The sequence below is a fragment of the Zingiber officinale genome, chromosome 7B (assembly GCF_018446385.1).
Source record: "Zingiber officinale cultivar Zhangliang chromosome 7B, Zo_v1.1, whole genome shotgun sequence".
Classification (NCBI taxonomy): Eukaryota; Viridiplantae; Streptophyta; class Magnoliopsida; order Zingiberales; family Zingiberaceae; genus Zingiber; species Zingiber officinale.
The window spans coordinates 59247319-59319407 of NC_055999.1; the positions used below are offsets into that span (position 1 = coordinate 59247319).

Genomic DNA, 72089 nt, shown 5'->3' on the forward strand with positions numbered 1-72089 from the left:
CTTTATTTATATAAGAATATGATACAACAAGTCCATAATACAATCATCAAATGATTGGCTCTAGGGCTTTAACTAACAATCTCCCACTAGCACTGGTGCCAATCAGTGTAGGCTCTAAGCCCCAATGACCTAGTGTGACCATCATGCTTTCTCTGTGCCAAAGCCTTAGTCAAGGGATCTGCGATGTTAGCCTCTGTAAGTACTCTGCAAATCTTCACATCTCCTCTCTCGATAATCTCTCGAATGAGATGGAAGCGCCGTAGTATGTGTTTGGTCCGCTGGTGTGAGTGAGGTTCCTTCGCCTGTGCTATTGCTCCATTGTTGTCACAATAGAGCTCAATAGGGTCAGTGATACTGGGAACCACCCCAAGTTCAGTGATGAACTTGTGGATCCAAACTACCTCCTTTGCTGCCTCTGATGCAACAATGTACTCGGCCTCTGTCGTAGAATCAGCTACTGTGTCCTGCTTCGAACTTTTCCATCTCACAACACCACCATTAATGCAAAACACGAACCCTGACTGCGATCAATAATCATCCTGATCGGTCTGTAAGCTAGCATCACTGTAACCCTTTACAGCTAGCTCATCATTGCCTCCATATATCAAGAAATATTCTTTAGTCCTTTTTAAGTACTTAAGAATATTCTTGACCACTATCCAGTGACTTTCACCTAGATCTGACTGGTATCTGCTCGTCATGCTCAAAGCATACGAGACATCAGGTCGAGTACATAGCATGGCGTACATGATAGATCCTATGGCTGAGGCATAAGGGATCTGATCCATGCGGTCTCTCTCCTCTCTAGAAGAGGGACCTTGAGTCTTCGAAAGACTCACGCCATGTGACATTGGCAGAAATCCCTTCTTGGAGTTCTGCATGGCAAACCGAAGGAGTACCTTGTCAATATATGTACTCTGACTCAGGCCAAGCAATCTCTTAGATCTATCTCTATAGATCTGTATCCCTAGAATGCGGGATGCCTGACCTAAGTCCTTCATTGAGAAGTAACTCCCTAGCCAGGTCTTGACAGACTGAAGCAAAGGGATGTCTTTCCTAATGAGTAGTATGTCATCCACATACAATATGAGGAAGATAACTATGTCCCCTACAACCTTCTTGTAAACACAAGGCTCATCTTCGTTCTTGATGAAACCAAACTGTTTGATTGCATCATTGAATCGAAGATTCCAGCTTCGAGAAGCTTGCTTTAGTCCATAAATGGACCTATGCAGCTTGCATACTCTGCTAGTATGCTGTGGATCTACAAAAACCTCAAGTTGTGTCATGTACACATCCTCGAGCAGGTTTCCATTCAGAAACGTGGTTTTGACATCCATCTTCCATATCTCATAGTCATGGTATACTGCAATAGCAAGCATGATCCGAATGGACTTAAATATCGCTACTGGAGAAAAGGTTTCATCATAGTCAATACCATGAATCTGCTTGAAACCTTTAGCTACCAAATGACCCTTATAGATGAGTCCATCCATGTCAGTCTTTCTCTTAAAGACCCACTTACACCCTATGGGTTTTACCCCTTCAGGTGGATCAACCAAAGTCCATACTTGGTTGGTGTACATGGATTCCATTTCGGATCTCATGGCCTCTAGCCATTTCTCGGAATCTGGTCTCATCACAGCTTCCTGATAGGTGGTAGGCTCATCCTCTATGAGCACAACGTCATCATGGTCAGACAAGAGAAATGAGTATCTCTCAGGCTGACAACGTACCCTATCAGACCTGCGAAGAGGTATGTCTACTTGAACTGGTTGTTATTCCTCAACTCCTTGTGGAACAACATCATCCACAACACTTTGTGGTTCCAGTTCAACTTCCATCGAGGCTTCAGTGCTATGGTCTGCATCTTGAACTTCTTTAAGATCGAACGTACTCCCACTAGTGTTTCTAGAAACAAAGTCCCTTTCTAGGAAGACTCTAGTCTTTGCCACAACTATCTTGTGCTGACTGGGAATGTAGAAGTAATATCCCTTAGTTTCCTTGGGATATCCAATGAAATAGCACTTGTCGGATTTGGGTCCTAATTTGTCTGAGACTTGACGTCTAACGTAAGTCTCACAACCCCAAATCCTCATGAAAGACACCTGGACATCTCTCCCAGTCCATATCCTATATGGTGTCTTTATCACGGCCTTAGATGGAACTCAGTTGAGTATAAAATCTGCCGTGTCTATAGCATAGCCCCAAAGGAATGTCGGAAGATCTGTGTGACTCATCATAGATCGCACCATATCTAATAGGGTACGATTCCTCCTTTCGGATACACCATTCCACTGTGGTGTTCCAGGAGGAGTGAGTTGGGATAGAATCCCACACTCAGCTAGATAGTCACGAAACTCATGGCTAAGGTATTCTCCACCTCGATCTGATCGAAATATCTTAATACTCTTGCCAAGCTAGTTCTGTACTTTATTCTTGAATTCTTTGAACTTTTCAAAGGATTCTGACTTATGTGTCATCAAGTACACATAACCATATCTACTGAAGTCATCAGTAAATGTGATCAAGTACCTATAACCGCCTCTAGCAGCGACATTGAAAGGGCCACATACATCACTATGTATAAGACCTAACAAGTCAGTCGCTCTCTCACTGTGCCCACTAAAGGGAGTCTTGGTCATCTTGCCTAGTAGGCATGACTCGCACGTCTCATAAGATTCAAAATCAAATGAGTCCAGCAAACCATCCTTATGGAGCTGGGATAAGCGCTTGTCATTTATATGACCTAAGCGACAGTGCCAGAGATATGTTTGGTTCATGTCATTTGACTTGAACCTCTTGGTATTTATGTTATAGATAGGGCTTTCAAGGTCTAGAATGTAGAGTCCGTTCATCAGAGGTGCACTACAATAGAACATATCTTTTAAATAAACATAACAACATTTGTCCTTTATAATAAAAGAGAAACCTTTCTTGTCCAAACAAGAAACTGAAATTATGTTCTTAGTTAATGCAGGCACATAGCAACAATCATCCAACTCTAATACAAGCCTAGAGGGCAGAGATAGAAAATAAGTCCCTACAGCAACAGCAGCAACCCGTGCTCCATTGCCTACGCGTAGGTCCACCTCGCCCTTCGCCAATGCCCTGCTATTTCTCAGCGCCTGCATATTAGTACAAATGTGAGATGCACATCCGGTATCTAATACCCATGATGAAGAAATAGATAGATTGACTTCTATAACATATATACCTGAAGTGGAAGTCTCACTTCGTTTCTTCTTAAGATCTTCCAGGTACACCTTGCAGTTCCTCTTCCAGTGCCCGGTCACGTCTGACCACAGTGGAAGCAGGTAGCATCCTTGGTGACCCCTCTTTTAGGCTTCAATGTCTTTCCTTTGCCCTTGGCTTGGGACTTTCCTTTGCCTTTGGGCTTGCCCTTGCCCTTATGTTTCTGAACCATCAGAACAGAGTGGGGCTTTGCCTTCTTAAGGTTCAGCTCAGCAGTTCTTAACATGCTAAGCAGCTCGGGTAGTGGCTTGTCAATTTCGTTCATATTATAGTTCAGAACGAATTGACTATAGCTATCCGGCAAGGATTGCAAGATCATGTCAGTGGCCAGCTCTTGGCCAAGCGGGAATCCCAATCTCTATAGGTTTTCTATGTACCCAATCATTTTGAGTACATATGGGCCTACGGGAGCCCCATCTGACATCTTGCACTGAAACAATGCCCTTGAGATCTCAAATCTCTCATGCCTCGCTTGTCCTTGATACAGTTGACGAAGATGTTCAACCATATCGTAAGCGCCCATTAACTCGTGTTGCTTCTGAAGCTCAGAGTTCATGGTCGCGAGCATTAGACAGGATACATCTAATGCGTCATCTTGATGCTTCTTGTAAGCATCTTTGTCTGCTCGCGTGGCATTGGCAGGAGGAGCCTCCAGAATGGGCAGCTCCAGAACGTACAGTTTACGTTCCTGTACCAGTCCAGGAAATTTGCTCCGTTGAGCTTGTCCTTCTCAAGGACTGAACGCAGGGAGAAGGAGTTCGTATTCGACGTCATGATTATCTACAACAGAAAAATGCAGAAAATAAATATCATATTCTTTTAAATCATTTAATTAGGCCTTTAACTAAATGATGCTCCCACATAATTCTATAATTCATGTGGGACAAGATCCACATCATACTAACCCTTGAGTTAGCTTTGGCTAATACGCCCAAGATTTAGTATGATTGGTAGGTAACGATTTACCAATTACATCTCTATGCAACTCTTGTTTATAGGATCATTATCCGCAGTTATATTAAAACTTGAGTTAGCTTTGGCTAATACGCCGAAGAATTAATATAAATGTGATTTATGTCCTATCTTTCCAACCATTGGAAGAATGCCTATAGTTGTACTCGATCCAACCAAGTTAACTAGGAATACTCAATCTAATTGAGTTTATATTCGCCCATGCGTTGATAAGCGGGACCAAGATTATCCCTCCGTGCCCTACCAAGATAATATGTGTTGCTTTGCTTTGGCAGATTCAACAACACATGTGATCGAGGTAGTGATAGGTATCACGGCACGGTAGGCATTAGAGTTGACGTGATTTAGATCTAATCTAAACGATGATGTGTATCATATACTCGATAGATCTAATCTAATCGAAAGGGTGCATCATGTGCACGACTTAGATCTAATCTAATCGTTAGGCACTAATTAATTACTTAATCATGCATCACATATACACAAGCAATTAATTAAATTAATTTGTGATTTTTCATGGCCCTACTACGATCTTCTCAAGCCAATGAGAAGATCGGATGGTCAACCTAGGGTCAACAGCTTCTTAAGCTCCTCCCTTTGACCACCTTGTGTTGCTCGCGCCCTCCTCGTAACTCCGTCTCGAGTGGACCTTCCACGGCTCCAATTTTATACATTATAATTTTGAAACTCGAGTTACATTCGAGTCTAAACTAATTTACAACAAGAATATAAAATAGAGAAAGGCACGACGCGCAGGTCGTGAATAAAATACAACACGCACATCACATGACGGCACGCAAGCCGTATTATGAATTACAACACATTTATACCAATCCAATTGGGTCTTTTGGGCCATGACCATCACAAATTATACATAATTCTAAATTATGTAATTTCCATAACTTTTTGTAATTTTAATACCAATTTTTACGAGTAAAAATTCCCGGCGGTCCCGTTTAGCGATTTTCGGGCGCAATCGCGGAACGAATCCCCTTGCGGGGCTAGGGGCAGCGCCCCTACCCACGATCTAACCATCGCGAGGGTTCCTTAGCGATCCTACAGCGCCTTAGCCCGCTGTCCCAAAAAGTTTTGGGGCGAAACCTTGCCGTTTCGGAAAATACTTCTCGGTAGTCGAAGCCTACAAGTGTCGAAACACTTGTGCTTCGCTTCTACGAGAAAAATACCCATAAAAACTCTAAAAATCATAATATTACAGAATATCATAGAACCTATATTTTTCATAAAAATGCAAACTAAACTCATATAAGACTTCGCACGTGGCTCTGATACCACTATTGGATTTTTCGGGCCGCGAAAATCATTTTTCGCATCGCGGAAACCCCGAAACCCCCAGCCACGGATCCGTGCGAAGTAAAAACTTTCGAAAGCATATGAGTACGAGTTTACAAAAACCTAGATCTACAAAGAAGAAGAGCTTATACCTTCGATGCGTGCCCTTTTCGTATCCCACTCGTCCAAGGAGATGTCGGATCTCAAGTTGTCAAGGTAGACAACTCTCTATGCATATCCACACGAACAACTCGATGGAGGGAGAACCTTTGAGTGTGCTAGCACTCCAAGAAGGTCTCGGCAATAGAGAGGAGAGGGAGAGAAGAATTGGAGCAAGGAAGAAGATGGAAGTTACTCACCAAAATGAAAACTCCTTAGAACCATAAGTGGCCGGCCAAAAATAAAGCATTTAAACCTCCATGGGATACCAAGAGTCACAACTCTTGGTCTCCCTCATGAGGTGGCATACACATATGCTAGTCTTGATGATGTGGAGCATCATCATTGGCCCACTTAATGTCAACTCACCAATGAGGTGGCATAAAGTCAAGTCAAACTTGACTCTTCATCTTCCTCTCAAGTCAAGTCAAACTTGACTTAATCTCTCTCATGGTTGATCTAATCCAACCATTTAATTCAAGCCAATTTAATATAATAAATCTAATTCATTTAATTAAATTGATTCAATGAGTCATAATCTAAATTAGACTCATTGAACACATGAATCAACTTGAGTCCAGCTCAATTAGCCCAATTAGGATTACTCTTAATCCAATTTGATTCATCAAATGAATCTAATCCTCTTGGTTCATCATATGAACCTAATCTCCATCTAATTGTCCTTAGTGTGTGACCCTATAGGTTCTTGTAACGTTGGCAATGCCCCTAAACCCATTTAGGAGCATAAGTAATGAGCGGTATCTAGCAACACATCATTACTACCCAAGTTACAAGAATGTTGAGATCTAACATTACCTTGTGACTACTAATTGTGACACCTCACAATATATGACAAGTGTCCTTCTATCCTAGACATCTAGATTGATCAATGTGAGGCATAGACCGTGTCATCCTCTAATCAATCTAAATCTTGAACTCCAAGTAGACTCACTAAATCAAATGAGCTCAATATCTCATATTGACTCGTTTGGGCATGGTCATGCACTTCGTGGTCTCACTCTATCAAGAATATCGATGTCGCTCCCGTCATATAGGAGGGATAGATCCCATCTACATCACTCACATCCCTCTGCATAATTCGTTACATACCCAGTAATCGCCTTTATAGTCCACCCAGTTACGGGTGACATTTGACGAAAACATAGTACATAACTCCTTATGTAGGGATCCATGGTGACTTCAGGTCTAAGGACTAGTAGTCATACTAATAGCCACATGAGAAAGTATATGACACTCATATAACGATCCATGATACTTTTTCATGGCGGGTCATTCAGTATACATTCTCCAATGCATACCCATGTGTCAACTTGATATCTCTATATCCATGACTTGTGAGATCAAGTCATCGAGTTGACCTACATGCTAGTCTTATTGCATTAACATTGTCCCTGAATGTTAATACTCGACTAGGAATGATTAAGAGTAGTGTTCCCTATATCATCTCACTATCGGTTCAACTAACCGATTGATATAGGTGAGAACCTTCTACTCAAGGACGCTATTATACTTAGTTTATTTGGCACCAATACAAGTAAGTATAATAGCAAAAAACAAATGCCTTTATTTATATAAGAATATGATACAACAAGTCCATAATACAATCATCAAATGATTGGCTCTAGGGCTCTAACTAACAAAATTAACAACCACCTAGGTTGTAACCAAGTAAAAATCATAGTCTCTTACTTATTTTCCTTTTAAGTTGTTATTTCCTCTATTGTTGTTGCTTAATTAGAATTGTGCTACTAATACAAGTCAAAAGAATGGGAAGGAGTTTTGTTTTCTTCTTACAGGCAATTCACCCCCTCTTGCTGGCCCCTGCTACGCCAACAAATGGTATCAGAGCCAGAATGCCTTAGAAGGACTAACCGCTGACTGAAGCACCGAGATGATGGCTAGACCCAGCATCTTCCCACCTAACTTCGAGGGGAAGTTCACGATATAGAAAATAAAAATGGAGGTATTTTTTAAAATTGATTTTGATTTATTTTTAATATTAAAATATGGATTTGTAGCACCGAAAGATAAAGAGGAGTATCAAAGGATCAAAAAGGAGCAAGCAGACTTTGTGGCAAATGGACGAGCAGAATTTCATCTATTGAGTGTGCTACCTCCACAAGAAGTCAACAAAATCGACCCTTATGAATTAGCAAAGGAACTTTGGGAGAAGTTCCTGGAACTACATGAAGGTACGTCCGAAGCCAAACTCACGAGACGAGATCTGCTCCATAACCAAATCAGCAACCTCCAGATGAAAGAAGGTGAATCGGTTGCTCATCAACATGGAAGAGTCAAAGAGTTAATCACCGGATTAATAAACCTAGGAGAAACAGTAACTAATCGAGATGCGTAAAGGTATTCTTTAAATGCGTTCCCAAGAACACCGGAATGGACATCTATAGTAGACTCCTACTATATTTCTGAAGATCTCGAGGTAAGTACATTTGAAAGCCTCTTTTTTTACTTTCGAATTATACGAGTCTTGATGTGAAAGATAAAGAAAGGGACAAAGTCAGAACCTAGCACTACAAGCCCAGAAAAAGCGGACCAAACTTAGACTCCGAAGCATCCATCTAGTAGATGAAGCAACAATATTGGTAAGAAAATTTAATAGATTTATTAGATCTAACAAATTCAAGTCACAAACGGAAAAAGACTTAAGAAGAAAAAGGAAGATTAGATGCTACAATTGCCAAGAAGAAGGGCACATCAAGGACGACTGCCCTAAATTGAAGAAAGACAAGGGCAAAAGACCAATAAGAGTGAAACTCAAGAATTTAAAGATAACATGGAATGAATCTTCATCATCCGAATCTGAGATCGAGGCCTATGCTGAACTAGCCCTACTGGCTGACCATCAAAGAGAAGATGAAAGCAGCTCAGAGATGAGCATCGATGAAGGGGGAGGATCATCAGAAGAAAGCTGCAATGAAAAGGAAATATCAGAACACGAGGTAAGTAAGGTACGTGCCTTAACTCCTAAAAAGTTATTTCAATTTATTAAAATACTTTCCAAGGATTTAGTAAAACTAGAAATAGAAAATGATGAATTAATAACAATCTTAGCAAAAACCTGTCCTTTAGAAATGCATGATAAGTTAAGGGAAGAAAATAGAAAATTGAAGGACCAAATTGAAAAATCTAAAAATTTTGTATATTTTAATCAAAATGTCTAAAAAAATTATAGAAGTCTAAATTGATATTTTAGATACCATAAGGGTTAAATTAGAAAGTTATCACCAAAATATATTTTTAAAATATACTTAATTAATCTAGTAGGAAGAAACCTATTGGGTTCCCAAATCCTGCTTAGAATAAATTATTTTTTTTTAAGTTATAATTTGAAGAAATAAAATTAAATGTTTAATTTTTTTAAAAGGTTTTGTCTAGAAGTGGTCGTTGTTCCAATATCTAAGAAGACCTAGTATCTCATCACAGCTTGGAAGCTAATTATTAAAATGAATGTTTAATAGACTAATTGTTAAATAGTTAATTGTTATAAATTTTTCCAATAAAAAAAATTATTTTTTAAAAAGGTAGTTTTTAAATTAAAGTTTTTAAAATTTATTTTCTACTTAAGTTAACTTCTTTGTGTAAAATTTTATATATGCCTTATATATATTCAACTCCTATTAAAATTTTCTGACTTTTTCAATACTCAAAAATATATTTTTATTAATTTTTGATAAATGATAAATTTTCTATAGATTATTTATCGAAAACTTCATTTTTAAAATTTTCTGACTTTTTCAATACTCAAAAATATATTTTTATTAATTTTTGATAAATAATAAATTTCCTATAGATTATTTATCGAAAACTTCATTTTTAAATCTGAAAAATCTTGAACTTTATTTTTGAAAAATTTAAATTCTGTTGAACCTTAAGAAAAATTTTCCTTAACCCTTAGAAAAGTTTTAAATTCTTTATCTAACTTTGCCTTTCTCACTTTATTTTTGATGTGATCAAATGGGGAGAAATTAGTACAAATTTAGGGGGAGTTTGGATATTTGCATAAATAATTCTTTTTTTAACTAAATTCTTTAATTCATTGTATTGCATTCCAATATCCAAGAAGACCTAGTGCCTCAACACGGCCTAGAAGCTAATTATTGAAATGAATGTTTAATAGACTAACTGTTAAATAGTTAATTGTTATAAATATTTCCAAATAAAAAAAAAATTATTTGTTAAAAAGGTAGTTTTTAAATTAAAGTTTTTTTAATTTATTTTCTACTTAAGATAACTCCTTTATGTAAAATTTTATATCTGCCTTATATATATTCAACCCCTATTAATTTTTTTTGATTTTTTCAATACTCGAAAATATAGTTTTGTAAATTTTTGATAAATAATAAATTTTCTATGGATTATTTGCCAAAAACTTCATTTCTAAATCTGAAAAATCTTGAACTTTATTTTTGAAAAATTTAATTCTGTCGAACCTTAAGAAATATTTTCCTTAACCCTTAGAAAAGTTTTAAATTCTTTATCTAACTTTGTCTTTCTCACTTTATTTCTGATGTGATCAAAGGGGGAGAAATTAGTATAAGTTCAAGGGGAGTTTGGATATTTGCATAAATAAGTTTTTTTTACTAAATTCTTTAATTCATTGTATTGCAATTGTTATTTGCAATTTACTTATGTTATTGCATTTTTTTAACTTTAACTTGAACTTGGGTTGATGCACATTAAAAAGGGGAAGATTGTTAGAACTCCAAGGTAGTTTTGATATGGTCAACCAAGTTCAATTAAGTCCTATTATATTTGATCCTTGTGTTTAAGTGTACAGGAGCTTAGAAATACAAGAAGATGAGCGGAAGACGCAGTTAGCGAGAAGGATGACATGTGAGAGAGTTGACGGGCTCGGTGCATTCGAGGGATGAGGTGCTGCGGAAGAGTACACAGGTGGACAAGAAAGACATGCATGACGTTTGAGGGAAGAGAAGCCAGGGAGAAAGCCTGCTCGAGGAGAAGATCGGAAGATGGGTCCGAGTGAGCCCAATTCTAGATAGATTAAATCACCTAGATGATCGGAGCAGCGGAAGATCAAAGGGAGTGTTGTAAGAGCTATTGGATGCGCCTTCAACAGAGTTGAAGGTGCCCCATGCTTCTCTATGTAGGATCAAAAAATCCTAGAGGGGGTGAATAGCGCTCGTGGCTAATTCGTTCGTTTTAAAAGAATCGATCAAAGATACACAACGGAATAGTAAACATCAAACACAAACACCAAGATTTTATTTAGTTCGGAGTCTGTGGCGACTCCTACTCCAAGACCCACATGTAAGAGTGCTTTCGATGGGCAATTACTATAGCTTTGAAAATTTACAAATCAAAGTACACTTTAAATGCAATAAATAAAAGTATACCGACAAATAAGAAAAGAGAATTTAAGGCTTTCGGTTGTCGGAGTCGAGTTACGGCTTTGTCAGATCGTCCTTTGAGCAGTGCGTAGTAGAAAGATTGCTAAAATCAAGTTTGTACCAGCCTCTTCTCGAGACTGCCTTAAGTATCCCATTGAGGGCACCTTTAGCAGGGATACTTATCCTGAAATCGCAGCATTGATAACCTCTGCAACGTCCGCTACTTATCCACCCGAAGGCGCCTCCAAGCTCCATGGAGGTTGCCCTCTATCCAGCATTCAAGGTGCCTTCAGCATCCTTGGAAGGCGCCTTCTGCCCTGCTTCCTGTGCATTTGCAGCCAAGGCGCCTCCAACAACCCCGGAGGCGCCTCGGACACTCTTCATCTGAGCAATTTTATTGTGATTCACCTTTCCTGGAAGGTATGTTAGTCCAAACACAACATATACCCTACAAAATAAAGTTAGCACAATAAAATACAAATATAAGCATTTGACAGTCATCAGACTGTCTGGTTCTGACTTCGAGTTTCTCCTCCGAAAATCCTAGGTCACACCAACACCTACTGTTCCCTCGCAGGGGAATGCATCCTCACTTACTCTTCTCAGGAGAGTTTACCTGTTGTCAGATCGGTCCTCCAGACTGACTGGACTTTTTGCTTAGGGTTACCACCCCCTAGGACCTAGGGTTACCGCCCCCTAGGACCTAGGGTTACCGCCCCCTAGGACCTAGGGTTACCTCCCCCTAGGGTTTTCCACCTACCTAACCGCAGCTAGGACTTTTCATTACCTAGGATTACCACTCCTTAGGGTTTTCCACCTGCCTAGAATCCACTAGGACTTTTGCCTAAGACAACTTAGGAATTTCCTGCAAGCTCAATCAACCTTATTAGACAACAAGACATCTTAACTTTTGAATCCTTTGTCATTATCAAAGCACAGGTTTGATCGTCTGGTGCTTTTTTCACCAACAATCTCTCCCTTTTTTAGTATGGCAACTAGGTTCAAAAGTTAAGTAAATATATAACAGTTTAATGAGAAACATTTAAAGAAAAATATAACATTTTCTCACTAAGCATCAGTTCCCCCTTAATTTATCACTCCCCTTAATTTTTAACTATTCTCTCCCTCTTTGCCATATATCAAAAACAATTTAGGGAGGAAAAGGTTGTTTGATAAAAAGGTTTTTACTCTGTTTAACTTAAGCTTCCCTTGAAGGGTAGCACTTAAAAAAAAAACTTAGCTAATTTTTAAACGTTTGAAAGTGAGTCAGCTTTTAAAAAAAAACATAGCTAAACTTAGCTTTTGAAAATAATTACTTTGAAACACACCTAGCTAATTTAGAAATGTTTTGAAAATGCTTAGCTTTTTCAATAAAAACTTAGCTGAACTTAAGCTTTGAAAATAATTGCTTTTGAAAAAGAGTTAGACAAAAACTTAGCTTTAACATGATTTTGATAAACACTTAGGTTTGAAAAAGATTTTAATAAAACATTTAACTTTAAAAAGAATTCCTTGTAAAAAATACCTAGCTATGAAGATGAATTCTTTTAAAAAGAAACTTTATCAAAACTTAGTTAAGTACTTAGCTTTTTTTTAAAAAAAAAAATTGATAAAAAGCTTAGTTAACTACTTAAAATTTTTTTTGATAAAAGCTTAGTTTCAAAAACTTTGATCAAAACTTAGTTAAGTACTTAGCTTTAAAAAGATGTTGATAAAAGCTTAGTTAAGTACTTAGATTAAAAAAGATTTTCATAAAAAGCTTAGTTAAGTACTTAATTAAAAAAAATTGATAAAAAACTTAGTTAAGTACTTAGCTTAAAAATGATTTTGGTAAGAAGCTTAGTTAAGTACCCCCATTTTAAAAAAAACTTGTTTTTGTAGATAAAAAATATTTAAACTTAATTTTTTAAATAAAATATTTAAGGATTATTTAAAAAAATAGTTAAACAAGAAAACTAAATTTTCTTTTTTAAAAAAAACTTTAACTTTACAAAGAGCAAAAGGAAAAGTTTAACTTTAAAATTTTGAAAAAGAATAATTTAACTTTTCAAAATGAAAAAATTAATTTAATTTGACTCCCTTCACACCCCCTTATTAATGCCTTAAAAATATTTTGAGGATCCTAGAGTCCAAGCATGTATAAGATAAAAGAAATTATCTATTTTTCTAATTTTCTATGGTAGTTTTCTATTTTCCGGATTTTTTCATCTCGCCCTTTCTAAGTTATCAAATATGTAAAACTTATGAGTTTGTGTGAGATAGAGTTAAGTTTATTTTAATTTTATCATTATTTAAAAATATTGAAATTGAGATTTTAAAATATAAGTTTGAATTTTCAATGAGTTTGAATTTCAAATTTTAAAATATGAGATTAATTAGATTTAAACATTTGACAATAATTAAAGTTTTGAAGATTTTAAAATTATATTGAAAATTAATTAAGTTTGAAATTATAAACTTACATATTAATTATGATTTAAAAATTAATTATCATTTAAAAATAATTAAGATTTTGAAAATCTAAGAATTAATAATTTGAAATTTAATTATGATTTGAAAATTAATAATCAAATAATTAATATTTTTGAAATTCATTATGATTTAAAATTAATTTTGAGATTAATTACGATTTTGAAATTAATTATCAAATTAAGTAATATTTTAAAATTAATTATGATATTATAAATAATTATGATTTTGAAATTAATTATGATTTTGTAAATAATTATGATTTTGAAAATAATTATGATTTTGTAAATAATTAGAATTTGAAATTAAGATTTTGAAATTAATTAAGTTAACTTAATTGAATTAATTTTAATTAATTTGGGTTTGGTTAACTACTTTAAACCTAGGTCCATCTTACTCTTTTCTAGATTTTCAATCAGGGAATCTTAATAGTTTTGTGAGATGGTTAATTTAATCTTTGGATTAACATCTAAGGAATTGATTCACATTTGAGTTAGATTAAGATTTTACAGTTAGTCAATTAAATATTTATTTCAATGATTGGCTTCCAGGTTGTGGCGAGGCAATAGACCTTCTTGGGTATGAGATCATCCACCACTTCTAGACAAAGCCTTTCAAAGAAATTGGATATTTAATTTCCTTTCTGAAACTCCTCGGTCTAACTAGTCAAGTGTGAATCAAGTCTAGGTCCTTATCTACCCTAGTTTAAGCATGTATAGTGAAAGTAGTAAAGCAAGCATCAAACAAATTTATCTATCGATAAAAATAATCTTTCTATCAGCTCCCCCTGGATCATAGCCTCGATAAGGTCTATCAAGGTAGTGGATTTGATCCTTGGGGAACCAATATTGACCAAATCTAACTTGATTAATTAAATTTGACTTGGGGATCCATGCTTGGACTAATTTTCTATTTATTCTATTTACAAGTGATAAGTAAGATTTGTATTTTTGTTTCGCCTTAAATCCAAGTCCGGATCGGTTGTAAACAACTCTTCGTTTTCTAAGAATCAGATCAAGATTCTTGGAACCCAAGGTGAACCGTTCCAACATGTCCTTAAGTTTTTTTAACTTGAGTTTTCGAATTGGCATTTTCTTCCTCGAGTTGTTGAACTTGAGTTGAACTTCCATTTTGAACTGGCTCAGTTAAAGGACTTAGTTTAGTCCCCTCCTTAAGGATTGTTATATCCTTTTGGAGTGACTTGACTCAGAGGTTGGATTTGGTTAACTTACGCATGAGATAATTAACTAAATTATGCAATTTATCTATCTGAGAAGTTCTTACAGTGGGGTTAGGCTATTCGAAAATGGATACGGATCCATAGCTTCTCTCAGATTTTGTTTTTGAGTCGCTCTCGGATTCAGATTCGTCGACTTGTTCTCGGGTCATAAGCGCGAGGAAGCTTGTCTGTTCGAGCTATTCGTCATAATCTTCTTAAGAAGACTCATCCCATGTCGCTTATAATGCTTTCTTCTTCCTTTGCTTCTTTGTTTCCTTTTGGTTCGGACAGTTGACTTTGATGTTGTTGGGGTTGCAAGGTTACAAACATAGTCCCATATTGGAAATACATGAGAAAGATCATGGGTTTATAAGAGAAAAGATATCTCCATTGGCATGAGGCCTTTTGGGGAGAGCCCAAGAACAAAGTCATGAGGGCTTAGGCCCAAAGTGGACAATATCATGTCATTGTGGAGATATCTAAATTCTTTTCGATCCTATAATTGGTATCAGAGCCCTGACTGCCAGAAGGTTTAACCGTCGACTGTGCACAAGAGCTATGGTCTGATTGAGCCATGTCGGTACAATATTGACTTCGAACAAAGAAAGTGGGGGCTCCTATATTCGGATCAAGAGGACCAGACACCAGGCATGAAGTCCTAGTATGTCAGGTGGACCGAGGGGCAGGAAGACCTAGTGGGTCGAGGATCGGACGTGGGAAGCCTATGGTCCTTTGTTTGAGGGGGGGATTGTCGGGGTTGCAAGGTTGTAAACATAGTCCCATATTGGAAATACATGGGAAAGATCATGGGTTTATAAGAGAAAAGATATCTCCATTGGCATGAAGCCTTTTGGGGAGAGCCCAAGAGCAAAGCCATGAGGGCTTAGGCCCAAAGTGGACAATATCATGTCATTGTGGAGATATCTAAATTCTTTTCGATCCTACAGATGTGTCCCTTTTTGTTGCAGCCGCAGTAGGTTACTTCGGACTTCACTTTAGGACTTGATTACACCGTCTTGGACTGAATCACTTTCTTGATGTCTTTCTTAGTGAATCCTTTCTTATTTTTGTAGAGTTTTCATACAAGGTTGACGAGTTCGTCTGCTATCTCATCGTCATCATCTTCTAAGTCGGTTCATCTTCGGACTCGGATTTAGTTCTACGCTATGATTTGGATTCAAATCTTGGATACTTTGTAAGCATCTACCATGGATGCTCACAAGGTGTTCCATGGAAATGCATTTAATGTATACTTTATGATATCACGGTTCTCCACTTTCTGTCCAATTGCATGAAGGTCGTTCAGAAGGTCCTGAATCTACGCGTGAAGTTGGCTTGCCGATTCACCTTCCTGCATTTTTATATTATACATTTTATTTAATATTAAGTCACGTTTGCTTACCTTCGTGTCGGAAGTTCCTTCATGCAGCTCGATTACCTTTTCCTACAGATCTTTAGCGCTTGAGAACGGGCCGGCTCGGTTTAATTATTCTTTGGTTAAGCCGCATTGAAGAGTGCATGTTGCTTTGGCATCAGCCTCAATTTTCTTCATCAAGGTTGTGTCCCAGTTCTAGCATGATACTAGCTTTCCAGTACCGTCGAGTGGGAGTTCGAGACCAGTTTGGATGATTATCCACATATCGACTTACGTCTTGAGGTGATACTCCATTTGGCTCTTCTAATAACCGAAGTCTTTGCCGGAGAAGAGGGGAGGGTGTGCAGTGCTATACCCTTCTTGGCGGGCCATTAAAAAGGAATCTCCATACAAAAAAAAGTAATAATAAATGTTCCAAGACTTGGTCTTGAATTAGTAGTGCGGGAGAAAAATAAAAATAGCAGTTTACTAAATTTAAAAAAAAAAATAAAAAAATAATAATAAAAAATATTATTTCAAATTTTGTTAAATGCGATATTTTGTCAATATTAATAAATGGTGAAGAGATGAAAATGAATTTTTTAAAAATAGTTTTGGAGGAAAAAAATGAAAGGCGTAAGAATCTTTTTTAAGCAAAAACGATATCTAATCTTGTTTTTGAAAAAAGAATCCCCCTGCTCGATTAGTGGTTTCACCAAATCAGAGCGGTCTCGCTCTGAGACCAATTGTAGGATCGAAAAGCGTTAGAAGGGGGAGGGGGTGAATAGCGCTTGTGGCTAATTCGTTCGTTTTAAAAGAATTGACCAAAGATATGCAGCGGAATAGTAAACATCAAACACAAACACCAAGATTTTACTTGATTCGAAGCCTGTGACGACTCTTACTCCAAGACCCACATGTAAAAGTGCTTTCGATGGGCAATCACTATAGCTTCAAAAATTTACAAATCAAAGTACACTTTAAATGCAATAAATAAAAGTATACCGACAAATAAGAAAAGAGAATTTAAGGCTTCCAGTTGTTGGAGTCGAGTTACGGCTTTATCGGATCGTCCTTTGAGCTGTGCGCGGTAGAAAGATTACTAAAATCAAGTCTGTACCAGCCTCTTCTCGAGACTGCCTTAAGTATCCCATTGAGGGCACCTCTAGCATCCATAGGAGGCGCCTTCAGCAGGGATACTTATCCTAAAATCGCAGCATCGATAACCTCCACAGCGTCCACTGCTTATCCACCCAAAGACGCCTCCAAGCTCCATGGAGGGCGCCCTCCATCCAGCGTTTAAGGCGCCTTCAGTATCCTTGGAAGGCTCCTTCTGCCCTGCTTCCTGCTCAGTTGCAACCAAGGCGCTCGAGGTGCCTCCAATAGCCCCGAAGGTGCCTCAAACACTGTTCATCCGAGCAATTTTATTATGATTCACCTTTCCTGCACGGTATGTTAGTCTAAACACAACATATACCCTACAAAATAAAGTTAGCACAATAAAATATAAATATAAGTATTTGACAATCATTGGACTATCCGATTCTGACTTCGAGTTTCTCCTCTGGAAACCCTAGGTCAAATCGATACCTACTGTTCCCTCACCGGAGAACGCGTCCTCACCTACTCCTCTCAGGAGAGTTTACCTGTTGCCAGATCGGTCCTCCAGACCGACTGGACTTTCTTCCTAGTGTTACCACTCCCTATGACCTAGGGTTACCACCCCCTAGGGTTTTTCCACCTGCCTAATCACAGCTAGGACTTTTCATCACCTAGAATTACCACCCCCTAGGATCTAAGGTTACCATCTCCTAGGATTTTTCACCTGCCTAGAATCTACTAGGACTTTTGCCTAAGACAACTTAGGACTTTCCTGCAAGCTCAATCAACCTTATTAGATAACAAGACATATTCACTTTTGAATCCTTTGCCATTATCAAAACACAGGTTTGATCGTCTAGTGCTTCCTGCACCAACACTCTATGGAAGGCACCTTCAATGGCTGGAATGCGCCTTCGATGAACAGTATGAAGGCGCCTTCTAGCCCATGAAGGCGCCTTCAGATAGCTGTTAGCCACGGGGTAGAGTTTTATCCTGAGCGGATAAAACTTATCCGATGGAAGGTGCCTTGGACCTCTTTGGAGACGCTTTCAAGCTACGGATAGAATTTTTTAGGAGCTATAAAAAGACCCCTGGAGCCAGGAAATACACAATAACTTCTGTATTAACTTCCTAGCAACTTTTTGAGTTTTTGCAAAGAGTGTAAGAGGTTTCTCTGGCTTCATAAAAGGAGACTTTTTTAGTATAACTTTACAACCACCTTGGATTAACAATAACCTAGGTTGTATGTAAAATACTGAAAATAGGAAATATTAATAAGGGAATTTTTCGGAATTTTTAGAAATTTTTCAGGAATTTTTCGGAGCTCGTACGGACGAGTTAACGGGGATAAAAACGGGGTCCGGGAAAAGCCTGTTTAGGCTACCCATTTAAGCGAGGAAATGTTTATATTTATAATTCCTTTTTCCCTTTCTTTTTCTTTTTATTTGTTCTTCGTTTTTCCCTTTCCCCTACCGAAACTCTCACTCGACGGCACTTCTCGCGCGCTCGCGCCCGCGCCCCGCTTCCTCGCTCGATCCCTCTCGTCCCTAACCGCTTGGCGGTTCCCCTCCTCTTCATTTCTTCTTCCCCAGCCGATTCCCTCTTCCTTTTCGGATCTATGCATTTCTTTGCTCCCGATCCTTTCTGTTCTTTCTTCCTTCCGATCTCCATTGCCGACGCCGAGCCTATCTCCTCTTCCTCGCCTCTATCCGATCGTTAGATCCAGTGCTGCCGGCGACCTTCGAGCCACCGTCGGTCAAGTTTCTCTCTCGACCGATCCACCTTTGCCGGCCACCAGGCCCAACCAGTGCTGCCATCCTTCTGCCCTAGCGTCGGCGACCCGCCCCTTTTCGGTGTTGCTCCTCCTCAACCCTAGTGCCGGCACAAGGAATTGGTTAAGACATTTCGATTTTGGTTATAGGTTTGTTGAGGTTTGGATGCGAAGTGTGTTCATTAATTGAGGAGTTAGATTACACTCTAGTAATGGGAAACTAGTGAGAGTAATTGATGGAGAGCTTCTCTTCAATTCAGCAGCCTCTAGTTTCTTCACTGAACGATTACAGTGTTGCATTGAGGTGAGAAGTGTATAAATTGGATTCGTACTAAATTAAATCCATTGTTTCGTTGGCTGCATTGGATTGATTATGATTCTAATATTTAAAGTGTTAATTGTGAATAGAGGATTGACTCATTTACAGGATTGAGGCTGTTAATCTGTGCAGCTTGAGTGGTGAGTGATTTGTTGTTTAGTTTCAAGTGATGGATCAGGATTTGAGTCTTATGCTCAAAGGTTAATGTGTTGATTTTGATCCAGGGTGTGGATTTGGGAAATCAACAACTTCACCTAGCCAGGTTGCAACGACTGACATCATACTTTTCGGCTGTGAGTCATCAGTGGTGGTGTGAATTAGGGTAAGGATTAGGTGTATTTAAATACTTGTTGTAGATCATGTTCCGAATTGGAGGATTTGGTTAGACGATCATGTGTATGTTGATTATGTTTATGTGTTTTTGAATTAGGGTTTTGCCCTAATTTAGGGTTAAAGAGTTTATTTAGCTATTTATAAGAATTTAGCTAAATAATCATATATCTATTGGTAACACAGGGCTTTGACGCAAGACGAGTATCTCGACGTCGGATTGGACCATATTGGACATTTCTTATCGGAGGCGGGTACTTCTGACTTTATGTCGTTTGATATGCATAGTAGTGAATTTAACAAATTTCAATAATTACGTTTCTTATCTGTTTCGGTTAGTCACTACCCGATACTTGTTACATGCTTGGTTGATACTTGTTTTGCATCTCATGTTATTTCTTACCTGCTTATACATGCTTATAGGGGGTAGTGATATACCATGCTTCACCATGTTCAGGACCTAGGTTTTATACCTTGTCTTATCTGTGTACCTTTGATTTGATTCATTGACCTAAGGTGCACCTTCTATATATATATGGTTTAGCTCAGGATATTTCTATGGTTAGTGTCATGCACCATTCGCATGATTGCATGCTGTGCGATTGTCCGCTCAATTATTGTTAAGCACATCGCCAGTTACATGAATCTGCACACACCACCACTCATGGGTTAGTGGCCGATTCAGGCAGAGTGTGTTGCAGCAGGGACTTTGTTTGGCTTCGTTGGTCCGCTCATGGGTAGTGTGACGCAGCGTGGTAGCCGGCAGAGATTCCTCCCCGTCATCATGTACCGGGAGATGAGAGCATTGTGCTCCCCCATTTATGATTTGGGGTTGGAGGATAGGTGTACTCCGACAGCATCTCATCCACTCGGTCACTCATCAGGAGCAGTGACGACAGAGTGCACGGTTGTTACAGCCCTACTCACTCTATCTCACTATTGTGTGTGAGATGGTTGACTGGTGTCAGGGGTGACCAGGACGCATCATTGGCATCATACGCATTGATGCATTTATTTCTTGTGATTGTGTTTGCTGCATTTATTTGCTGCATATTGGTTGGATGCCATGCTTGACATGCATACAGGATTTATATACCTCTCGGACTGTTTATCCTTGTACCAGATCCTGGTTAGTATAGTTTTATCCTGTTTACTACAGTTGCATTTTATCCTTCTTATATTAGGAGACTGTACGCATGATTAGTGCTAGATGTTATTTCTCTACTATGTATATCAGTTGTTACCCGCTGAGGAGTTGACTCACCCCGTGGATATTTACTATTTTCAGGTTGATGCTGTCAGGAGAGAGTTCTAGTTGCTAGTCCCCTGCAGCCACGAGGATGTTTATTTATCTTTTGGCTTTATGTACTAGACTATGTTTGGACTTGTTTTGTTTTGATATTTGGAGCTTGCATGGATTGTACTTGTCGATGGGTTTTTAATTGGATTTGTTTTACTATATGCCTGCCTAGACGGCATAAGAGGTAAGTTGTTTTGATCGTCGGATTTGTGTTTTATGGGTGTAGTTGAGTAGGGTGGATTTTGAGTCTTATTATCATTACTTATTAAATTGTGTGGATGTCTATATGTTGTGGTTGTTTATTATTATTATTTATTACAACCGCATGTGGCTGAGGTATATGGTGATGTAGAAAGTTTCAGATTGTCCGCCGTACAGGGGAGATGCTGTCGAAATTTCTTCGGACAGTGACTCCCCCGGGGCGTGACAATTTAGTGGTATCAGAGCCCAAGTTTTACGATCTTTGTTTTCATATTTTGGATATTTGGGATAACCTGATACCAATTTATTTGGTATCAGAGCGCCAAGTTGGCGATACTTGTTTGATTTCTGTGTCTTGGATTTTCGAGATTTATCTGATATCAATTTATTGGTATCAGAGCGGGTTATGATACTTGCTTTTGGTGTTCTGGATATTTGGATATCTATTTCGGTTTGTACGGATTTTCGTTATGGTTATGTTTCGGACTTCCGTTTCGGATTTATATGGATTCCCGTTAGTTTTCTTGTACGGAATTCCGAAGTAAAAGGGGACTGAACAGCAACAGAACATTTCCAGACGGCAAATAGGTATGATTAATTTTATAATTTTGGTACCTATATTTAATACTGGGGTAGCATAGATATCTTTATTGGTTATGAGAGATATGTAGTCTATATTGAGATTAGCTTCATTGATGTGACATACTTACTAGACAATAGTTATAAGACTATTCTGTAGTTTATTATCACATAAAAGCACTTATAGGCAAACTTGAGATGAACAAACCTAACTTGAAGGTAGGCATCAGGAATGGAAATATTTCTTTCTATGCCAGATAGAGCACATACATTTTGGCATTTGCCGGCCTCCAACGTTGTCATATCAGTTGGAGGTGGAAGGAAACAAAATTATTTCCCTATAACCTTAGTCTCACAGGGAAGGTTGAATTCCTTGTCCATGCATAAATAGTCTATTTTTTTTTTTGTTTTTCAACTCTGCCACATGGGACCAAAGGGTTATTTATGCACTGTGATGGAAACATTGCCCATCTATATAACATTAAGGATCTGGGTTGTTTTGTAGACTTACATTAGCGCATGTATGACCATCTTCTTCCTTGGTTACACCTTATTAATTGTCTTAAATTCTCAATGATAAGAGGATTTTCATGCACATGCCTAGACACAAGTTCATACTGAATTTGACACAAATTCACACAGAATTTGATATACATTAAGGCTGACTTAGACATTGGAAATAATAATAGAAATTTGTGTCCTTATCTTCTTTATGAAATTCTCTCCTTGAAAATGATAAGGTGTAGTGTGTTGAAGTAAGATGCTTGTATATTGGAAGGAACGTTTGTTAACATATGGAACCTCTTTAATTGAGTATCAAAACGTCTTTTGAGTTTAAGGAAGAATTGTTTTAAAAAAATAAATAAATAATAATAATAATAACTATAAATTAAACTCTTTCTAACATGTTAAGTGGTTAACTAATTAACTTACTATAATTGATTTCTTAATAGAATAAGATTGATTTAATCCAATAAACCTATATGATAAAGTTGCATAAAATGTTAGCTAGATCTCAACAAGTTATGAGCGTCGTATTCATGAACCTGATGAGACTTCTCGTGCCTTTATGCGGGAGATTGATAGATTACCCACTTTCAGATCGCAGCGACTAACCATCTCTCTACCCTCCGGTGACACCATGGACGTCACCCAAGAGGTCAGAGGTTGCCCGTTAGATTTTGACAACATGATACTTACGGTAGATCTGTTAGTATTGGAAATGGTTGACTTTGAAATTATTCTTGGCATAGATTGTTTGTCCCCATATCATGCCACTGTTGATTGCCAGACGAGGGTGGTCACATTCCGGCCATTATGAGTTTTTGGAAATGTCATTTGAGCTTACCAATACTCTAGCGGTATTTATGGATTGTTGTAGTGGAGCATTGCTCCCACATATTATGGATTGTTGTGGTGGAGCGTCGCTCCCACATATTGTAGATTGCTCGTAGAGGAGCGCTGCTCCCATATAGGTTGCATTGATGGTGGTAGAGTGTTGCTCCCATATATGTGGTATTTTCTGTGATAGAGCGTTGCTCTCACACTGGAGGATTTATTCTTTGGTGATTTATATTGTTGGTGATTAGATTTCAGATTTGTTGTCGGAAATCTTATGGTTGAGTATGCCTGTTGTACGAACATTATGAGTTCTAGGTCTTACCCTTTAGGCTTACAAAGCCCTAGATGTTTTCATGGACTCGATGATTTCGGTATTCCTAGGTTGTTTGGATCGGTTTCCATTGTCCTTGTTGACAATGTTGTAATCTATTTTTTTGATCCGAGCTCGATACCCCAATCTTTTCACTTGAGGTATGTGATTTAATTTATCGTTCAGCATTTTGTACTTTCTATCTGTTGTTAGTACTTGTTGATGGTAGATAACGAAATTTGGGGACCAAATTTTTATTAGTGGGGGAGAATGTAAAATACCGAAAATAGGCGAATATTAATAAGGGAAATTTCCAGAATTTTTGGAAATTTTTTAGGAATTTTTCGGAGCTCGTACGGACGAGTTAACGGGGATAAAAATGGGGCCCGGGAAAAGCTTGTTTAGGCTACCCATTTAAGCGAGGAAATGTTTATATTTATAATTCCTTTTTCCCTTTCTTTTTATTTTTATTTGTTCTTCGTTTTTCCCTTTCCCCTACCGAAACTCTCACCCGACGCCACATCTCGCGCGCCCGCGCCCGCGCCCCGCTTCCTCGCCCGATCCCTCTCGTGCCCTAACCGCTTGGCGGTTCCCCTCCTCTTCATTTCTTCTTCCCCAGCCGACTCCCTTTTCCTTTTCGGATCTGTGCATTTCTTTCCTCCCGATCCTTTCTGTTCTTTCTTCCTTCTGATCTCCACTACGGACGCCGAGCCTATCTCCTCTTCCTCGCCTCTGTCCGATCGTTAGATCCAGTGCTGTCGGCGACCTTCGAGCCACCGTCGGTCAAGTTTCTCTATCGGCCGATCCACCTTTGCCGGCCACCAGGCCTGACCAGTGCTGCCATTCTTCTGCCCTAGCATCGGCGACCAGCCCCTTTTCGGTGTTGCTCCTCCTTAGTCCTAGTGTCGGCACAAGGAATTGGGTAAGACATTTCGATTTTGGTTATAGGTTTGTTGAGGTTTGGATGCGAAGTGTGTTCATTAATTGAGGAGTTAGATTACACTCTAGTAATTGGAAACTAGTGAGAGTAATTGATGGAGAGCTTCTCTTCAATTCAGCAGCCTCTAGTTTCTTCACTGAACGATTACAGTGTTGCATTGAGGTGAGAAGTGTATAAATTGGATTCGTACTAAATTAAATCCATTATTTCGTTGGCTGCATTGGATTGATTATGATTCTAAGATTTAAAGTGTTAATTGTGAACAGAGGATTGACTCATTTACAGGATTGAGGCTGTTAATCTGTGTAGCTTGAGTGGGGAGTGATTTGTTGTTTAGTTTCAGGTGATGGATCAGGATTTGAGTCTTATACTCAAAGGTTAATGTGTTGATTTTGATCCAGGGTGTGGATTTGGGAAATCAACAACTTCACCTAGCCAGGTTGCAACGACCGACATCATACTTTTCGGCTGTGAGTCATCAGTGGTGGTGTGAATTAGGGTAAGGATTAGGTGTATTTAAATACTTATTGTGGATCATGTTCCGAATTGGAGGATTTGGTTAGACGATCATGTGTATGTTGATTATGTTTATGTGTTTTTGAATTAGGGTTTTGCCCTAATTTAGGGTTAAAGAGTTTATTTAGCTATTTATAAGAATTTAGCTAAATAATCGTATATCTATTGGTAACATAGGGCTTTTACGCGAGACGAGTATCTCGACGTCGGATTGGACCATATTGGACATTTCTTATCGGAGGCGGGTACTTCTGACTTTATGTCGTTTGATATGCATAGTAGTGAATTTAACAAATTTCAATAATTATGTTTCTTATCTGTTTCGGTTAGTCACTACCCGATACTTGTTACATGCTTGGTTGATACTTGTTTTGCATCTCATGTTATTTCTTACCTGCTTATACATGCTTATAGGGGGTAGTGATATACCATGATTCACCATGTTCAGGGCCAAGGTTTTATACCTTGTCTTATCTGTGTACCTTTGATTTGATTCATTGACCTAAGGTGCACCTTCTATATACATATGGTTTAGCTCAGGATATTTCCATGGTTAGTGTCATGCATCATTCGCATGATTGCATGCTGTGCGATAGTCCGCTCCATTATTGTTGAGCACATCGCCAGTTACATGGATCTGCACACACCACCACTCATTGGTTAGTGGTCGATTCAGGCAGAGTGTGTTGCAGCAGGGACTTTGTTTGACTTCGTTGGTCCGCTCATGGGTAGTGTGACGCAGCGTGGTAGCCGGCAGAGATTCCTCCCAGTCATCGTGTACCGGGAGATGAGAGCATTGCGCTCCCCCATTTATGATTTGGGGTAGGAGAATTGGTGTACTCCGACAACATCCCGTCCACTCGGTCACTCATCAGGAGCAGTGACGACAGAGTGCACGGTTGTCACAGCCCTACTCACTCTGTCTCACTATTGTGTGTGAGATGGTTGACTGGTGTCAGGGGTGACCAGGACGCATCATTGGCATCATACGCATTGATGCATTTATTTCTTGTGATTGTGATTGTTGCATTTATTTGTTGCATATTGGTTGGATGTCATGCTTGACATGCATACAGGATTTCTATACCTCTCGGACTGTTTATCCTTGTACCAGGTCCTGGTTAGTACAGTTTTCTCCTGTCTACTACAGTTGCATTTTATCCTTCTTATATCAGGAGACTGTACGCATGATTAGTGTTAGATGTTATTTCTCTACTATGTATATCAGTTGTTACCCGCTGAGGAGTTGACTCACCCCGTGGATATTTATTATTTTCAGGTTGATGCTGTCAGGAGAGAGTTCCAATTGCTAGTTTCCTGCAGCCACGAGGATGTTTATTTATCTTTTGGCTTTATGTACTAGACTATGTTTGGACTTGTTTTGTTTTGATATTTGGAGCTTACATGGATTGTACTTGTTGATGGATTTTTAATTGGATTTGTTTTACTATATGCCTGCCTAGACGGCATAAGAGGTAAGTTGTTTTGATCGTCGAATTTGTGTTTTATGGGTGTAGTTGAGTAGGGTGGATTTTGAGTCTTATTATCATTGCTTATTAAACTGTGTGGATGTCTATATGTTGTGGTTGTTTATTATTGTTATTTATTCCAGCCGCATGTGGCTGAGGTATATGGTGATGTAGAAAGTTTCAGATTGTCCGTTGTACAGGGGAGATGCTGTCGAAATTTCTTCGGACAATGACTCCCCCGGGGCGTGGCATTGTAACTAAGTAAAAATCATAGTATCTTACTTATTTTCCTTTTAAGTTGTTATTTCATCTATTATTGTTGCTTAATTAGAATTGTGCTACTAATACAAGTCAAAAGAACGAGAAGGGGTTTTGTTTTCTTCTTACACTTCTTACAGACAATTCACTCCACTTTTACCGGCCCCCGCTGCGCCAACACTAAGTCCAACAGGTAGGTGCGAAGATAAGGATTATGTTGGTTCAAAAAAATTGATTTAGAGTTGATTTAATTAAGTTATAGCCAAACCAAGTTTAAGGTTTAAACGAGTTCGATTGATTTAAAATAAATCAGATTTTTTAGTAAACTTTTTATTCTATTTTTTTCTCACCCTTTTCTTTGTAAGCATGTTGCAACCCTAACCCGTTGTACCTTATGTCACCCCTTCGCCCATCTCTCTCTTTAATTTTTCTCTTTCTCTTCTTCCCCATCTGCTTCTTCTCCAACAGAAGTAAACTTACCATTTTTCCTCTCCTCTTTTCGAGTATAAGAGTTCTTTTTTCTTCTCATTTCTCTTCTCCAATAAGCAAGAAATGCAGCATTAGTTGCTACCCTCTTTCAACAACAAGAGCATCCCTCAACCCTCGTATCTTTTTTCCCTTCTCGTGTTTTTAGGATTTTATTGGCACTGCAAAAATAGTCATATTTTGTCTTGCCTTGCTCTCTTTGTGTTGTTGCAAACTCACCGAAACTAGTCAAGGTTGATAATAAATAAGATACAATGATCCTCTTTTGCTTCTTCCTCCCTATCTTCTCTTCTCTATTTTTCTTAAAAGCAATGATATTCCAAGAGGAGTAAATTATTCCTTTCTTCTTTTAATGTTTCATTAATTGAAGGAGAGTTGTAAAGTATAAATTTTATTTTATTATATTACTAATTAGGATGGTTATTTAGATCGCAATGAAGGTCTTATATGTAGGAATGCTAAATATTATAAGGAAATAAGATCACAAATGATTCTTTGACTTTGAGTCATAGATAAGTTTTGGGGATCAATAGATCATTGTTTCAACTAAAATCAAGGGCTATGGTTGAAGCTTTCGAATTTAAGTTCGTTCTAGCTCCTTAATTTTGAAATTTAGACTTTTGGATAGTAAAAATCAATCTACACTAATATTTAATTTTTTTGTAAATTGCCACTCCTAGTTAAAAATTCTAGTTATGCCACTAACTGTTACCAACACTTGTTATAGTTATAGTTCGTAATTCAAGATTGGTGTTGCTTTGACTGCAGTAGTTAGGCGTAGCAGGGTTGCAGCAGAGCAATCACACCATGATGGCGCACCAGAATAATTGAGGAAGCTTGTAGAAAAGTTGTCTTTGCTCTTGATCGAAACTATCTTATATAGGTCATTGGAGGTACCTACAATGACCTAGGATGCCTCCAATAGGCCTTATCCGATGCAGAAGAGATAAAACTTATGCTCCAAGGTGCCTCCAATCCATTCGAGTGCCTCCAATCCATCTGAGGCTCCTCTAATCACTAGTTCAACACAACAATCTTTTGGAAGCCATATCTTTTGATTTCAGACTCAGAATCAAGCTCTGTTAGTGGCTACGCATGTAAAATTTGAAGATCTACATATGTATCTACAATATAAAGTTAGAAAAATATATGCATTAACAATTTATATATATTTATGAGTTAAATCATGTCTTACTAAGACCAGGATCTAGTCTTGGTCTCAACCTAAATTTCTAAAATGGATCTAAGTTGGACTACGTCTATAGTCTCACTAGGACTCATCCTCACTAGATCTCTCTCCTCTAGTGCTTGCCTCCACTTACCATTTGCAAACTTATTTGATTCTGATATCTTAACCCACCAAGTCTTCTTGCCAGTGCACCATCTAGACTTTAGACAGTCATCTAGTCCTCCCTAATCCGACTGGACTTCCTGCCAGCTATCTGGTCCTCTCTAGCCGAGCTGGACTTCCTGCCAATCGTCTGGTCCTCCCTGCCCCTACTGGACTTTAGTCTAGTGTCTGGTCCTCTAGATCCATTAAGTTTGTTAGCCTGCACACTTAGCTCAAGAGGTTAAATCACATAATCTAACTTTAATCTTTGTTATTCATCAAAATATGAGTTTGATTATTAATGTAAACTGCATTAACAAATCATACTCATGAAATGCAATAAGATATATGCTAAATGATGCTTAAAAACATATATAATCTACACACATCAGTCATCTCGAGCGTTAAAGCTATCATCCTCCATGGCAAGACCTAATCATGCCTCGAACGGAGTTTGAGTGTAACCAAAAGGAAAAAAAATGATCTTTCATCTTTTTCTTCATCTTCTCTAATCTTAGATCTTGGTTTTATCTTGTCTATCTCATGAGTGTCGCAAGTGCTCCCACCATGCCGATGCTAGACCTTTGAGTCTAATGACAATTAACTTTTACCTTCATCTATTTCAGTGCTTGTTCATAGTAGAAGAACCATTCCACATTGTTGATCTAATTAACAACATTTTTTTGTCTGTGACATATCATAAAATTCGAGTAGATCAACTCAAAATTCGAGGTCTTCATGTCGATCCTGTCGACCACATATCTCACGAGCTTCATGATTTCGCGTCACCATCACTATACACTGGGTTAAATCTACAGCCTACCTCTGTAAATCATCAATCCTCTACTGTCTTTCATGGTGCTCGATTTTCTCCATTTGAACCTGTCTTTCTGATACTAATTAACGAGCAGGATAACGATTGTCCTGCGAGATAATGAGAAAAGGGGAATTAGGAAAAAGGCAAGAAGAGATAACCGTCGTCCTCTAGGTATTTCTAAAAAAAGAAATATTATATTATGAATAGAGAATTATTTTTAAAAAACTAAATATGATTCTTATATAGACCTAAATATCTGAGAAAAAAAGCAAAGAAATCCAAATATATAGACTTTAATTCCTATCTTATAAAGAAAAGAAAAAGATCCTAATAAAAATGGGAAAAAATAAATTCTAAAATATATAAAAAAATAAAAATTATCAAAAATACTCTAATGACGAAAAATACCTTAAAAATTAAAAAAAAATTCTAAAAATTACAAATTTATCAAACATAATGATAAAAATATGTAGATTCTCCTATATTAGCTCACAACGGGTGGCCAAACAACCCGATATCCTAACATCCTAGTTTTGTCATCCTATGAGAGAAAAATACCCTATAGTACATTGTCATTGAAAATCAACTATACATATTTGGAAAACTAGATAGATATCCTACAACTACACTATAACCCAGGTGATACGGATATGGGGAGAAGGGTAGAGAAGAAATTAGGGGAGAAAGGGAGGGCATTTTGGTCTTTTTGAGGGGTTAGGGCTTTAAGAAAGGAGAAGAAGCATTGTAGCGAGGAAGGTGCGTTTTTTTCTTTGGCGCCGCCAGCCCTCTCACGCCGCGTTCTTCGCCGGCACCGACGCCGACCGCCGGCCGTCGCCTTTTCCCCTCACTTTCTCCTCACCTCCAACCTCCCCCACTCCTCCCTTTCCCTCTCTTTCACTCAGCGGCCAACAGGACCAAGCCTCTCCTCTCGTCGGCGTTCGCCTCCAGCCGTTGCTTCTACCAAGCATGCCGAGGCCGCCTTCACGACAGTCAGCCGCTGCATCTCCTCTTCTTCGCTCCCTCATCTCCTTCTACTATGGACGGCCAGCGCTTCCAGTTGCCATCTCCTCTCCTCCTTCGACACTAGTGTCGCCCTCACTTCTCCCTCTTCATGCCATAGCCGCCGGCAGTCCCTTCTCCGTTGTGAACGGTCGAACGATGACGCCATCTCCCCTCTATGCGCTGTGGGTCTCCGACCGGAGCGCTGCCTCCCCTCTCTTCCCCCACTGTCGCCTACAACACCTCCCAGCGCAAGTCATCCTCTCCGGCTGGGGTGGATGGCGTCTCCTCCATTCATCACTCTCTCGAACATCCTCTGCTTGCTATCACTTGTGGTCGACCCCCATCGTAGCGGTCGGTTTCCAATCTATCCCGTGGTGCGCCTCCGAAGTCGATCTGGTATTCGATCCACGCCGTCGTGCGCTTTCGGCACTGATCGGGCCTTCGAGTCATCGTCGTATTCCGGGCTTCGGGCGGTGGTTGTATTTCGACTCGTGTGCTTATGTTGTATTCTTGTCCGTGTACTGACGTTGCATCCCGGCCAGAGTGTAGATAGCTTATCCCGGCCTACGTGTCGGTGTCATATTCCGGTCTGCGTACTTTTGCTTTATCCCGGCCTGCGTGCCGATCCCGTATCTCGGCCTGCGTGCCGAGCCCATGTCCCGGCCTGTGTGCTGGCATCTTATCTCGGTCTGCGTGTCGGTGCCCTATCCTGGTCTGCGTGTCGACATTATTCCCCGGCCTGCGTGCCGAAGTCCATTTCCCGGCCTATGTGCCGATTTAGTTTCCCGGCTTGCGTGTCGGTGTAGTGTCCCGGCCTGTGTGCTGATCTTATTTCCCGACCTGCGTGCCGACCCAGTGTCCCGGTCTGCGTGCCGGTCTTGTTTCCCGGCCTGCGTGTCGGTGTTTTAGCCAGACCTGCAGCTCATCTTCTGGTTCCGCACCGCGTTCGGCTCTGCGTCGTTAGATCCAGCTCTCCAGCCTAATCAGAGTCATCTGCTCTTCCGGGTCGCGACAACTTGAGCCGCGTCCCATCCGAGGGCGCCCCCCTGGGTCAGGGTACGTTTTTCGTACTCACCCCTTATTTATTTTATTATTATATCATTAGCCGGTTACTCATATATTCGTTGGATCCGCCTCGAGACTCGGGGTACCGGGGGCCGGGCCAACCCGGTCACTAGCTGCAGGTAGCGTTGACCAGAGGACTTTTGAAGACTTGGTCAACACGGGAGCCATCTCAGCACACCCCCCTCCGGGACGCCGCGACTTCGTCAACATTCCATCCACCTCACCCGATGGGCTGTCTGACTCAGCTTCCGGACGGGATCACCAGACATTAATCTTATCTTTTATTTGGTATATAAGATGGTTCAATTAAATGGGCCCCTAGATGTCTAATTAAGGCCGTAAATGAATTAAACGTTCGTGAACAAGTTTGGTGTTAGAATTGGTAAGAGCTTGTTTATGTTCGTTCAATATATACAAGATTAATTAAATAAACAAGTTTGAACAAGTCGTTAAACTAAACAAACAAGCTTGAACACATATGTGTTCAACTTGTTAATGTTCGTGAATAACGTTTGTGAACAATGTTCGTGAATAACGTTTGTGAACAATGTTCACGAACCATTCATTAATAAAATTCGTTTCAATTTGCTAAATAAATAATAAAATAAAATAAAACAAACTAAGTTTAAATTAACAAGCTCAATAACCAATTAAACAACTGAAGTTTTCAAATAATCAAACAAGCTTGAATTGAGAGCTCGATAACATCTAAACAAACTAAGCTCGAACCAAGCTCAAGCAAAGCTCGAACCAAGCTCAAACCAAACTTGAATTGGGAGCTCGATAACATCTAAACAAGTCAAATTTAAACTAAGTTTCAAACAAGCTCAAGCTTATAAAACATAAACCAAACCCAACCAAACTTGAACAATCATTTCAAAAGTCTGATTTATTTTAAGCCCGACTCAGCTTGACTCAACTTAATTACCTTATCAAATAAATTTGAATATCCAAAACTCAACTTAGCTCGACTCATTTATAACCCTATATCTAATGACATAAAAGCAAAATTTGGACCGTCGTGTACAATTTCTTAATTTATCATAATCGGCCCAAGCCAACGTTGAGCCTGCTAATTTCAGCTCATTTTATTTTTCACTTTGATCCCTCACAATTGTTAAATTTAAAATTTGTTTAATGTTATTTGTGAAGAAATTTTAGGAACAGATCGGACTAAACCGGTTCGACGGCCGAGTTAAAATGTCCTTGCTTTAGTAGGGGTTTAAGAGGGTTAGGTTTAGGGCGAGAGGTTGACGGAAGCTTAGCGATCATGGCGACGCTGGTGGCGGGGTCTTACGAGAAGTTCATCTGGGGGTTCTCCTTCCACCCCGAAGCTCCAACCTTGAAGTCCCTATTCTCCTACCCCTCCCACACCGCCCCTATCAAGTCCGTCGCCGCCTCCGGCCCCATAGCTGCTTCTGGCGGCGCCGATGACTCCATCAAGCTCTACGACCTGTCCTCCGCCACCGAGGTCGGTACCCTCCTCGACCACAACGGCGCCGTCACCGCGCTCGCCTTCTACACACCGCCCTCCTCCCCCGCCGGCCTGCCCCGCAACCTTCTCTCCGCCTCCGACGACGGCGCCGTGTGCATCTTCGATGCTGATCCTTTCGTGCACCTGAAGTCCATCAACGTCCACCGAAAGGGTGTAACGGACCTGGCAGTCCACCCGTCCGGCCGCGCTGCGATTACGGTCGGCCGGGACTGTTCCCTAGCGCTGATCAATCTTGTGAGGGGCAGGCGGAGCTTCTCGTGTCGGCTTGACCGCGAGGCCTCGATCGTGAAGTACGAATGCGGAGATGGGGGAAGATTCTTCATGGTTTCGGAGGAAAGGATTACTGTGCATGATTCGGAGGACGCGAAGATGATCCATGAATTGAACGGACAGAAGAGGGTCCTCTGTGTCGCTCCTGGCGAGGTACCTTCACTATTTCCTAGAAGGTGCCCTTTTCATTACTATTTGATTTGATATACTAATTCAGGCGAAGGCATGAATTCCAAAAAAGTAGTGATCAGAATTTTTCTTCTCCTTTTAGGATATATGCCATGGAATCTTTTCTATGCTCTTTACTAGAATTACATTAAGCATATCTTCATTGAAAATTGTTCAACACAAGAGCTACTGGTAGTTCATCAGATATTAATCTTCTTCTTTCAAATTGACTGCTGATGATTCCCAATTGGTAGCTGCAATTTGGTTCATTTGAGATATCAGTTTGTCTGCTATGGGCTACTTGGAAAACACCATTGGATTTTCGCTTGAACAGGAAGTGTTTTGTTCAAAAATTTATGTACATGCTTTAATGGGGTTAACAAAATCTGGTATCTTGCTGGTTGCAATGGCAGTGCTTGTGATTTGAAATTTGATCTGATTATGATGTTTCAAGACAAATCTTAGAAGGCTGTACGAGCCATACTAAGCTACGGAACTGCGATTCTTAAAGACTTTTTTTTTTCATTATTACAAACTTCTCATGATATTGGACTGCTGATAAACTTCTTTGAAATTCAGAGTTCATGTAGAGAATTTTTCTCTAGGGACTTTGCTAATTGATCTTTGATCCGATTTGGTGACAATCGATGCAAAATTTTCTCACAGTAGGATTTGTGAATTGCACAAATAGTTATTATATTTAGGAGTTTAAAATGTTATTATATTTAGATGATTTTCGACTATTATCTATCAGTTTTCACACATTAATGCTTTCTGATTCTCTTGTCTTTTTAATTTTGTCCTTTCAAGAAATATCCAAAATGCTCAACTTTCTGAAAAAGTAAAGTAATTCACATCTATTATAGGTATTGAGTTTATTCCAATGTTATATCAAAACCTTGTGGGCCTTATTGTATTATTTGTTGTTTGGTTATCACCTGTGAGGAGGTTCCAAGATCTTCATTACCTTTGTACTTTGTCCTTTGTACTTTGATAGGATATATATAGTTCTATTAATTGAGATCAATGATGGTAAGATCCATGCAATTGGCTCCAAGAGCTAAAATATACAGCTTGATGTTGTTGTAAGTGTGCCCATGAAAGCACTGTGATCCTGTTATTTTTTACTTTGTTTATAGCTTACCTTTTCAGTTTAGTGAATTAAGTCCGTGGAAGTTTGCTTGTCATGTTTGAGTTGTATTATTGATCTGGCAAAACCTGTAGATGTACTTCAGATCCGCATGTTATGTGGTTTTTCGAAATTTAGAAGCTAATAAAAATAAGACCCGTGTAAAAAATTGATTTATGTGTTTTTGAACGCCACAATGTGTTTGCAGCCATGCATTGTTTAAATATTTTTTTTAGTTCCTGCAGGTAACTGAAAGCAAGTTTTTTTTCGTGTGAAATCTTGAATTTGAGTAGATTGGTTCAGTGTCTTTTGCATGTAAACTATAGTTTAGATAAGTTCCATATCCATATATCAAGATTTTTTTCTTATACCACATGATAACAGAATGGAGTGCTGTTTACTAGTGGAGAGGACCGCTGCATCACTGCTTGGGATACAACAAGTGGGAAAAATGCATATAGCATTGAAAATGCCCATCAAACTCGTGTGAAAGGACTCGTTGTTTTGAAAAATGGAAGCATGTCAGACACATCCGGAGAATCAAATCTGATTGCTTCTGCATCATCTGATGGTGTAATACGCGTATGGGATGCTAGGATGATTGCCAAAGATAAACCAAATCATTTGGCTGAGGCTGATACAAAATCCAGACTAACTTGTCTTGCTGGATCATCTAAGAAATGTGAGTTCTAGAACTTTTCTGTTATTTATATTTATGTGTGCTTTTGTCATCTTCTTGCCATTAAACTTCAACGTCATCATTCATCGTGTAATTAATATAAGAGACAAACTCGGGGGGCATTTTGAAAAAACAACTAAAAACCTTGGGCATATTTGTATGCATTATATGTTGCAAATGAAACTTCTTTATCATAAACTGCTGTGTGTAGAACACTAACTGTTGACTCATGGAATGCCTGTGATATTTCAGCAATGGCTCATTAGATAAATGACTATGTTTACTCGACTGACATGCAATCCAATGACTGGACACATCGAACAAGTTTATTCCACTGATCAATCGGGTGCCAGTATGCCATAATTCTTTCACAATTTCATTCCTTTGAAACAATCCCCATGTTCAGTGTTTTGAAGTATATTGTTATGTTTATGTTTTGTTGTCAATGTTCTCATTGTGGCTAACGCCTTAAACTCAAAGTTTAGGAAACTTTCTTCTCCGTGGAGCAAATTCAGTAGCAGATGGTTTTAAATGTTTTCATTGCTTTCAGGACTGTATCTCTATTCAAATACGGATTCTCTGAGCATGCTGTTGGTTCTTCTGCATTGGCTTATTGCACAACCCGTCTTCAATGAACATCGAGCGACTACAAGTTACAACTTCTTTTCCTAGAAATATTTGTTTTTTGGTGCTGTATAAGAGCGCTGTTTGTGGAACATATTATTTGCTTGGATGTCTCTTAAATATTTATTTCATACCCAATCTAAAGAAGCTATTAATTATTGTTTCTGAAGACTCGACTGTGTAATTTATGCTTCTTCATTCCACAATGCTAATAGAAATTAAAAGTTGTATCTCTCGCCACTCGATTCGTCCTTCCCCATCAAGCCGTCCGAACCAGCTTCTACGGCACTGATCGCACTAAATCATCCCAATGACGTGATTCGAGGTACCAGTTGCGGATCCGGATCCCTTCTCACCGACTCCGTCGTCGTGTATTTAAAATTCAAATTACACTCGATCAGATCGGGAAGTGGCCCTATTCTTCGGATTGCTCGAAGAGATGGAGACAAGGGAAGCGAGCGGTGCGATCGTCGGCAAGCGAGGGAGCGTGCAGGTTCTGACGCCGTCGCTTTTAGTGGATTTCCTTCGTCGTCGCATGGGAGCTGATTCTCCATTTGCAGGTAGGTGATTCTTTCATTCTCTTTTAGTTTTGGTACGGATCTGCCTCGATCCGTGGGATTCCCTAAGTTTTTGAAGGCCTCTTTGCTAGACTCTCGATGATATTGGGCGAATGTTGCAGCGGAAGCCTACTATGTGGATTTCCTTCTTCGTCTCCGTGGAAGTTGATTCTTCATCTTCTGGTTGGTGATTCACTCGTTCCCTTTTGTTTTAGTCACCTACTTTTTCATTCCTCGCCGCTTGATCCGTTGTATTCCCTTGGTTTTTGGAGCCGTCTTGAGAATCTCATCAGGATCGATCGATTAGCCTTCCTGTGTTGTGCGAATCTAACGGAAGCGATGTTCAGGAACAAAAATAATACTTTCTAGGTTTGATAATTCAAATATATGCGGGTCAATTAGTGGTAAATCTATTTTCGATCCACACTCATCTAAGGCTAATATCACTAATCTAATTTTTCATTATCCTTAATTGGTTATGAGAAATACGATATTGGATGTGGTGATAGTGAAGGAATAATGAGCCTTTCTAAATTATATTATTTATGAGCGAAGGTGGAGGATGTTCCAATTAACTCTAGATTTCATTTTCTAAAACGCCTTGTAAAATTAGGAAATTTTCCCTCCACTAGTCCTATTGTTCTAGGATGATTGCTAACCCCCATTGCAGTAGTACTAGGTTGTGATATTGAATGTTTAGAAATGGTGGATAATTCCCCAAGGGTTGATTTAAATGCATGTTTGGCAATACGTATGATACGATGAGATGGTTATGACTATCTTATTTTGGAAAATAATTTTTCTTTGTGAATGTCAAATTCTAATTTAACCATCATTCGCAATAAGACAAATTGGCTTTTATCTAATGCCAATAAACAACATATTCCCTCTCTTATACTAGCTTTCAAAGATGTTCTTTTAAGTAGTTGAGATCTCACTAGATTTAATTTCCATGGATTCCATCATATTTTAGACACTTTTCATCACGACTATGCTTGACATAATGATCTGTTGAAGAAATAGATATGTTTGTCGGATGAACAATTTCAATATTTGCGAGACTATTTTAAAAGCGAGAAGAAATTGTTTAAGAAATGACTAGTTTTATGGATGCCCAAAGGGAGGGATTGAAGTTGAATGATGATTTCAGGGAAGTTATGAGACAAATTCACATTGAAATTGATACAATATATAAGTATCATAAGTTCTTGAGTGATAGAAAGAAGTGGTTTATTGAAATGTTTCCTATCCTTCTAGAGTTCACTAATTATCCCTCTCCTCTACCATATTGATTTCATTGCGACAATGAAAAGCTTAAATACGGGCGGAGGGTGGGACGTGGCCATGGATGGGTGGCATGATTGTGCCTTTTAGCAACGCTAGACTATGTTTTCTCTTCGTTGAACCTAAAGTAAAGTTGTAGATCTTGAAGTTAGCTATAATTTGATATCTAGAACAGTCTGTACGCAACTCCAACCGATCGCAAACTTATGACCATTTCAAAATTAGTCTATAGTTTTCCAAAATTCAATACAGCCATGTTTTTGTGCATCATGACCCCAACTCCACACCACATAGCATGGAGAGGCACGACATTGCCAAAAGCCATGACCCCTCTTTCAAGTGCTCGTGAACCAACCTTCGATTGTCTAGATATTTCACTGTGCAAAATTAATTAGTGCTTAAATAATAGTCCCTGTGGGATTAATATTTTTTTATTTGACGATAACTGTGCACTTGCGGATTGTACAACAAGTTTTTCGCGCTTTTATCGGAGATTATTTTCGATTAACATTAGTTGATTAACATTTGAGTTACTCTAAATATTTTTTCTTTTTATATTTTTCTTTATCTTGTTTTTCATTTTGTATTTTTATTTTTGTTTACTTCTACATGCCTATCTTGTTCTGACTAGTATCATTTAGATGGACATGTTCTCCTTGAATGTAAAAAATAAATTCTCAAACTCAATGGTTCGACCAATCAGAGGCTATGAATTCTACTAGTGTTTATTGTGAACTTTGTGGTGCAATATGACATGTAATAGAAATTTGTCCAATACTTATTGACCTTGCATATAGAATAGGTGGAGAAAAATGTGATGTTCTCCCTGATTACAATGAGTGGTTGCAAAAACAATAATATTGTAAGGTTTGTGAAGAAATGGGGCATACAACTGAAAATTGCTGCAAGATTTGTAGGTTGAAAATTTTGATGAAATGTTTTCTAAAACTCAAAACAACTAGGACACAGAGGGTGAAGGCACTATGACATCAATTGAAGAAGAAGATTTAGTTGTATCTATCAATGTCGTTGATACTTTTGTTGGTAATTTGATGTTGATATATTATATCCTGCATATGATTTTGTTGTGGATGGAAGTGTAGAGACTTGTGATGTAGAAATAATGCCCCAAGAATCATTTACAATGGCTTGACACAATGGATGTATAACAATTTGAACAAGTTGACAATGAAAGAGTAGGAACTTGTGTAGTAGAAGTAAAGTCTCAAGAATTACCTCTTTTAGTGAGACCATCATTTGAGGCAGAACCTTTCTTATCTAAATGTGAAACCATATTTGATGATTTACTTACTCTAGTGATTAGTAAAAGTCAAATTTCATTTGATATATCTACTGCTACTAATCAATTCTTTTTTGAGCATGTTGGTGGTAGGATGTATTTTGCACAGCATTCAACTAGACGACCTCATGATGAGTCTTTGAAGGAGAGCATATTTGTTAAAAGACTAAGAATCCTTGACTAAAGGGTTCTAAAATATTTGATGCCTCAAAGAGTGTGATTTAGAAATGCCAAATAAGGGGCGAACTAATAAGCACTTCTTGTGAGGCAACCCAAGTTCTTCCTTATTTTTAATTTAAGCTTTTAGTATCTTTTTAAGTGTCTGTTCTTTCTTTATATTAACCTAAATCCCTCTACTTAATTTTTATTGTCTAATTTCCTTTTGTAAGATTTAAAGTTATGGAAGAATGTGAATCCCATATAGAGAAGTATCAACAACACATGAACTTCTCAACCATTTGGAGCCTATCACTTGGTAACTTCTCTAACTTCAAAACCTCTTCCACATTATATTTCTAGTTTTCATTAGGACAATGAAAGTTTTAAGTCCGGAGGGTATATTGTGTTTAGATTAGTTTTTGTGATATTTCTTTTAGTTTTGTTATATGTTTTTTTTTACATAATAAATTTTTTTTAGTTGCATCATACATCATATTATAATTGTTTGACTTTAATGTAAAAATATTAACATGTTTATTCTAGATTTCATGTAGTTTATTGTTGACTTATGGTGCCAGTATGTGTAGTGATCTATCTTTTTTTATCCATGATAGCATGAAATAAGTAATATTTTTACTATAAAAAATTAAGTATTAACATTGTTTTTGGATCTCTTTACACTTTGTCTAATTTTGATAATAGATAACTTTAAAAATAGTCATGATTCATAAAATTAGATTAGTATTTGTGTTTCTAAGGTGATCTCTCAATTACATTTTGGTTACTGAATGATCTCGGATCATGACAACTCACTTGGAAAAATTAAAATCTCTGCATTTGCATTTATAAATTTGTATTTGTGTTAGTGCTACCTTTAAGGCACAAAAAAATTTAGGATAGAAAATATTTGTTGTGAGTGAAAATTAATAATTTATCCCTTTGAGACCGAGCTAGGTTACTTTAGAAATAAATTTTAGGTGTCTCTTGATTCTGAGTAATCTTTTGAGACCTTGTGTAATTTAAGGAATATAAACCATGCATGTGACAAGTAAGTGTCTATCGCTGGAAGTATAAGGAGCATGATCTTATGACGACTTGATTAAGCGTAGGGATTAAAACTTGAAAAAATTAGGCCACTTATTATATTGAGCATGGAGAACTATTTCTTAGGCCATATTCAAACTATTTTTGTATCTTGCTCACTAATAAAATTATTTGATATAATTAGAAGGATTCTCTAGATATTACGATGCACTATACATATGAGTTTAGATTGTAGTTTTTGCTTGAGGACAAGCAAATGTTTAAGTCTGGATGTGTGATGTACGTAAATTATATGTTTATTGTATTCTTTGACGCACATCTATTTGTATTTCATGACTATAATTTATGTTTATTGTATCCTATTTCATTATTATGTCTTACTTCCATTCTTTTTGTTCGAAGATATATACTTTGCTTGATTTGATTGACAATATGCGAAACGAACATTTAATACAAAAAATTGTCCACTGACACACCCATGTTCCTTGGACCAAATGAGGGTCCAAATGATGTCAAAATAGAGTCTAGTTTCTTCCACATGACCAGAACAAGCTAAAGAACATGTTCAAGTTAATTTCCCAATTTTCACATTATGTTATAGGCATGGTTGTGCCTTTTAGGCACTGTCATGTCAAATTCTAGACAACATTGCAGAGCAAAAGTAAAACAATCATAACTTTGTTCTCGATTGGAGATATGAGATGTTCCAGATGCTAAAGTATAGATAACTTCAAGATCTACAAGGAGTGCAACAAAAGAAAACACGGTCTAGCTGTGCTAAAAGGCACGACCGTGCCTCCCAGCCACGACCCGTCACACCCTCCGCCCAAACTGCAGACTAAATTTTGAACCACTATAACTTTTAGCTTGGTTGGAACTTGGACTCGATCCAAATATAAGAATCTAGATAATTTCAAGGGCTACAATTTTGGTTCAAGGTGAAATATGAGAATTAGGTTTAGGGTATGAAAAAATCATTTTGGCATAGCCTTGTAAATATGACAAATCTGGACAATTTAAATGTAGTATAAAAAGGTCAAGAAACTCATTCTTTAACTCATCTTGAATTTGAGACTTCGTTCCTCTCCTTGGGAGAAAGGTTCTCCCCTTAGAAGGAAAATCTTAAAGCTTCCATCTTTGTCAATTCACACAATCTAGCCACCATAAATAAGCACTCCTCTCTTCTCTATCTTTTGTTTTGGATTTTAGGATGCTTAATTTCTTATCTCTTTATAAATCTTTCGCAATAGAGTAGATCTTCAAATTTAGGATGTATGAAGTAATTGTGATGCGATGTAATGTATGAACTATGTATTTGGACTTTATTCAATGAAGTATTTATATCTGTGTCTTATGCCTTGTGAGTGTTTGATGAAATGTGCGATTGATGTAAACATGTTGATATCAAGGATTAGTTGCCATGTAAATAGGATGTTTTGGATTATATGATCGGGGGATCCAGTGATAGAGGATAACTTTTTAACCGGACTTTTCGGAGTATCACCTTAAATTGGGAGTTAATCCACAAGGGATGTTGTCCGAATAGAAGTATGCTGCCCAAATAAATTACATCGGCCCAATTAACTTCAATTCTAACTGGGTTGAATCCTAACACATTTTACTTCTATTGGGTCACCGTATCGACCCAACTTGCTTTTATGAATCAAATCAGATCTTACTTTTATGGGCCACTATAGCAAACCAACTCAATTTATTGGGCCACTAAATCAGCCCACTCTACTTGTATTGACTATTATACCGGTCCAGTTTACTTTTATTGGACCACATTCTCGGTCAATTTTATTTTATTGGATCAGTTGAAAGGCCCACCTCACTTGTTGGGCCACCATAATGACCCAGTTTACTTTTTATTGAGTCGCCATGGCAATCCATCCAGTTCACTTTTCTTGGACTATCATATTAACCCGGTTTATTAGGTACCAAATTGGCCCACTTTATAATTATGAGCCATCAGATTTTACATTTATTGGGTTGCCATATCGGCCCAGTTAATTTTATAGGGCCGTAAGTCGACCAAATTCCGGTTTATTTTTATTAGGGTAGTCATTGTTACTAGGCTGAGATGAGCTCTAATTTAATTTTTTGGACTGGATAGTTATCGGACAGATAGGTGGCCCAATATTATTCAACTGGCCCGGTTGGTTGCCCAATAATATTAAACCAGGCCGACCTGTCGGAGGAAATTAAATTCTGTCGAATTTGTTATTTAATAATTTTAATTGGGCAGTCCATTATTATGACCCAGTAAAATTAAATTATCGAGATAAAATGGGTCATGATAGAATTATTTAATAGGTTGAAACAATGGCCCAAGTCGACAATTTATTGGCCTACATATTGCTTAAGAGCGGGTTGACCATAGTTTCTCCAAATTTTATGTCAAGTTGGTTTAAAAACCTAAATTTAGACTGATTTTAAAATAGGTTGATTTTTTATGTGTTCGGATAATTTTAATGGATTGTGTCAACCAGCGGAATTCCCGCTTATCATCCATAAAATAATCAATTTTTAATATCTTCATAGATGACCAAGGAGTATAAGTATTTATCTTTTTAAATGATAATAATAAGAATTTGAAAGTTTACACGAACCAATCAAGATCGAAATATTTGCTTGCTGCTTTAATTAAAATCTGTCTTTGAAGCAATCATTTGATGGCATAATAGCCAAAATGCATGTAAAAGCACAGAAGCATTTGCGTAAAAGAACATGTGATCTTGTCCCTGATGACGACGAGTTGGATTTTATTGCAGCTTACGCAACAAGAGATCGTGGGGCAAACAATTGGAGGGCACGAGAAAAAAGCGTTAAGGCTCAATTCACGGAGGACATTCCAAGACATAGCTTCATGGAGGTCGGCAACATTTCATATGAGATGACTGGCATTCCAATAATTTGTTCACATAATTGTACAATAATCTCCTAAAAGCTCATTCTCCTGAAGCTTAAGATGATGATGATGATGTATGGAGAAGCAGGCTAGTAGACTCGCACAAAGGCATGCCTAATTAAGCTAAGTGTCTTGGGACTCCCGGTCTAAGTAATAATTGGGACACCTGTTCTGGTTGCGGGTGTCTATAGTCACAATTATTACCATAATGCATATGCCTTGATTGACCACTAAATACTAATAACTAAGTGACGTCACTATCAATGTGCTTGTCATGTCTACAATTGATGTGATCTCTTGCATTATATATGTTTAATGCCTAGGCTTGCCAAAACTCTGATGTTCCATAGCATACCTACCCATATATGCTAACGGACAGCAACGTTATAATCTAAGCCTAATTTTAATACAACTGCCCAAGTTCAAGACGTTAGCTGATCTCTCATTAATTAGCCACTTGGATCTGACCGAATGTTGGATCAAATCCATTCCAACATGATGTTTGGGTTTCTAAATGATGTTCCATAGAGGTGTTCTCTCAAGGTATGTAAACATATGGAGATGTGGCCGGATGTTTGCAAGTTGCCACCTCACCAATAGAGTGATGAAAACCTTAAAGAATACATTAGAAATTAAATTCTCCAAGGACACAGGAAGCCAATCATTGCATGCAAGCATGGTGGACGTTGCTATTGTGTTGAAGAATATATCTATTATGAAGTGTAGACCCAATGATTAACACAAATTGGAAGTCCTCAATTATTGGGGGCTACAGATGCAATAATATCCGTGCCAAGTGGTGGAATAATATGGCTGAAAAGACCCCGTAAAGGAGCTCAAATCCTACACAGTGGCTCCTCCTAGTGGAGGGCATTCTCTTAGCCGTCTCATTCGACGGAGGTTAAATTCCATCGGTGATCGCAAACAGCCGAAATAAAACTCCAATCAGATCGCAGTCCCACTAGACGAGTCAAAAAGGGAGAGAAGTTGGTTGAGTACGTGGCCTTGTGCTCTTCGTCGACAGACCGATAGCAACTTGTGTGAGGCACCTCGATTTGTCTGGCAGCCGAAACGTCATATGAAAAATGGACGGGATGGATCATAGATGCGATTGCGATTGCGAAGGAAAAAAAAATAGGTGTGAAACTGTGATGATCAACTATATTATTGTTGGCAGTAATGGATTGGTCAAAGATAAAAGTTCATGGAGCTGTCGCTGTCCCTGTTGATGTTGCTGATGCTGTTGCTGCGGCATGCATGAAGGCTGTGTTTCAGTCAAAACTCTAAAGTGGTCTTTCGCTGAAGCAACATTTTACTTGGAAGGGGCCTGCTTGGTCGCGGTGGCCTCTTCATGCAAAAATCGTATGTCAATGTTATTTTTTGTTTGTTTGTTTGTTTTGTCTTCTGGGAGCTGCGAGTAAAAATAATTTGGAAATGCAACCTCTTTCATATGAGCATGCATGTAAACGGCACGTGAAGGTTTCGCCTAAGATGTGTCCATTGTAACATAAATGTAGTCTCCAGTTGATCACCTCAATAAATAGCTCGTCAGAGGGAGTTAGTGATTGCGTCTGTTCATGATCTGTGCACCGTGCACGGCTACGACCAAATTTCATTAAAATGCACGAGTGATAAAGATATATTTGTTAAATACTCGTGAAAAGATATATTTTAACGGAATAAAAAAAAAATACCTTTTTAATTCTACATCCTCTAAAACAAGATGTGGACTCTGATAATATATCATCCTTAGTGACCACCACCCTTCCACTGTGAAAGCGCATGCAACACTCCATGTGAATAAAGTTAATTACGTGCCAAGTTTAGGTCGACCATAACTTTTATGCATGGCGTCTAGTGCCGGTTAACATCTTCTGAGCATGCAGCCCAAATTAATGTCAGATGTTCTTCTCAGAAGACAAAAAGCTGATCAAAGATAGAGGCAACGGCCAACGTGTCGGCATTGTAGATTTCTATAGTTGTGTGAGACATTCCTAATTAAATGCCATACAACATGCATGATGTTCCTAATTAATTGCGCATTCAATCTCGCATTATGCGCCAGTTAATCGTGCAATGTACATTGAATCATACATTATACATGTAATTACTACTTCATGATTCTGTCAGATGCTGAAGAGAAAAGAAATACTAACATGAGAGCATGGGTGATTTAATTGGTTAATTGACCATGCATAATTTAGGAAAGAGCAGACATGAAACAATTAATTAGTAGAAAATTTTCAATTGAGCCTAATTCAACTAAGTAGAGAGAGGGGAAAAAAAAAGACAGAATAGTTCGACTGGTTTGCCCCTTAGGCTAACGTAAACATTGCTCATGTGTAGATTGTATTTACACAGGTGGATGCCAAGCATTGTCAGGTCATGCGTGTTGTTGGGTAGCCAGTGTTCTCACTTCACCATGCCAATATCTTAGTGCCATGGAAGTCCATGTTGGGACGCAAAGAATAGCCAAATTTGCAGGGACAACCCAATAAAGTTTCTAAATTGTGGTCATCTACTTCAAATAAAAAAAGTAAAAGAAATCAAAGAAGACTCATGCTTAGGCAACTTTGTGAGTCGGTATAAAGTTCATAATCCTAATCTTTAAAGGTTAAACCTAACACAAAATTGTAATCCAGTTAAAAATAAAATATGTTTTTCAAAGAATATGCTCATCAAGATTTCACTATAAAAACGAAAGTGCAATATATATGTTACATTGATAAATTTGATTAATAATGATGAAAGAGTGTCAAGAGGGTAAACTATTAAGTAGATTAGTTGGGGAAATTAATCTCAATATAAGCTAAGCAAGTTCAGCAAATTAAGCAAAGTGGATTAGCCAGAAAAGATAAATGAATTGATCAAGTAAGTTGCCTAAGCAAATGTTGCGAGTTGAACAGCTAAATAAATTATTTTACATAGTTAGAGAGCCGAACTGGTTATGCCAAGCCAAGCAACTCTAAGTAACTGAATAAATTATTTCTTGTAAAAATATATTATCATTGTGATAGTGATATCGAACTTTCCTAGAATTTTATTTTTTTTAAAAAAAGTATTTATAAAAAGAATCGTAAGAATTTAAATGAGGTTGAACATGCAAGCTAACTTAGCAGATGATAGTTGATGAGGATTTTAAAAGTTATTGTCGCACACTCGCACTCATATATATATATAATCTAAAAGAAATAAGTTCATATGAATTTGAATTCATTCCATGTATAAGTAATATTTTCATATTACTTATTTCAATTCCATTGCACCAGACACCTTACAAGTGGGATGTGTTGTAAGCAATAATTTTGCACATAACATTTCCACTACCAAGGATAACTCTAACCTTGGCCGTGCAGTACACGCTTGTACAACCAATTAGCTACCGCTGCGTTTCAAATGCAGATTCAATTAGGCAACATGCGCGTTTAGTGCAATCAAATCTTTGATCGCTTTGCAGAAAGTTTAAACGCTTTGTGACAACTTCTTAAAAGTGCTAGACCAGTCGAAAGAGACTAATGAAACATGTTGCAATGATACTTCCAGTTAAGCAAAGTTTTCAAGGTTGGAAGATATGGCAGAGAACCAGGTTGATACAAGTGCCTGAGTATGATATATAGTTATGGAACCAATCGGGGCTTTATCCTCCATCGGTAAAGAATCTAAGTTTCAAATGATGAATGATATGGCGTATAATGGATGATCCTAGGATAGCGGGAGACCAATAGTTAAGGTGACGTGACGGTCAAAAGTCAAAAGGAGATGACAGGTCAGAGAGTACTGTCCAAACCAACCATTTCCTCCAAGACTTGCTTCAAGGGCATTGCCTGGATCTACTCTCAGTCGACTCAAGTGTTGGTCGGACCCTCAAGGCTCCGCCCATCACTTTTCCTAAGTATGACTCTCAGTCTACTCTCGATCGGCTTCAGCGTCGGTCGATCCCTCGGGTTCAGTCTCTCGCTTTTCATGGGCATATCTGACAGGCCTTTTGACAGGAAGCCCGTAAAGGACTTCGACGACCTGTTGGGGAAAGCAATCAAATACATTAATGTGGAGGAGGCTCAGGCCGCCCAGAAAAAGGAAGTGAAGGTACTAGCTTCGACTAGGAAGGTCGATTGTGTTGGTCCCTTTGGAGGCCGGCAAGAGGGGAGGGGTGAATTGCCCTACAAAATAAAACTCGAACCTTTCTCGGATTTCAATTATATAATGAACACTTGTAATAAGTAAATAAAAGAGACTAAGTAAAGAAAAGCAGACACCAGAGTTTTACTTGGTTTGCAATCAGGGGATTGCTAATCCAAGGAATGTAAGCGCACTATCTGATTCTCCTCTGGGCGGAGTAGCCTCTTTACAACGTTGACAGCACAAATGAAAAGAACAGAATTGAAAGCACAGAAGGAATTGATTACAAGTGAGTTCTAATGATCTGTGCAAACCAGTGCTATATTTATAGCACTGGTCGAGGCGCCCCGAAGGGGTTCCGGGCGCCCTGGGGGGATAAAACTTTATCCCCCAACGTTCAGATCGAGTTTGACTCGATCTGGTCAAAAACCTCGTTCCGGGCGCCCCGGAGGGGTCCAGGCGGCCCGGATGGTTCCGGGCGCCTCGGACCCCAAAAGTCAACTCTGGTTGACTTTTTCCGTCCGGTCGCTCCGCTTCGGTTCAGCTCGTCTCGGTCCGGGTCTTCTGTTCCGGCTCTACTAGCTTGGGTGATCTCGGCCATCCGGAATAGGGCACACCCGAACCCATGTTCCGGCCTTCTCCTCGAGCATCTTTCCTTCCCGGTTTCTCGTCCCTCGAACGCCGCGCACGTTCTTCTCGTCCACCGGTGTACTCTTCCGCGGTCACCTCGTCCCTCGGACGCACCGAGCCCGTCGGCTCTCTCCCGTGCCGTCCTTCTCGCTAGCCGCGTCTTCCGCTCGACTTCCTGTGTTCCTAAGCTCCTGCACACTTAGACACAAGGGTTAAACAAACGCAGGACCTAACTTAGCTTGTTTGATCACATCAAAACACCTTGGGGTTCCAACAATCTCCCCCTTTTTGATGTGAGCAACCCAAGTTAAGTTAGGGTAACCATATGCAATAAAAACAATTTTTATTCAAATAAGTCCAAATATTTTTCAATTGAAAAATTATAGTACCTCGCCCTAGACTTAACATACTTCTCCCCCTTTGATCACATAAAATTTGGGGTTATAAACAAGTCTGAGGTCAATTCAAACATGAACTTTCAAGTGTAAAATAATGTCTAAGTAAATACACTCTTCAGAATTTTTTGTTCGAAAAAAATATTTTTCAGATAAGAACAGTCATAAGTGTTAAAAAATTGAAGTTTTAAAACTTATCTCAGCATTCCCCAAAAAAAATTCTAAGTGAATATTCATAAGAAACAATTCTAAGTCAATTTTTTAAAAAATGATAAGGCAATATTATAAAAAAAACTCTAAGTTTACTTTTATAAAAAATCTAAGTCAATTTTCATAAAAATTTCTAAGATAATAAAAAATTTCTAAGTTAAGTTAATTTTTTTTTAAAAATATTTTCTAACACAAATTGAATAACTCTTTTAAAGCATTAAGTAATTTAAATTAATACTTTTTCAGTTAATCAATTAAACTTTTCATTTCGATACTTGGCTTCCAGGTCGTGGCGAGGCACTAGGCCTTCTTGGTTATTGGAGCAACAACCACTTCCTTAGACAAAGCCTCATAAAGAAATTAGTTGTTTAATTTCCTTGCTGAAAATGCTAAGTCTAATTTTAATTTTAAATTAAATAGGTTTTTGGAACCCAATAGAGGTTCCTACCTACAGGATTGACCAAGTATTTCCTAGGTATATAGATTTTTGATATATTTCTAATTTGACTTTGATGAAATCTATAATACCAATTTAAACATTTATAATTTCTAAAAGTAGAAATATTTGAACAATTAGATTTTTTCAATCTTTCTATTTCTTCTTTTAGTTTTTCATTTTCAATTTTCAATTTTTCAAAATCCTCTATAAGACATGATTTTGCCAAAATTCTCTTTGTTTCTAAAATTTCATTTTCTAATTTGGCATTTTTATTTTCTAATTTATACATGAATTTAGTCATAGCTTTGATACCAAAGTAAAGTTCATCAGGGGGTAAGAGGCATACCTCACTTACCATATCAGACTTGAAGCTTGAATCTCCCCCTGCTTCGCTACTTCCATCTGAGGTCGCTCCCCCTTCATCGATGCTGGGTTCTGATGTACTTTGTCCTTCGTGGCTTGCCATCAGTGCAATCCCCGCATATTCTTGAGCTTCTGATTCAGATGAAGAAGTGTCATCCCAAGTTGCTTTTAGGTTGTGTTTCTTAGGTGCCTTCATTTTGACCTTCTTGAGTTCTGGGCAGTCTTCCCTTAGGTGTCCCTCCTTCTGACACTGGTAGCACCGTACCTTTCTTCTACCTTTTTGATTCTTTTTATTCTGCATTTTAAATTTATTAGATCTAAAAAACTTTTTAAAGTTTCTTACCATGTACGCTTCTTGATCGTCTTCGGAGTCTGACTCGGGTTCATCCTTGTTGGTTGCGTTCAGCGCCATAGTCTGAGTTGTGTCCTTTGATATCTCTGCATATCTAGTTTAGTGTAATTCAAGGGTAGAAAACAACTCTTCTAAAGTACTTACCTCCAGGTCTTTTGAGATGTAGTAAGCATCGACGATTGATGTCCACTCCGGAGTTCTTGGAAACGCGTTGAGCGCGTAGCGTATAGTGTCTCGGTTTGTTACCGTTTCACCAAGGTTTTCGAGACCAGTAACTAGTTCTTTTACCTTTGCATGTAGACCGGCTACTTTCTCACCTTTCTCCAGACGGATATTCATCAGTTTGTTGCGGAGGATGTCCCTTCTAGCGAGCTTTGCTTCGGACGTGCCTTCGTGGAGTTCCAAGAACTTCTTCCAAAGTTCTTTAGCAGATAAATAGTTTCCGATGCGGTTGACCTTTTGAGGCGGTAACACGCTCAGCAGGTGATGTTCCGCACGACTGTTTGCTACCGACTCATTCTGCTCCTTCTTTGTCCAATCGCTCTCTTCTTTTTCTTTTCCATCTTTATCTATTGGAGCTAAAAAACCATATTTCATAATAAACCGAATTTCAAAATCTGTTTTTAGGAATACCTCCATACGACGCTTCCAGTCTGCGAAGTTCCCCTCGAATTTTGGTGGAACAATGCTTGGTCCGACCATCTTTGTTGCTTCGATCGGCGGTTAGTCCTCCTGAAGCGCGCCTAGCTCTGATACCACTTGTTGGTCCTTTTGGAGGCCGGCAAGAGGGGAGGGGTGAATTGCCTTACAAAATAAAACTCGAACCTTTCTCGGATTTCAATTATATAATGAACACTTGTAATAAGTAAATAAAAGAGACTAAGTAAAGAAAAGCAGACACCAGAGTTTTACTTGGTTTGCAATCAGGGGATTGCTAATCCAAGGAATGTAAGCGCACTATCTGATTCTCCTCTTGGCGGAGTAGCCTATTTACAACGTTGACAGCACAAATGAAAAGAACAGAATTGAAAGCACAGAAGGAATTGATTACAAGTGAGTTCTAATGATCTGTGCAAACCAGTGCTATATTTATAGCACTGGTCGGGGCGCCCCGAAGGGGTTCCGGGCGCCCTGGGGGGATAAAACTTTATCCCCCAACGTTCAGATCGAGTTTGACTCGATCTGGTCAAAAACCTCGTTCCGGGCGCCCCGGATGGTTCCGGGCGCCCCGGACCCCTAAAAGTCAACTCTGGTTGACTTTTTCCGTTCGGTCGCTCCGCTTCGGCTCAGCTCGTCTCGGTCCGGGTCTTCTGTTCCGGCTCCACTAGCTTGGGTGATCTCGGCCATCCGGAATAGGGCTCACCCGAACCCATGTTCCGGCCTTCTCCTCGAGCATCCTTCCTTCCCGGTTTCTCGTCCCTCGAACGTCGCGCACGTTCTTCTCGTCCACCGGTGTACTCTTCCACGGTCACCTCGTCCCTCGGACGCACCGAGCCCGTCGGCTCTCTCCCGTGCTGTCCTTCTCGCTAGCCGCGTCTTCCGCTCGACTTCCTGTGTTCTTAAGCTCCTGCACACTTAGACACAAGGGTTAAACAAACGCAGGACCTAACTTAGCTTGTTTGATCACATCAAAATACCTTGGGGTTCCAACAGATTGGAGGCGGCCACTGCCTCTAGTTCACCCTAGAGAGCCCCAACCCAACCTTCCACCAGTTTAAGAAGCGAGAGTGGCATAGCGAGTTGAAATCATACGGGCCTCTGTCAGCAAGCCCCCCTCGTGGGAAGCCCGGTACTGCACTTACCACAGGTCTCATACCCATGACATGGGAAATTTTTTCCAATTTGCCTGGGACACCCGCTGAGTGGCTGAACTAGGTTTGCCTCTTCCCCAAATTGTGCCTCAACTCCTGAGCAGCATGCTAATAACTTGTGCACCTTGGGCCACCCCCAACCCGCCTCAAGGAAGAGAACGTCAGGATGGTCGGTTGGCTAGTAAAGGAAAGGAGCCAATGGAGACCTGGGAAGAAGAGAACCGAGGAAATGCCACAGTATGGGACATCGGTATGATTTCAAGTGGCCCCATGGATAAGAATTCTACCAGAGCTAGAAAGGCTCACGGATGTTGACTGGAAATCCATGTAGTTGGATGTAGTCAAGAGCAAGAGACAGGACCCAAATCATCTTTGGGCCTCAAAACTTAGAAGGAGTGGAGCTCTCGCACGATGACACCCTCATCATTAAGGTGATCGTCACTAACAGCCGAGTGACTAGAGTTTTAATTGACACCGGAAGCTTTGTCAACATGTTGTTCAAAAGTATGTTCAACAATATGTTGCTCGACGCAAGCAAACTCCAACCAATGGGCATCACCCTATATGGATTCACAGGGAATGAGGTATAATCGATTGGTCAAATCAAACTGGCCATCTCTCTAGGCACTGAGCCCTTAGTTAGGACTCAGAAAAGTACCTTTATAGTGATAGATTCTCCCTCCTCCTATAATGTTATCTTAGGAAGGCCCGCCCTATATGAATTTCAAGGGCTTTATCTACCTTCCACCCAAAAAAAAAATCGATGGAGAACCAGGTTGGCGAAGTAAGAGGAGAGCAACTAACCGCATTGAGGTGTTATGTAGATGTAATAAAAATTGAAGCACGCAAGGTCCAAAAAATCCAAGATAGAGGGGTGTGCACCATCCAAGAAGAGCCTCTTCCTCTGGATGAGGAGCCAATTCAATAGGAGGAAGTGCAGTTGTACCCCGACCGACCCGAGAGTAGGGATGACAATAGGTGGGTTTAAATCTGACCCCATATTAAATCCGCCTTGTTGGGGTGGGTTTAAACCGGTCAAACATGTTACGGGACGGGTCTAAACCCATTGACCGAGTTTAGAAGCGGGTTCGGAGTGGGTTATGAGTTTCAATGAACTCGCCCCATGTATATATATATATATATATATATATATATATATATATACATGTGTGTGTGTTTTATATTCATATTATATAATATAAAATATACAATAATAATAATAACTTATTATTAAATTATATCTTTTTAAGCTTAGCAGGTTGGCGGGTCCAACCATTTATGGACCTGTTGGGTTTTGAGCCGGGTCAGAATGAGGCGAGTTGAAAAACTAGGCAGGGTAGGTCCGGGTTTGGGTCTATTTTTTTTCTAACGAGGCGGGTTCTGAGATTGGCCAAACCTGGCCCGAATCTGCCCTGTTGTTATCCCTACCCGAGAGCATTATAAAGATCGCAGTTGACCTGCCACTGGAGATTAAGAAAAACTTGGTGGAGTGTCTAATGTAAAATCGGGACATCTTCGCTTGGTCTTCTAAAGAATTGATTAGAGTATCCCCAGTATTGGTAGAACACAAGCTCCACTTTATGCCTAATTCATGGCCAGTCAAGCAGAGGAAGAGAGATTTCTCGACCGATCAGAATAAAATTATCCGAGTAGAGGTAGATCAGCTCCTCGATGTGAGGCATGTTCAAGAGGTACAATTCCCCTCTTAGCTCATTGATATCGTCCTGGTGGTCAAACCTAATAACAAGTGACAAGTCTACATCGACTTCTACGACCTCAATAAGATGAGCCCTAAAGACTATTATCCACTCCCACGGATTGACCAGATGGTTGATTTGACTTTGGGGTGTGAGATAATCTATATTCTTGATGCTTATCAAGGATACAATCAAATCCATCTCATACTAAAAGATCATGAGAAGGTTAGTTTCATCACCGCGGATGATACTTTTTGTAGGATGGATGCGCGCTAGAGGGGGGGGGGGGTGAATAGCACTTATGACTTTTTTCATGTTTTTTCGGAAAACATGATCGAGTCAAACACAGCGGAAGAGTAAGAATAAACGGAAGAAAATATAATGCTAACAAGTTTGTTTTTACTTGGTTCGGAGCCTTTGACGACTCTTACTCCAAGGTCCGTGATTATTGTTCACTATCATCGGGCAATCCACTATCAGTTCAAATATTACAAAATTATTAAAGTACAACTTTGCAACAAGTAAAGTATACCAACAACTTTAAGATCTAGAGAGTTGCACTTTCGGTTGTTGGAGTCGCATCGTTCGATCTCCGGAGTTGCATCACTCGATCATTCGAGTCGCGTTGCTCGGTCGTCGGAGTCGTGCTGCCCGGTCATCGGAGTCGCATCATGGAGTAGCAAGATTGTTCTTGGAGCAGCGTGTAGGAGAAAGATTGTGAAAATCAAGTATTTTGAACCATCTGCTCGTGATCCTCTTTTATAGGCTATTGAAGGCGTCTTCAACCCCATCGAAGGTGCTTCCAGCTCGGATTTCTATCCCCAAATCTGCGGTGCTGATAAGCTCCGCTTTATGTGAACTTCACCCATTCGAAGGAGACTTCAAGCTCCTGGAAGGTGCCTTCCATCCCTGATCCAAGGCACCTTCAGCTCCCTTTCGCGCGAAGCTTGGGCTAAGGCACCCGAGGCACCTCTAACAACCCCGGAAGCGCCTCGGACACTGTTCATCCGAGCATTTCCTTGTGCATCTCCCTTCTTGTAAGGCATATTAATCTACAAATAAAATATACCCTATAAAATAAAGTTAGAACAATAAAATATAAATAATAAATTATTTGACAGCCTCCAGACTGTCCGGTTTTGACTTTCAAATTTTTCGAAAACCTTAGGTGTAACCGACACCTACTGTTATCTCAACGGAGAACGCATCCTCACCTACTCCTCTCAGGAGAAATTATCCTTTTGCTAGATTGGTCCTCCATACCGTTTGGAATTTTACTTAGCGCCTGAGACTTCAGGTCTTCACGTTGAACGTCCACTCCACGATCCGTTTAGACTTCCACCTAGTATGCAACCACTAGGATTTTCACCTAGAGTCCCCGACTCAATGATTTCGCCCAAAGTGCTCGACTCACCAAGACTTCGCCTAATCCCCCCAATCAAGACTTTGTGCCTAACCGCAGCTAGGACTTTCCTTTACCTATGGTTACCTCCCCCTAAGTTTTTCACCTGCCTAGAATCCACTAGGACTTTTGCCTAAGAGCACTTAGGACTTTCCTGTAAGTTCATGCACACTTGTTAGACAATAAGTAATCTTAACTTTAGACTCTTTGCCATAATCAAAACTTAGGTTCGATCGTCTGGTGCTCCCTACACCAACAATCTCCCCCTTTTTGATTATGACAATCTGGTTCCAAGTTAAGTAAAATATAAAATAATTACCGTAATGTAAAGAATTTAAACATGAGCATAAGCAAAATAATTTGACATAAAAAAACAAACTCCCCCTTATGCTCCCCCTGTCATAAAAAAATATTTTTAACTCTTAACTTTAACTTTTCTCTCCCCCTTTGACATATATCAAAAAACGTTCTAACTTTTCTCCCCCTTTGTCTTTAAACTTGAAAGACAAGTTTTTAATCTTTTCCCTTAAGCTCCCCGTAAAAGGTAGCACTTGGCAAAATTCTTAGTTTTGAAATTAGACTTTAATTAATAAAAAAAATTAGTGAATTTTTTTGAGAGTGACTTAGTTTTTACCAAAAACTTAGTTAAATTTAAGCTTTGAAAATGACTTAGGTTTTAAAAGAATTGCTTGTAAAATTACTTAGGTAAGAAAATGATTTCTGAAAAAAACCTTACTAAATACTTAGGTAAGAAGGAACTTAGCTTTTTTCCTATAATAAAAAACTTAGACAAAAATAACTTTATCAAGTACTTAGCTTTTGAAAAATTTCAAAAAAATATTTAGGATTGCTTTTTCAAATGTAGTTAAAGTTTTTTTTTCAAAAATAGTTAAATCAAACAAGATTAGTTAAGTACTTAGCATCTATAAAAATATTTTAAAAAAACTTACTTAAGTACGTAAAAACTTAGTTAAAAATATTTTTTCAAAAACTTATTTTTCTAGATATAAATATTTGAACTTTTGAGAAAATATTTAACTTTTAGAAAAGTATTTAATTTAACTTAACTTCTTTACTCCCCCTTGATTAAAAAATTAATTAAGTTTGGGAATTCTAGAACCCAAGCATGCAAACCAAAAAGAAATAAAAGTTATTATCTATTTTCTTAATTTTCTATCTTACCCTTTCTAAGTTATCAAACATGTAATCTTATGGATTTTGTGAGATGAAGTTACTCTTAATTTTATCTCTGACTTTGAAAAATATTTATGATATTGAAGAATATTTAAGTTTTAAAAAAAATTTAAGTTAAAACAAAATGTTTAAATTTAGATTTCAAAAGTGTTAAATTTTGAATTTTACAATATTTAAGTTTGAATTTAAATAAGGATTTCAAAAGTATTAAATTTAAAATTTTTAAGTTTGAATTTAAATTTAGATTTCAAAAGTATTAAATTTTAAATTTTAAAATATTTAAGTTTGAAAAAAATTTGAATATTAAAACTTTAATTAAGATTTGAAAATTAATTATGAATTGAAAGTAATTAATATTTTGAAATTAATTATACTTTGAAATTAATTATACTTTGAAATTAATTATATTTTTATATTGACTTAGGGTAATTAAATTGAATTAATTTTAGTTGAATTTTAATTAAGTTAATTTAATTGAATTGAGTTTAATTAATTTAAGTTTGGTTAACTACTTTTTATTTTAAACCTAGGTCCACCTTACCCTTTTCTAGATTTTGAATCAAGGAACCTTATAAGTTTTGTGAGATGATTAGTTTAATCTTTAATTTAAATTTAAATCTAAGGATTGATTTACATTTAAGTTAGACCAAGATTTGGCAGTTAGTCAATGAAATATTCATTTCAATAATTGACTTCCAAGCTGTGGTGAGACACTAGACCTTCTTGGGTATTGGATCATCAATCACTTCTAGACAAACCCTTTTAAAGAAATTAAATATTTAATTTTCTTTCTAAAAATCCTAGATCTAACTAGTCAAGTGTGAATCAAACCTAAGTCCTTATCTACCCTAGTCTAAGCATGTATAATAAAAGCAATAAAGTAAGCATCAAAGAAGTTTATTTAATGATAAAAATGATCTTTCTATTGGCTCCCCCTGGATCATAGCCTCGATAAGATCTATTAAGGTAGTGGATTTGATCCCTAGGGAGCCAATATTGTCCAAGTCCAACTTGATTGATCAGATTTGACTTAGGTACCCATGCTTGTGTTGGATCGAGAAGCGATAGAGGGCGCGGTGGGGAAAACGGGTGCTATTTCGCGTTTCAGAATCGTAAATCGTTTGAGTAATAAAGAAGCGGAATAAATAGAAAGAATCACACAAACATAGAAGACACAGGTCGTTTACTTGGTTCGGAGCCTGAATTGATCGCTTACTGTGGGCAATAACTATATCGCGCAAAGAGTTTGTACAAATGTAAGTTACAATAAGTGTAGTAATTAAAGAAAACTTATACCAACAACAGAATCAAACAATATCGGAGCTTCGGGTCGTCGGGAACTTGAAATAGCACCTCAAGGTCGTCACGTAGGTAGTAGGTCGATGAAAGATTGATTTAGAATTTCTGTCCTAAGCCTCTGCCTCGAACCCCCTTTTAAACAGTACTGGAGGCGCCTCCAAGCCTGTCCGAGGTGCCTCCAGGCCACCGAGTCGCACGCGTGGATCAGCTCTGATCTGGTCGCGCCTTATCCCATTGAAGGCACCTCAAGGGTGGTCCAAGGCACCTCCAACGCCTGGTCCAAGGCGCCTTCAGCTTCCTCCGAGGCGCCTTCAGCTTCCTCCGAGGCGCCTCCAGCTCCTCTGGACAGCTGGCTTCGGCTTGCACCTGAGGAGCCTCCAAGCGCCATGGAGGCACCTCGGACACTGTTCATCCGAGGTCAAGTGTGCTTCTTTGTTCCTGCAAAATATGTTAGTCTTAAATACAAAAACCCTGCAAAACAAAGTTAGCACAAACATATTATAAGTGATATAATCGATAGTCATCGGACTGTCCGGGTCTGACTTCGGATTTCCAACCGAAAACCCTAGGTCGACCCGACGCCTACTGTTCCCTCTACGGGGAACGCGTCCTCACCTACTCCACTCAGGAGATTTACCTGTTGCTAGTGCGATCCTTCAGATCGACTAGACTTTTGCTCAACGTTCGAAGCTTCCGGACTTTCTGTTGGACTTTCGCTTCCCGGCCCGTCCAGTCTTCCACCTGGTTCGTGACACCAGGACTTTCCACCTAGGGGTACCCCCTAGGACTTTTGCCTGAAGCTCTCGACCCGCCAAGACTTTCCGTATAGGGTTACCACCCCCTATGACCTAGGGTTACCACCCCCTAGGGTTTTTCACCTACCTAACCGCAGCTAGGACTTTTGCCTAAGTAACACTTAGGACTTTTCTGCAAGCTCCATGAACTTGTTAGATCACAAGACGACTTAACTTTGAACCCTTTGCCATTATCAAAACTTGGGTTCGATTGTTTGATGCTTCCTTCACCAACAATTTCCCCCTTTTTGATTATGGCAACTCAAATTCAAAGTTAAGTAAAATAAAAGGCATAAATAAACATAAGCATGCTTTTAAATAGGGAGTTAAGCACAAACGTAAGCATACTTAAGTAACATGTTAAGTACAAGCTAAAGACATTTCACACTTTATAAAAGTTAAGGTAAATTAAAAATTCTCAAAGTTAAGGCTCCCCTTTAATAAGAGAACGCTTTTCCTTAGTTTAATTTTTTTTTTAGCTCTTATCCTATCCTTAATTTGAATTTTTGTCCTACTCTCCCCCTTTGCCATATATCAAAAATCTTTGTAAGAAAAACTTAGTAAAAAAATGTTGAAGTCCAAAGGTAACATTCAAACTTAGCTAAGTAAAAATAGTTTAAGTGAAAAATAACTTTGTTTAGCCAAAAGTTTGAGAACTTAAGTTTTTAAAGACTTTATTTAAAGATTTTCATTAAACTTAAAAGTCTTTTAAAAAATTATTTTCTTAAGTATGAAAATTGAATTAAGTTTGAAAAAAACTTTAGCTTTAAGGAAAGGATAAAAGAACTTTTTCAAACACTTAGCTTTTTATGATTAATTTTCATTGTAAGACTCTTAGCTAAATATTTAAAGAGATAATTATCTTTCAACTAAGTTTAAAGAGCTAGTAAAAAGTTTACTTTGAAAAATAACTTTAGCCAATTTTGAAACTTAGTTGAAACCTTTGGGGAAAAATAAATTTTCAAACTCTATTAGATAGATTTTCAAAGCTTTATTGGTAAATATTCTTTTTGAACAAGTTTTTTTTTAAATAATAGTTTGAAAAGAACAAAATAAACTTTACTAAATTTTCAAAGGATTTTGAAAAAGAATATTAAGAAGGTTTGAAAAAATATTTAAATGAATAATGAATTCCAAAATACTTAACGGCCAAGGAGGAGCAATAAGTTTAAACCTAATGTCCAAGCATGCGGTGAGTTAAATTAATTGCAAGTTAATTAGGTTCTTTTAGTAAGGTATCAGAGCCCTAATGTGCAAGTTGAGTAACCCTAAAAAAAATCAAATACTTAATTTCTTGGCCACATGTCTAACCATCTAGCTACTAGCTGATTGTCTAGAGGACAACAACTTTCACTTGGTTAGTCAAGTTAAGTCAATAGATCCAGTTAGATTTGATTAGGGCTGGATGACTTGACTTGATTACTGTATATTAGGTATTTAATGCCCAGACTCATATTGATGCACAGATATAAGCATTCTTGAGTCCAAGCTGTACCCTATGCATCTCACACCGTTCTAAGTTTTTCAAGCACAATCAAGGTACACCTAGGTGTTTGTGAGATGCTCTGGCTGAATTCTAGGAGAACATGATATCTAGGGTTTGAGCCTAGGCTAAGTCCAAATTTTGTAAATCTAAGAAAAATTGGGATTTTGAAGACAAAATTTTTCCTAGAATTTTTAAAACACAAGATGATTTTGAAAATGAGAATAACGGTAGGAAACTGATTTGAAAATTAAAATATATTCTACCCATAATTTTAAAAGAACTAGTAAGCATAAATAAGTAGAGTTCATCTAAGCACCAGTACAGTCAAACTAGATAATATAGGTCTCTATCCAAGATACATCAAATGATAGTGTCATAAAGCAGGATCATCGAAAGCAGGATCATCAGCTGGAGGGTTGTCAGCTGGAGGTGGTGCAAGGGGCTGCTCGGGTGCAGGCGGAGGCTGTCCCTGGCGACGTATCTCACCTCGGAGAGAGGCGAACCCTGCAGCTATCTCGGATCGTAGAGATCGAAGGAAGCGATGGCTCTCTCGAACAGCACGCCGAGTCTCAATGGACTGAACCTTAAGACGGGCGAGTCTGTCCTCGACGGAGAGTGATGCTGAAGTCGAAGGCCCGGTTGATGTGGAGGGCCAGGAAGAGGTGGAAGGATCTGTGAAAAACTCCTCTGCTAAGAAGTCAGACCACTCCTCTCCCTCGCCTGGTGCATCCTCGGCCTCTGGAGCGATAGGAGCAGCGACTGGCGGCGGCCGGCCCTTCCAGGCCAGAATCCCCTTGGCGGTGACCTCTATACTGGCTAATCGAAGACTCCGCTACCCTAACTCATCGTATATGGTAAGTGGGATGAGTGTCCCTACGGTCGTGTCTATCCTAGAGGTGGAGAAAATCTGGATCAAGATATGACAGTAGGGCATATGGACCACTCCAGACATGACTGTACTAGATGCATGAATGATGTTATAGAACATATGCAGAGCAATGTCTATATCTAAGCGCTGACTAAGAGCGTACAGAAAGAATGAGTGGGATGGTTGCATCTTCGAGATGTCTCGAGATGTGATAGGCAAGATGCATGCTGTCAGGACTCTGTACATGATGTAGTCTTGAACACTAAGAAGAGTTGACCTGAACTCAGTCAGGCCAAAGGGTCTCTCCTCCCCAAAAAAATGCATATAGATGTCATCTAAGGTGATATGGGAATAGGGATCACCGAATGATAGATCCCTACCCGGGTAGCACAGGAAGGTACATGTGGACTCGCTAAGCTCTAGACTCGTACGAATCAGGGAGGGGATAAACTGAATGTCAGTTCCACCCACTATAACACCCATGAATTTTTGTTATATAAATACATAGGTATTATTCTCATTAAGAGCATGGAAATAAATAAAAAGGATAAGAGAAAAAGAAGAGTAAGAAACAAAATAAAAATAAGAGGTAAGAGGTGGAGGCCAAGGATTGAACCTTGAACCTCCCACCAATAATGGTGAAAGATTAATGACATGGTCACCACTAGGATAGAAAGTAACATATGTATAGGAAGGGATAAAAATATTAGTTAAAGGAGAGAAGAAAAATAAAACAAGGAGCAAGAGAAAACCAAATTGCTCACCTCTTCTCCCTCTTGATTAAGAGAAGGAATAAGAAGAAGCAAGTTGTTTTCCTCACCCTTCCCTCTCCTCATTCTTTTCGTGGGAATCAAGAGAAGAATAATGGATGAATTAAAGGGACCATTTATGAGGGCATAAATTTCTCTCATGATGAATAAATAGAAAAAAAATGACATCTGGAAGCAACCGAGATACCCCCAGTGCACTATTTGCGGAAAGTTGCATCCCGGAATATGTCACAAGGGTTCAAGGAAGTGCTATAATTGCGGAGGGGAAGGACATCTGGCTAGAGATTGCACCAACCGAGTTCAAGCGCCACCCCAACAGAATAACCAGAACAGGAGTGCCCCTCCACAACTACACCAGATGCAAACTGCGATAGAAGGGACTTCAATCAGCCAAGGAAGATTGGAAGCCTCGCCAGCGACGACAAATGCCAGGGTTTTCTCGCTCACTAAGGAGGATGTGGCAAACGCCTCTACTGTCGTTACAGGTCAGCTGCCTATTTTCAGTCAGTATGCTTTAGTATTGTTTGATACAGGGGCGACACACTCGTTCGTCTCGGCATCATTTACCAAGAGACTAGACATACCACCCCAGACACTGGATATCACATTCTTAACAACCTTACCTTCCGGGGAAGTTATGCCATCAGATCATATGCTGCGGGTCGTACCTATCCGGATCGCAGACAGGGAACTTTACAGTAATATGATAATACTCGATATGCGGGACTATGACATTATATTAGGCATGGATTTCCTGAGCAAGTACGGTGCCTCAATCGAGTGCCGTAAGAAGAAAGTAGTTTTCTGACCTGAAGCTGAACCAATGTTTAAATTTATTGGGGAATCTGGGAAGGAAATTGAAGGATTCTTATCAGCTATAAAAGCACAGAGAATGTTAGACGAAGGGTGTGCTGGATTTCTAGCACACGTGGTTGATGCAAGACAAACCGGGAGCCAGAAGCTAGAAGAGGTCAGAGTAGTATGCAACTATCTGGAAGTATTTCCTGATGAACTACCAGGACTAGCACCCGATAGAGAAGTAGAGTTTACGATTGAGCTAGTTCCGGGTACTAAACCAATCTCCAAAGCACCCTACCGGATGACACCAACTGAATTGAAGGAACTTCAAGAACAACTACAGGAGTTACTCGACAAGGGACTTATCCGGCCTAGTCACTCTCCATGGGGAGCTCCGGTACTGTTTGTGAAAAAGAAGGATGGATCTATGCGAATGTGTATAGACTATCGAGCGCTGAACAACGCAACAATTAAGAACAGATACCCTCTTCCATGAATCGACGATTTGTTCGACCAATTGAAGGGAGCAACTGTTTTCTCAAAGATTGACCTAAGGTCCGGCTATCATCAAGTGAAAGTGAAACAAGATGATATACCCAAGACAGCCTTCCGAACAAGATACGGACACTATGAGTTCGTAGTTATGCCCTTCGGAGTAACAAATGCCCCTGCGGTATTCATGGATTTGATGAATCGGGTATTTGCAGCATATCTTGATAAATGTGTGATAGTCTTCATTGACGATATCCTCATCTACTCAAGAACCCAGGAGGAACATGCTGAACATCTGAACATTGTACTACAGATTCTCCGAGAGAAACAACTGTATGCAAAATTTTCCAAGTGCGAGTTCTGGTTAGATCAAGTAGTATTCCTGGGTCATGTCATCTCTAAAGATGGAGTCATGGTAGACCCAAGCAAGATCGAAGCCGTAAGTAACTGGGACAGACCAAAGAATGCCAGCGAAATCAGAAGTTTTCTAGGATTAGCAGGCTACTACAGGAAGTTCGTAGAAGGTTTTTCTAAAATTGCAGCCCCTATGACGAGTCTTACCAAGAAAAACAAAAAGTACGAATGGACAGATGACTGCAAGAGGAGTTTTACGGAACTAAAACGGAGACTGACCAGCGCTCCGATCCTTACTCTTCCGGAAAGTAACAAAGGCTTTGATATGTATAGCGATGCTTCCTTACTAGGGCTTGGAGCGGTACTCATGCAAGATGACAGAGTCATCGCCTATGCCTCTAGACAACTCAAAGAACATGAAAGGAATTATCCCATTCATGATTTAGAACTAACAGCGGTGGTTTTCGCACTGAAAACATGGAGACATTATTTATATGGAGCCCAGTGCAAAATTTATACAGACCATCAGAGCCTGAAGTATTTCTTCACGCAGAAAGACCTAAATATGAGGCAACGTAGATGGCTCGAGTTAGTCAAGGACTACGATTGCGAAATCTTGTATCATCCGGGAAAAGCAAACAAGGTAGCCGATGCACTCAGTAGAAAGTCCGGCACCACTTGATATCGTTATTCTAAGTTCGAGGATGAACTTTCTATGAGGTATGGGGTACTGTAACACCCATGAATTTTTGTTATATAAATACATAGGTATTATTCTCATTAAGAGCATGGAAATAAATAAAAAGGATAAGAGAAAAAGAAGAGTAAGAAACAATATAAAAATAAGAGGTAAGAGGTGGAGGCCAAGCATTGAACCTTGAACCTCCCACCAATAATGGTGAAAGATTAATGGCATGGTCACCACTAGGATAGAAAGTAACATATGCATAGGAAGGAATAAAAATATTAGTTAAAGGAGAGAAGAAAAATAAAACAAGGAGCAAGAGAAAACCAAATTGCTCACCTCTTCTCCCTCTTGATTAAGAGAAGGAATAAGAAGAAGCAAGTTGTTTTCCTCACCCTTCCCTCTCCTCATTCTTTTCATGGGAATCAAGAGAAGAATAATGGATGAATTAAAGGGAACATTTATGAGGGCATAAATTTCTCTCATGATGAATAAATAGAAAAAAAAATGAGAAGTAAACCTCTCATTTTCCTCATTCTTCTCCTCCTTCCTTCTTTTCTTTCTTCACCGAGACTAGGAGATCCACCCACTCCTTGATCCGAGCACTAAGTCAAGTTCTTCTACAAGGAAGCCAATTTTCAAGAAGAAACCTTCAAGTTCTAGCCTCCCCAAGCAAAGGAAATCAAAGGAGGCACAAGAGGAAGAAACTTCTCCCTTCCTTAACAACTAGAACACTTTCCTCCTTAAGAAAAACCACAAGCGAAAGGATGTAAGTTCCCCTCACCTATGGTACAATAGCTATATGTTTGTTATGAAAAGTATTGCTTAAAAACCTATGGTTATTTCATAAGGGTTTCGGCCAAACAAAGAAAAAAAAAGAGAGAGTTTAAAGAACCTTGAAAACCAACTAAGATATGTTCATGATTTTTGCTTATGTTATGTACCTTATGGTAGGAGAGATAAACTAATATTTTTCATGCTAGAATGTTTGGCTAGAACATAAATTTATGAACTTGGATTTTCGGCATAGAAGGAACAAAAGAGTTAGAAGAGCTCTAAACCTAAACCAAGCATGCTACCTTGTTTTTATGATATGTACCTAATGATAAGTGGTGTTGTTGATGTTTTCCCCCACTGGTAAGTCAATTTAAACTTGATTCCATATTCATGTATATTCGGCCAAGATAGAGTTGAGAGCCTAGAAAGGCTTTAAACCTAAAAATTTAAGCATGCTATGATTCTTATAAGACAAGATATGAAGCTAATGTGACATGCCATGATTTTAGGTTAAGTTGAACAATATTTCTTATATATGATGGTTCGGCAATTTCAAGACTTGAACCCTAGGAAGGTTTAAATCAAGTCTAAGATACTTATGCTCTACTTGATGAAGAGATATGAAATAAATTAATGTTCACATGTTGCTTGGAAACTTGAATTCTTGTTCTTTAGTATTCGGCCACAATTGTTTTTAAGACCTAGGATACTTAAATTTCTAAACTAAGTGGTCCATGTTAATCTTTGAAATGAATGCTAGGAAAGTTCTTATGGTCTTCATGCTAATATGCCACTAGGAACTTAATACCCATGCTTACAAGATTCGGCCTCATTAGATTAAAAGGCTTGAGAAGCTTGGAACTTAGACTAAATGTACTTATGGTGATTCTCATGATATGTATTGATATGTTAGTATAAAGTTTAACCTTTTCATGTTGCTTGTAACCTAGAAACATGTTGCTAGGGTTTCGACCATGTTAGGGTTGAAGGCTTAGAGAACTTGGAACCTAAATCAAATATGTTCAAGTGGTTTCTTATGGAATATGATATGAAAATTGTTAAGGTTGTTCATGCTTATATGTTGTTAATAACCCAAAAGGAGGCTTAATAAGTTTCGGCCAGGTTATGAAAAGAGACCTAGAAAGCTTGGAACCTATACCTAACATGCTTAAGATGCTTCTTATGTCATAAGAAATGATAGATGTTTAGGGTTCACATGTTCTTTTGTTGCTTGATAACCTAAACCACCTCTATATGTTTCGGCCACCACTTGTCACTAGGGATAGAGACCTAATTTTGTGTTCTTCCATGAACTTCACATGCAATGCTTTATGATATGTGGAGAGTATGACATGCTGTGAGGTTCATTTATATATGTTAGGTCCTATTCATGATATGCTGTGTGCTATGTTCCATGATATGCTATGTGCTTATTTTTATGATATGCTGTGTGCTAAATTTCATGAAATGCTATGTGCTCGAGTCTATGATATGCTGTGTGCTAAATTTCATGATATGCTATGTGCTCAAGTTCATGATATGTTGTGTGCTTAAACTCATGATATGCTAAGTACTCAAACTCATGATATGATATGTGCCTAAACTCATGATATGCTATGTGCTCAAGTTCATGATATGCTGTGTGCTTAAGATCATGAAAGGTTGTATGCTTAATTATGCATGTGTTCATGATATGCTGTGTGCTCAAAATCATGATATGCTGTGTGCTCAATTATACATGCTTTAAGCTATGCCTAAAAGAGTTGCTTCCCTATAAGTGGGATCAAGAGCACTCTTCATGACATGAATATGACATGAGTGATATGGATTATGTAAATATGACATGCTATTTTACTTTTAAGGCTTGTACCAAGGGTGGACTCCATAAGCGCCCCGGGGTCGATGGACTAAGAAACGGGCCTCGTTAGGAATGGGCTCCTAAGTGCCCCTAGGTCGATGGACTAAGAAACGGGCCTAGTATATGCCTTGTAGGGTTCAAGACTTGCTACCTTGGACCTACTAGGACGCGCGCATGTATGTACGTGGTACAAGCCGGGATCCCCTTATGTTGAGATTATGTTTAAGTATCTATGCTATACGTTTTATAAAGTCATGATGCATGTTTTAAAAGTTCACCTTGCATATGCTTTATGAATATGTCATGATATATATGATGATCATGTTATGATATGCCATGCTACCTTGTGTTTATGCCATGATTATGCCATGATATCTATGATTGTGCTCATGATATATATGATGATCATGTATGATATGCTATGATACTTTATGCTTTGATATATGCTTTGTGATTGTTGACATGATATATGGATTTTGTGAGTAGGAAAGGAACTTACTGAGCCATGAGTGCTCACAGCTTACTTTCTTGTACCACAGATAAGGGCAAAGGTTGGATGGACTAGGGGAGCAGCAGGAGGGGCTAGCAGGATGTGTGCGGTAGTGACTGGCTAAAGAAGAAAAGACCTGCTTTCATTATATATGAGTTATGCTTGTTTGATATTTTTATGATTGTAACTCCATGACATTTATCATGTTAGTTCCTATATGTTTTGAAATAATGTAGGGTATGACATATGGATTCTATGTTTCAAAAATTTACAAGTAAGATTTCCGCTGTAATAAGTTAATAAGTTGTTAAGTAGAGTAAAGTAACCCCCGTGGCCTTAGCAGGAGGGGCGGGGCGTTACACCCACTCTGGTGGAATATGTAGTATCATCAACCTTTTCAAGGTTGTTATAGAACTGGGCACACAAATCCTGGTTTACTATGTTGTTCCAATAAACCAGTTTCCCTAGGTGATAGTAATCTATCATCTGGACAGCAGGGTGACAGAACTGGGAGAAAAATGTCCTACCTACATATCTAGGTTTAATGGACTCAAAGGTAAACCTAGCAAAATCTACCCTATGCTGTTCCGAGGGGAATCTAGGATCCGTAGAAGGGGCCCTAGCCTGTGTAGGATCAACAATGTGATGTTTCCTATTTTTGACAATATACAAGAAAAATAGCAAAGACTAGTACGAAATTCATGTAGTAGATGATTAAGGAAGGTTTAGAGTATACCTAGGAGACATTGCTAGGAGTAGAGGAGGAAGAGATGGGTTGAAGGTGCCTCGGTTGGGGAGAAATCACACGAGTAGCTCATGCTCGGCGTCGACAGAAAACGAACAGAAAGGGTTCTGTTCGTGGCAAAGATGCAGGTTGAAGGCGCCTTAAAGGCTTCTTAAGGCGCCTTAAGTGATGTTGGAGGCGCCTCGGAGATGATCCGAGGCGCCTTAGGTAAGTCGGCGGGAGTTTTCCCGCCACTGTTTAGGGCGCCTCCCTTGTGTGGGAGGCGCCACGTGTCTTTTTTTTTTTTTTGATTAAAAATTATTAATTGGTTTATGCTTTTTAAACTTTGAAGAGGTTATAAAAATTTGAAAAGATTAATTAAGTTTTGAAAAGTTATTAATTTCTTAAGGAGTATCAACTTAATTGCATTAAGTTTAAATTAATTTTTGAAAATACTAAGTTAATTAAATTTTGAAAGAATATTAATTAAATTTTGAAAAAGTGTTAAGTTAATTAATTTTGAAAAATATTTAAGTTAATTAATTTTGAAAAATATTTAAGTTAATTCCATTTTGAAAAATATTTAAGTTAATTTAATTTTGAGAAAATATTTAAGTTAATTTAATTTGAAAAAGTTAATTTAATTTGAAAAAATATTTAAGTTAATTTAATTTGAAAAAAATATTTAAGTTAATTTAATTTAAAAAATTTAATTTTATTTGAAAAAATATTTAAGTTAATTTAATTTGAAAAAATATTTAAGTTAAATTTATTTGAAAAAATAATTAAGTTACTTTAATTTGAAAAATAATTAAGTTACTTTGATTTGAAAAATAATTAAGTTAATTTAATTTTGAAAAATAATTAAGTTAATTTAATTTTGAAAAATAATTAAGTTAATTTAATTTGAAAAATAATTAAGTTAATTTAATTTGAAAAATGAAAAATAATTAAGTTAATTTAATTTGAAAAATAATTAAGTTAATTTAATTTGAAAAATAATTAAGTTAATTTAATTTAATTTTAATTACGAATTTTAATTTTAATTCGAATTTCGAATTTGAATTTTGTATTAGAATTAATTTAATTTTAATTATGAATTTTAATTTCGAATTTTGTATTTTAACTCGAATTTTGAATTTGAATTTCGAATTTTGATTTATATTTTTTAATTTCAAATTTGATTTTCTTTTAATTTCTATTCCTTTGAATTTTGAATTTTGAATTTTGAATTTTGAATTTTGAATTTTGAATTTTAAATTTGATTTTCTTTTAATTTTTATTTCTTAGTCATCTCACCCGATCTAAATTTTCAATTAGGTAATCCTATAATTTTTTTGAGATGAATTAGATTCAATTTTAGGGTTTGGTTTAACATTATGTTAGATTCAGGTTTAGCTTTGGGTTCAAGAAGTAGACATTCTTTGGATAAATTTCTGGGCTATGGTGAGTCACAAGGACATCATTAAAGTAACCATGCCTTTGAGGTTTTCCAAATAGTCCTACCCATTGAACTTAGTACAAAACCTTGGTCTAACTGGTTAGGATCCATAAATGGTAGCTTCGGTTAGTTCCACTTAGCTAAATGCACCAGGTCGAAGCCATATCTTCCTAGACATGCGATGACTAAGCTTCCCCAACGTACTATCATCCAATACTTCACCAATACCGCGAGTCAAGTTAAACCTAGCCCATTTTAATCTAACCTTAATTACCCTGCCGGGTAGTCTACTCTTAGTTACCCTAGTCGGGTGGATTAAGTTTGGAGGTGTCAGCTATTCTGGAGCCTTCCCTTGGATTTTTAAGATTTTGTAAGAATTTAATTTTTGAATTAATCTGAATTTTAATTCTGAATTTGATTTTAATTTGATTTTTTTATTTAATTTGAATTTCAAATTGAATTCTAATTTGAATTTTAAATTGAATTTCAATTTAATTTGATTTTATTTAAATTTTAATTTAATTTTATGTTTATTGTTTTAATTTAATTTTATTTAATTTGAGTTTTAATTTAATTTTATTTAATTTGAATTTTAATTTAATTTTATGTTTACTGTTTTTGTTCTAGCTCCCCTTGGATCATAACCTCGGTATAGTCTATCGAGGTAATGTATTTGATCCTTAGGGACCCAGTATTGACCAAGTCCGACTTGATTAACCAGGTTGGACTTGGGTACCCATGCTTGGACTGATTTACTATTTTATCTATTTACTAAGGACAGGTAAGATCTATATTTTCTTTTAGTTTTATAACCTAGCCCAGTTTTGTTGTAAACGACTCTTTGTGTCCCAAGAATCAGGTCAAGCTTCTTGGAGCCCAAAGAGAACCGTTCTAATGTATTTTTCAAATCCTTGACCTGAGTTTTCAAACTGAAATTTTCTTTCTCAAGTTTTTGAACTTGAGTTGATTTTCCAGTCTGAACAGGGTCAGACAAGGTTTTGGAGTTGGTCACTTCTTTAAGGACTGCTACTTCCTTTAGAAGTGACTTGACCTTAAGGTTTGATTTAGCTAATTTGCGTAATAAGTAATTAACTAAATTGTTTAACCGAGGAGTACTTACAGCGGTGTTAGGCCCTTCGAAAACAGATACGGATCCGTTGCTTCGATCGAACTCGGCTTCCGACTCGCTCTCGCTCTCGGACAGATTGATCTGGTCCCGGGCCATCAGTGCGAGTAGACTCGTTTGATCGGGTTCGTCGTCGGTATCTTATTCTGAGGATTCGTCCCATGTCACTTTTAGCACCTTCTTTTTTCCTCTGTTTCTTTGCATCCTTCTGATTTGGGCAGTTAACCTTGATGTGCCCTTTCTGGTTGCACCCGTAGCAAGTTACTTCGAGCTTGAGCTTGGTTGACTCTCCTTGGATTGGACTGTTTTCTTTAGGTCCCTCTTGTTGAAGCCCTTCTTCTTCTTGTAGAGCTTCATCACAAGATTCACGAGCTCGGAGGTCAATTCGTCGTCTTCATTGTCTGAGTCGGGTTCCTCTTTCGACTCCGGTTCAATTCTTCGCCGTGATCTTGGTTCGTGTGTTCGACTGGTACCTGCAACCAAAGCAATACCCTTCTCGGTTGGCAGTGTATTAGTCTGTTCATGCAGTTTGAATTCTGAAAATAATTCATCTAATCTAATGGAAGATAAGTCCTTGGAAACTTTGTAGGCATCTACCATTGATGCCCACAATGTACTCCTCGGAAAAGCGTTGAGTGCGTACCTTATGATGTCCCGATTCTCGACTCTTTGCCTGATCGCATGGAGGGAGTTGAGGATGTCTTGTATGCGTGCGTGGAATTGACTTGCTGTCTCTCCATCCTGAATTTTCAGATTGTATAACATATTAAAAAAAAGATCTCTTTTACTCACCTTGGTGTCGGAGGTGCCCTCGTGGAGTTCAATCAGCTTCTCCCACAGCTCTTTTACGCTGGAGAATGGTCCAACTCTGTTGAGCTCTTCCTTGGTCAGTCCACACTAGAGGGTGCTGGTTGCTTTGGCATCGGCCTCCACTTTATTGATTAGTGATGGTTCCCATTTTTCGCAAGGTGTAGGCTTGCCATCTTCGTCGGTTGGTAGTTGCAATCCCGTCTTGATGATCATCCATGTGTCGAATTGTATCTTGAGAAAGGTTTCCATTCACCCTTTCCAGTACCCGAAATCTTCTCCGGTGAAGAGCGGGGGATGAACGGTGTTGAATCCTTCTTGTTGAGCCATTGATAATATGCAAAATAAAAGAAAAATAGAAATGTCCCAAGACTAGGTCTTTGATTAGCAGTGCCGGAAATAAAATTAATATCACGAGCTCGAGTGGTGTTGCACCAACTTCGAGCAAAAATCGATTCGAAAAAAAATAGAATATAGCTATTAAGTTAGATTCTAATTGACTCCGTAAAAATTGAAAACACCACGAAAAAATTTGCGCGATTGGTGGTTGCACCAGATCAACGCGACCTCGCTCTGATACCAATTATTGGATCGAGAAGCGCTAGAGCGGGGGTGAATAACGCTCGTGGCTATTTCACGTTTTGGAATCGTAAATCGTTCGAGTAATAAAGCAGCGGAATAGATAGAAAGAATCACACAAACACAGAAGACATAGGTCGTTTACTTGGTTCGGAGCCAGTGGTGACTCCTACTCCAAGGCCCGCGATCGTCGATCGCTTACTGTGGGCAACAACTATATTGCGTAAAGAGTTTGTACAAATGTAAGTTATAATAAGTGAAGTAATTAAAGAAAACTTATACCAACGACATAATCAAACAATATCGGAGCTCCGAGTCGTCGGGAACTTGAAATAGGACTTCAAGGTCATCACGTAGGCAGTAGGTCGATGAAAGATTGATTTAGAATTTCTGTCCTGAGCCTCTGCCTCGTACCCCCTTTTAAATAGTGCTGGAGGCGCCTCCAAGCCTGTCCGAGGTGCCTCCAGGCCGCCGAGTCGCACGCGTGGATCAACTCTGATCTGGTCGCGCCTTATCCCATTAAAGGCACCTCAAGGCTAGTCCAAGGCGCCTCCAATGCCTGGTCTAAGGCGCCTCCAGCTCCTTTGGACAGCTGGCTTCGGTTTGTACCCGAGGCGCCTCCAAGCCCCATGGAGGCGCCTCGGACATTGTTCATCCGAGGTCAAGTGTGCTTCTTTGTTCTTGTAAAATGTGTTAGTCCCAAACACAAAAATCCTGCAAAACAAAGTTAGCACAGACATATTATAAGTGATATAATCGACAGTCATCAGACTGTCCGGGTCTGACTTCGGATTTCCAACCGGAAACCCTAGGTCGACTCGACGCCTACTGTTCGAAGCTTACTGTTCCCTCTACGGGGAACGCGTCCTCACCTACTCCACTCAAGAGATTTACCTGTTGCTAGTGCGATCCTCCAGATCGACTGGACTTTTGCTCAGCGTTCGAAGCTTCCGGACTTTCTGCTGGACTTCCGCTTCCCGGCTCGTCCAGTCTTCCACCTGGTTCACGACACCAGGACTTTCCACCTAGGGTTACCCCCCTAGGACTTTTGCCTAAAGCTCTCGACCCGCCAAGACTTTTCGCATAGGGTTACCATACCCTATGACCTAGGGTTACCACCCCCTAGGGGTTTTCACTTGCCTAACCGCAACTAGGACTTTTGCTTAAGTAACACTTAAGACTTTCCTGCAAGCTCTATGAACTTGTTAGATCACAAGATGACTTAACTTTGAGCCCTTTGCCATTATCAAAACTTGGGTTCGATCGTTT

At 38.6% G+C, this 72089-nt stretch overlaps 1 protein-coding gene and 1 long non-coding RNA gene across 3 annotated transcripts; both read left to right on the forward strand.

The window, feature by feature from the left end:
• The first annotated feature begins 32446 nt into the window (after positions 1 to 32446).
• Positions 32447 to 35774, forward strand: LOC122005805 (p21-activated protein kinase-interacting protein 1-like). Its single transcript, XM_042561011.1, has 3 exons — positions 32447 to 33158; positions 34687 to 34984; positions 35532 to 35774. Coding segments are annotated over exons 1-3 (948 nt in total). The 5' UTR covers positions 32447 to 32510; the 3' UTR covers positions 35534 to 35774.
• A 233-nt stretch (positions 35775 to 36007) lies between these two features.
• On the forward strand, positions 36008 to 43119 carry LOC122005806. Of its 2 annotated transcripts, XR_006118549.1 has the most exons (4): positions 36008 to 36165; positions 36255 to 36345; positions 39136 to 39221; positions 42724 to 43119. It is a non-coding gene; the product is annotated as an uncharacterized LOC122005806 (long non-coding RNA). The 2 variants fall into 2 exon arrangements; XR_006118550.1 differs by having other exon boundaries at positions 36255 to 39221.
• Positions 43120 to 72089: the final 28970 nt, after the last annotated feature.

Excerpts from the sequence above, each read along its gene's own strand:
- LOC122005805 (XM_042561011.1), top strand. The coding sequence starts at position 32,511 with ATGGCGACGCTGGTGGCGGGGTCTTACGAGAAGTTCATCTGGGGGTTC. Across the intron at positions 33,159-34,686 it reads TCTGTGTCGCTCCTGGCGAG|AATGGAGTGCTGTTTACTAG; the intron begins GTACCTTCACTA and ends ACATGATAACAG.